Source organism: Apodemus sylvaticus, chromosome 17 (genome assembly GCF_947179515.1).
Source record: "Apodemus sylvaticus chromosome 17, mApoSyl1.1, whole genome shotgun sequence".
Classification (NCBI taxonomy): Eukaryota; Metazoa; Chordata; class Mammalia; order Rodentia; family Muridae; genus Apodemus; species Apodemus sylvaticus.
The window spans coordinates 71,775,351-71,847,439 of NC_067488.1; the positions used below are offsets into that span (position 1 = coordinate 71,775,351).

Genomic DNA, 72,089 nt, shown 5'->3' on the forward strand with positions numbered 1-72,089 from the left:
GAAGGTCAAGGCTGTGGGCTCTTCTGCTCAAAAACTGCGATTTTATTTCTTGTGTTTTAAAGTTTGTATTCTGTCTCCTTCCACCCCTGCCCCTGTGTGTGTGTGTGTGTGTATGTGTGTGTTCATGTGTGCCGTGTGCTTGCAGGTGCCTTTAGAAGCCAAAAGAAGACATCAGATTTCCTGGAACTGTAGTGACAAATCTGACATGCGTACTGAACTTTGGGTCCTTTGCAGGAGCTGTAAGCTCTCAGGGATTCCAGTCTCTCTTTCACTCTCATTTATTGGTTCTGACCTTAGGGCTGTGGATTCAGTAACACGCTCAGTTACACTGCTAACTGAACTATCACAGGATGCTGCTTGTAGAAGAATTGGATGCTGCTTAGGGAATGATACCATGTTAACAACAGGAACAAAGACAGCTTGGGGGAGCTGGACAGCCTGGAGAATCACAACTCTCCAAGCTGTCCTAAACTACCAAGTGTCTCTGCCACAGCCTCCTGTGCCCATCAGGAATAGATGTTAGCACATCCTTAATGTGATTGGTTTCTTCCTCCATGCTGCTCCAGCACAGTCCAGAATTTGAGATTAGCATAACATGCAGTATGAAGTCAAAACTAGAGTATGGAAGAATCACTGAAAGAAATCATGGAAGTAGACTGCATGTGCGTGCGTGCGTGCGTGCGTGCGTGTGTGTGTGTGTGTGTGTGTGTGTGTGTGTATGTGTGCACGCGCGGCGCATGTGTGTCTCATGTGTACACACAGAGGCTTTGCACCACTCTCCATCATTTTCCCTTGAGGCAACATCTCTCAACAAACCCAGAGCTCACCATCCTGGTTACCCTGGCTGGCCCCAGGAATACGCCTGTGTCTGTTTCCTCCTTAGGGCTGGTGTTTCAGTGTACACAGCCATGCCCAGCTTATTTTACATGGGTGCTGGGCTCCTCAGACTTGCCCAGCAAGGGTCCTTATCCACTGAATAATTTCCATGCTTCTAGAACAATTTTTTATATCAAACAATCACAAAATTATTTCTAAGAATGTATGTTGTTCTTTTTCTCCCCCAGGAGAGTAAATTTAGTTTGTGCGCAGTGGATTGTCTTCTAAAATTAATTTAAACAATTCTATAGTCATTTAGACAGACACAATTTGGATTCATACCATGTGATAAGTGGTTTGGTGATTTTATTTTCTTGGCTTGCCATCCTTACCATATCTTTACCTACAGAGTCTCCTTTTAATATAGTTGTGCTACCCATAGAGTAAATATCTCTCTTAGTTTATATTGAACATCTGTATACACATGCATATGTAAATATCCATACATATAGAAGGCTACCCATCTCTTTTTGGAAAATATAAACAGTGTAAGTTATATACATGGCCAATGACATAGCTCTAATTTGTGGAAGATTTTTTATTGTTGTTGTTGTTGTAAACCTAAAACTCCATCCTTTGAATGTGCCATAGATTCTCAAACCATTCCCCCATTTGAGCTCCCTTGGCCTCCAGTTTCAAAAGACAACAAAGAAATGTTGCAATAAAATTTTTAGTATGTAACATGAAATTTGAATGTCTTTACCTTGGATTGACTCCCAGAAGAAGATTATAAACTGCATATTTGTTTTTAATTTTAATCAGTTTTTTCAAAGTATGTAATAACAAGTCATAGCTCTTCAACAAAGCAAGAGCTCGTTTAATTTGCAGCAAGCCTCTAGTGTAATAGAATTCTTTCACAGGGATACTTAATTTTTAAATTATCAATATGCAGTCTTTTGGCCATGAGAAAATTGTAATGCCTGGATGCATATTAATCAAATATTTGCATTCATTACATTAGCAAATTATATCAGCTGGCCATTTTTTAAATTTTACTTGTATTTTAAAAGTCACCAGTATATTACTTATCTTTTCAAGCATATCAATCATTGCCTATATTTTAAGCAGCAAGTTTTTCATTTCTGTTATTTATCCATCTTTATTTATAGGATTTTCAACCATGTAAAAGGTGTTGCATTTTATGTTGTCATATATAGTTTATTTTCTTCAACATGCAATCTCTAACTACCTTGATAAAGGTTTTCTTTACTGCTGGTTTCCAGTTATCCTTAGACTTTAATTTTTATGTCTATATATGGTCATTTGGAGTTTGTGTTCATACTTGCAGCAAGACGATTAGCTGTGCTAGGTTCTAATGGGTAGAAACTTCTGACAGATACTTTGTCTTATAAAGAAGCCATTCTCTTGTAACTGGATGGAAATGGCTACCAGGCTGTGGCGTTGTATCTGAGATAAGCTTCTGACACTTTAAGCTTTGTCAACGTACTGTTTCTGCTCAAATATTATACTTAGGACTTTAGTGTTTGTTGAGATGTGTCTCCTCCAGAGTTACCCCCACTGCTGCTGTAACTCCTCCTCCTTCTTTTGTGCGATCTCCAGCATCTTCATTGAACCACCCAGAAGGCAACCTTGTGATTACTATTGACGTGGCATCAAATTTAAATCTAGTTTGGATTCATAGTGATATTCTTAACATAGTCATAAATTAATTACAGCCATAGATGAAATTGCATAGGGTATCTTTACATAGGTCTTGTGCTGTTCTTATCACAGGTACCCATCCTTCTCCAGCTTTATTTAGCTGATTCAAAGTTGTATAGGTTTCCAGCTAATTAGCATAAACACTCACTCACATACTAATTGTGTTAATAACACTTAAGAGCTACCCTCTCAGTAAATCTCTTTCCTATAATACAATAATGTCATATTCATGGGATCTAACAGCTGCTCTCTGGACTGTTGTATAACTCTCCCTTTGTGCTTGTTGTAATTGAGAAGGAAGAGCACCCCATGTAGCAGGCAGCCCCGTTCTGTCCTGGACGGCCCTCTTTCCTGTGAACAATGCTTGCAATTCTCCAAATTCCTGCTGTAAAGACCACAGATGCCATTCTTGACCCTTCCAGAAAATCCACAGGCTCCCAAGCAACCCGCCCTGCGTCCAATAAAAATGCTACATGTGACAGCTCTCTTGTTATCACCCTCCCCCAGTGAGAGCCCTTCTCAGGTTTATTTAGAAATAAACATGTCCGGCCCCAGAGCTGCCTCTCCTATCACATCTGTTTACAATACGTGCTATTACTATTTCCTCCAAGTCGAAACATTCTCTCTCTAAGGGAAGAGGGAGTCTTCTAAGCCTTAGGAAGCTAATGAAACTTAACAGGGCTCAGAAAGTTGCATGATTCACAAAGGTCATCGAAAGGTTATATAAGCAGTAACAGATGTGGGGCAGAAGAGACTCTTGTAAATTGTCCAAGAAATTCCCAGGATGCTGTTGTATAGTGCTTTCTGCTGAGATTCAAACATTCTTTCTTGGACAGAAGGATATTCTAAACAGAGGGAAAGCATTTCATCTTACAGAGAAGCTCCTTAAGTCATAAAGTAGACAACACAACTGCTTCAGGAAGTCCCTAAAACGGAGCAGACTCACTAGGCTCTTCTCACACCAAGCATTTCTAATCAGTAAGGATCACTGAGAGACATTTGTGCACAAGCTTGAACACCCTACAAAAGGCACAGACTGGCCAAGCCACCTGAAAGAAAAACGCTGCCTGGAGAAAGGAGAGATTGGCTAAGGTATCTAAAAGAAACAGAAAACAGTCAGCTGCTGGTAGGAGCCCAGTTAACTGCTCTATCTGAAGGAAATAGCCTCCAGCTCCTTAGGCAGCCCGATCGAGGTTTTCAGCTTTCTGGAGCTGTCACCAATGCTTGGAGGGACTTTTGATGACAAGGCTGTCTTTGAGTCATATCTGTACCTGTAAATGATCCCAATAAAACTCATTGGCTCACGGAGTTGTACTTTGGGGGTATCCCTGCTTTGGTCTGTAATCTGTTCCTTACCTGATATGAGTAGATGCTTTCTTCTCTCCAGGAAGAGTGTCACACAACAAGGGCAGTTTGGTTGGAGTGAGTGGCAGGCAAGAGAGATTGGGAAAGAATCTGAATGTAACATACACATACATGTATGAAATCACCAAACAACACATTTAATTAATAAAAGGTCAAAAAAAACAAAAAAGAATCATATCATACTAAGGTTTTCCCAACCTGCATCTGCAAACAAGCCCAGTGTCCTCTGAAGCACACAGTCTGTCTGCAGCATCCACACTTCTTGGAATCATTTTTTCTGTTCGCGTTGAGGTTTCAGTTCCATGACAAAGTACACGAGGAGATCAAATAAATGAAGAAAATACTGATTTTGGTTTCTAGTTTTCAAATTTTCACCTCTGATTGGCTTCTCTGATTTTCTCAGGACTATAAGAAGCAGAAACATCCTGAGAGATGGGAGTATCAGAAAATTGCTAGCACCAGGGGTTGGAGGGGATGAGGGGACAGAGTAACCCCTGGGGTCTGAGGTGGGGTGGGGTGTAAGGGGGGCAATGTGGAAAGGGACAATGTATACATTTTAAAGCATGCTCCAGTGCCAGCCACATTGTCTCCAATTAGGCCCCACCTCCAAATTACATATTTAACTGTGAGCTCATTAATGGGCTAACCCAGTCACCAACTGTGCACCAAGATTTTAACACAAGTGTTTGGCGAACTTTATATTCAAACCATAACAAGACTTTGAGTCAAGAACTTGAAAAGTAACAAAGAAACCTACTGTATAATGATTTTTAAAGAAAAAAAATGTATAAGAAAAACAAGTAACAAATTATGTGTGTGTGTGTGTGTACATACATATACATGTTACACAACATTGAAGCACTTAAGTATATAAAGCAAAGAGACCTTGAGAGAACGTCATGTGCTTAGTTATTTTTTTTTTTTTGTCAATTTGAGAAAAACTCTGGTCATTTGGAAAGAGTAAACATTAACTGAGAAAATGTTTCTATTTGGTCCGTGAAATAGATTTCTTAGTTAGTGATTGACATGGGAGAGGCCAGCCCACTGTGGGCAGTTCAGTATCTATGCAGGTGGTCCTAGGAGGTGTGAGAAAGTAGCTGATGTCGGACCAGAGAGGAAGCCTGTGAGCAGCGCTCCTCCATGGTCTCTGCTTCAGTTCCTGCCTCCAGGTTCCTACCTTGAGTTCCTGCCCTAACTTCACTCAGTAATAGAGTGTGGCCTGTAAATGAAATAAACCCTTTCCTCCTAAGTTGATTTTGGTCAGTGTTTTATCACAGTAACAGAAACCTGGCTGGAAGGGTTGGTAACAAAATAATAGTAGAGACCATCTTCCTCTTAGTCATAGCATATCTAGACAGAAACTTAACAAACATCAGAGTTAATCTGAGCTCTAGACCAGATGGCCCTAATTACAGAGAACCACAGCCAGTAACTCCAGAGCACACATTCTCAACAGCAGATGCACATTCTGCAGGGCATACCATGTGTCAGGATACAAAACAAGTCTTAACAACTAAAAACAAAGAATTGAGTATATTTTCTGACCAAAGCAAGAATAAAATAAAAACTGATAAAAGGAGGGGCATTGAAATTTCAAACATAAATGGAAAAAGAATGCCCTGCTTCTGTACAATTAATGGATTAATGAAGAAAATAAAAAGGGATTGCAAATTACCATGAAAACACAATGTACTAAAGCCTGGAATAACAGGAAAAAAACTGTAACAATAAAGGCCCATTTAAAAAAATAAAGATTTAAAATAACTTAGGAACAAACAAAAATAAAGTGAAAAATATTAATGAACCAAATCCAATGTTAGTAGGCAGGAATAAATAATACCAGAACAGAAATAAAATAGAACAATCCAAAATGTTCAGTTCTAAAAAAATATGCATTCAAACAACACTAAACATACATAGCAGGCTGCATTTATATGTCTATTCACATAGATGTGATGGCAATAATTAAGGAATGAAAGGTCATACACTTGAAAAGGGGCAGAGCTCGGTTAGTGAAATGGGGGAGAATTTAAGGGGTTGGAGCAATAAAGGGGAGTGTACTGGCTGGTTTTGTGTGTCAACTTGACACAGGCTGGAGTTACCACAGAGAAAGGAGTTTCAGTTGGGGAAGTGTCTCCATGAGATCCAACTGGGGGCATTTTCTCAATCAGTGATCAAGGGGGAGGGCCCCTTGTGGGTGGTACCATCTCTGGGCTGTATTCTTGGGTTCTGTAAGAGAGCAGGCTGAGCAAGCCAGGGGAAGCAAGCCAGTAAGAAACATCTCTCCATGGCCTCTGCATCAGCTCCTGCTTCCTGACCTGCTTGAGTTCTAGTCCTGACTTCCATTGGTGATGAACAGCAATGTGGAATTGTAAGCTGAACAAATCCTTTCCTCCCCAACTTGCTTCTTGTTCATAATGTTTGTGCAGAAATATAAACCCTGACTAAGACACCATGGGATCATTTCAATAGATGTAGAAAAATATTTACAAAATTTAATACTCATTCATGATTAAACCTCTCAATAGGATGTGCATGAAAGAAACACACAGAACACATTAAAACAAAGCAACAGCAAACACCAGTAAAGAGGTAAGAACTTTTACTCTAAGACCAGAAGTGAGACAATAATTTCCATTCTTTTCATGAGAGTCAACATGACTTTTGATGCCTTGGTCAGGACAATCAGGCAAAAGAAAGCAATGGAGAACACATGAAGCAGAACAGATGAACTCAAATTTCCTATTTGCCTATGATGCAATCTTATAGATATAAAATCCTAAAGGCGCACCCAAAATATCTTAGGACTCATAGCCAAATTCAGTAAACTTACAAGATAAAGCCAGTTGTTTCTGGTCAGCTCCATGGTTTCTTTTTAATTGGGTTGTTTGTTTTCTGAGTATTTAGTTTGTTTTAGCTCTTTGTTTCTTCTAGACACTAACCCTCTGTCTGAGAGCTGGCAAAGATGTCTCCCATTCTGTGGGCTGCCTCTTCACTTGATTGACAGTTTGTTTCATTTGTTGTAGAGAATTGGTTTAGTTTCACAAGATCCCACTTAATAGATATTATTCCCTGAGCTACTGGGAACACTGTGCAGTAAGACCTCACTCATGCCTATGAGATAGAGTGTGCCTCTCACACGTTCCTCTGAAAGTTTCAGAGTATCAGGTTTTATGTTGAGGTCTTCCACCTATTTGGAGTTGAGTGTTGAGCAAGATGAGAGGACCTAGTTTCACCTTTCTGCACGATGATATTTGTTGAAGATGCTATCTCTTTTCCAATGAGTATTTTTGGCATCATTGTCAAAGACCAAGTAGCTGTAGTTATATGGCCTCTTATCTAGATCCTTAATTCTATTTCATTGATCAAGACATCTATTTGTGTGACAGCAACATACTGTTTTTATTACTTACATTTCTATAGTATAACTTGAAACGAGGTATGGAGATACTTCCTGCAGTATTTCTGTTGAATAACACAAACCTGGCACACAATGAAGTATTGCTTAGTTTTAAAGAAAAAAATGAAATTGTGAAATTTGAAAGTAAATGAGTAGAACTTGAAAAATTACATGCATGAGATCACCAAAGCCCCAAAGACAAACACTCCAAGTTTTTTTTTTTCTCATGGGGTCATAGCTTCAAAATTATTTATTTTGCATATTTAACATGAAATATATGTGGAACCTAGAAGCAGGCCATTGCTGGGGGAGCATTCAGGGAAAGGAAATGATAGAATGTAGGTAAAATGAAAATAGATACGGGGGACACAGAGGACAAATAGCTTAAGCCAACAGTGGTGTGATGGGGTGAAGAAAGAAGGGGACAGGTGAACATGGCACAAGATGACCCTGTAACCCAACGAAATAAATAGCCAGTGAAACACGTATGACCTGAAAGAGCAGAAGAGCATGCTGGGAGGTTTAAGCACGAATGGAGACAGAACACCGGGGGAAAGAGGGAGAGGAGCTGGTTAACCAGAACCAAGAATGCTTGAAGAGCACTGTGCACTGGGGTGTAAGATAATCAAACATACAAATTTCAAAAAGTGCTCAAATAGAAATACCGCTCATTAGTAAATAATGATGCCCCTAGAGCACATGGGTTGTCAAATGATAACTCAGCACCAGACATAGATTACCTCCTGATGAGTGTTTGATCAGAGAAGTCCCAGAGGCACACTAAACAACACAGGCTAGTGTTATTACTCTTGGTTGCCCACCATGTAGATTGTAAGACATACTGCTGAAGATACTACACGCTTTGGGTGCAGGACATAAAAAATCAGTCTTGAGCCGATCAGGAAACTCTCCCTGCTGATTGGTGTTCTTAGTCCTGGGAGGTGCTATGCAGGCTTCTTGGGAAAAAAAGACATTAATGGTGGATTATTCAGCACTAGACATTGCATGCTATAGTGTCTCTCAGCCAGGGAAGATATATTCACTGGTGTAATAGTGGCAAAATTGTCTGTGGGGATAACCAAAGACTCTCTTGATAGGACGTGAGGTTTGCTCCCTAATAGGGAATCATTGATTGGTACTGTGAGCATGGTCAGAACCTGTATCATGATTAGAACCTATAGCTAAGGTTGTCACTGGGTCTAGGGGTGAACCTAATAATATTGTTCTTATAAATATTCAAGCCATCAAACAGACTTCTAAATATTTATGTTTATAGCCATAGATTCATGCTGTTCCAATTTTGGTCAGAGATGCTACTGACTGTGGTGGGGATCGGTTCATTAATTCAGAGACACAACACTGCTCAAAGTGTTGACCATGAGTGATGGTGAGCATGTTGCTGTAGATGGGTCATTTAAGTCAACATCCCCAAACCGCAGCAATGTCTCCCAGGGGACATTGCAGAAGAGGAGACCTGGAGGATGGGGAGCAGTGTAAAGTGCTGTCCTCTGAACTTGGCATGGGATTTACACACAGGAGCTCACAGCAGCTGTGGGTATCCACAAAATATCTGTGTAGGATCAAACCTGTCAAAAATTCCAGCATAGAGTCCAGAGGGATGCCCATAGTCCCACCCCTAGCAGAAGAGTTACTGGCAGTTGATGACTGCTCAGGAAGAATCACTTTTTTTTTTTCAGGAATGTGGCTACAAGTAGGTTCCCCATGCACACCCCGGGCCCCACACCCACAGCATATGGGAAGCACTACTTGGTCTCAGTGGGTTAAAATCTGATAACAACCTTTAAAACTATCAAATGAGGACCCATGGAGTTGGGAGGGAGATAGGAAGTTGGCAGAAAGACAGGAAGTTGGGAGGGAAACAGGAAGTTGAGAAGGAGGCCTGATGAGGTATCTTGAGTAGAGAGACAGAAAGTTGGGAGGGAGACAGGAAGTTGGAAGAGACATGATAAGGCATCTTGGGGAAGGTAGAAAGATGACAGCAAATAGTGAATATGATCAAGACATATCACATACAAGTATGAAAACTTAAAAGTATAATAAAAATTAAAACAGGAGCAACAAAAATCAGTATCAATCTGGTAGTTTCTCAAAAAAAACTGGAAATAGTTCTGCCTGAAGACCCAACTATACTGTTCCTGGGCATATAACCAAAAGATGCTCCAACCCACCACAAGGACACATGTTCCACTATGCTCAGAGCAGTTTTACTCATAATAGTCAGAAACTGGAAGTAACCCAGATGTCCCTCAACAGAAGAATGGATGTAGAAAATGTGGTTCATTTACATAATGGGATACTCTTTAGCTATTGAAAACAAGGACATTGTGAATTTTGCAGGCAAATGGATGGAATTAGAAAATAGCATACTAAGTGATGTTTCCCAGACCCAAGAGGACATTCATGGTATGTACTCACAGATAAGTGGATACTAGCCAAAAAGTGCAGACTACCCATGATACACCTCACAGACCCAAAGAAGTTAAATAAGAAAGGACCAAGTGAGGATGCTTGAATCACACTTAGAAGGGGGAACAAAATAATCGTGGGAGGTGAAGGGAGGGGGACCAGAGTGAGAGAGGGGAGGAGGAAGGGGAAGGGGAATAGAGTGCAGGATTAAGTATGGGGAGAGACAGGAGAGAGGCCCAGAGGGCCTGGAGAATGAATGGACATATGCACCTGCCAGGGGTGGGGAGTGAGGGGAACCTCTAGAAAGTCCTAGAGACCTTGGATGTGAGAGGCTCTCAGGACTCAATGTAGGTGAAATGTTTTGGATTTCAGAAGCCCAGAACATGAAAACAAAAATAGATAAGTAGAACTAAATAAAACTAAAAGGTTTCTGGAGCCAAAGGGAAGAATTGATAGAGCATAGAAACTGTGTACAGGGTAGGGACAGAGAGCTGATACCCAGAATGTAGAGGGAGCTAACAACTCAACAACAAATACAGTAGACAAACAGAAAAGTGATTGAACATGGGCTGAAGACCTTAGCAGACACTGCACAAAAGGAGGCATGCAAAGACCAATAAAAAGGAGGTATGCAAATAGCCAATAGAAAGGGGGGATACAAATGACCAATAGAAAGAAGGTATGCAAATAGACAATAACTACATCAGAAAACACTCAACATCACTAGTCATCAGGGAAATTCAAATTAAGACCACAAGTAGATGTAACCTAAGTTTAGTAAAAAAACAAAACAAAAAAACAAAAACAAACAAAAACAAACAAACAAACAAAACAAAACAAAACAAAAAACCCAAGCTGTTAGCAAAGAGTCAGGAGCTACAGCATAGGCCTGTAATCCAGACATTTGAAAGGCAGAGGCAGGTGGATTATGATTAGAGGTTGGATGATACATAGCAGCCTAGGATGATACATAGTAGCCTGGGACAATACATAGCAGCCTGGGACAATACATAGTAGCCTGGGATGATACATAGTAGCCTGGAGTGATACATAGCAGCCTGGGAAGATACATAGTAGCCTGGGATGATACATAGTAGCCTGGGATGATACATAGTAGCCTGGGAAGATACATAGTAGCCTGGGATGATACATAGTAGCCTGGGATGATACATAGTAGCCTGGAGTGATACATAGCAGCCTGGGAAGATACATAGTAGCCTGGGAAGATACATAGTAGCCTGGGAAGATACATAGTAGCCTGGGATGATACATAGTAGCCTAGGGTGATACATAGTAGCCTGGGGTGATACATAGTAAGGCAAAACAAACAAATGAGTACTGGTGAGGATGTGGGGGAAGGGAATATTTGCATACTGTAGATGGGCAGGAAAGTTTACTCTAACCATATGGACGTTCCTTTAAAAAACAAGAACTAGAACTAACTACCACAGGATTCAGCCATCCCACCACTGGTCGTATTAGCCAGAGGAGCCAAAATGAGCATGTTAAATGTGAATTCCACATGCCCATGCTTAGTGCAGAACTAGTCCTGTTAGGCCAGATACAGAGTCAGCCTAAATGTCCATCAACAGTTGAGTGGAATTTGTTGATGTAACCCATAAAATGAGTAAAATCCTGTCATTCATGATGATCTTGAAGTGAAGACCTTTACACAGAATGAAATAAATCAAGGGCAGTGTGCACAAAGGCTTCATGATCTATCTCACTGTGTGTGGACTCTCTGTAGGAAAGCTGATCTCCACAAAAGTAGAACTCCCCAGTCTGTGGTGGGAGCAAGAGAGGCACAGGGTGAAAGGTTGGTGAAGAACAGGCAGACCTAAGAGGAGACATTCTGGTGGCCATTGCTAACAACAACGAAACTTATGTTTAAGAATAATGAGAATTTTCACACATTCACCACCAGGAAATAATGTTTGAGGTGATAGGCATGCTAATTATTCTGACTTGATCGTGGCACTATATACACCTGTACCAAGACATCACACTACATCTAATAAACATGTACAGTATTAGATGCCAATTTAAAACCAAGTTAAACTAAAACAGATAACAAGTTAATGAGTTGCAAGTTTTGGTTTTAGGTTGGTGCCTTCAAGGAATACAAGGCACCAACCCAGCTGTCTTTGGGGATCCAATTCAGCTACCATTTACCAACTACTTAAACCTGCTGTCTGCTGTGTTACTCCTGAGAACTCCGTGCCTGCTACCTGCCCTCTGATACTGAGAGCAGTGTGGAAGCCATGAGGAAGAAATGAGTGTGTGCCTGGGACTGAGGTGACTGGAGACACATTGATTAAAGATGAACTTATAAGAATCTTGATTTATTTATTGATTTCTAGTTCCTCCTTTCAAGGGCGAAGAGAAGCCTGAGTTCAGGAGCCATTCTGAAATATGAGAGAATTCCTGCAAATATGATCCCATTTATTCACAAATATTTCTAGAAAGAAAAAGAATTACCAGTTACAGGACTTAGATGGTTGTAGAAAGGTTTCAGAACTGTTTGTTGTCAGCGCAGATTAGCTGAATCACTCTCTCCATCTGCAGCATGCAAAGACCAGGTAAACATGGTTCCAGCCAGAATTCCCCTGGCTACCTCTCGGAGCTGGTTATCCCCCCCTTCCCAGTGCATGGTCCTTCACTCACTATGGTCCTCTCTCTCTCTCTCTCTCTCTCTCTCTCTCTCTCTCTCTCTCTCTCTCTCTCTCCCCTCTCTCTCCCTGTGCCCTAATTACCCAGCTTGCTTCACCCTGCATCACCCCACCCTGCATTTCATTTTCTGTTTCTTCTTTCTCTTTAGCTTGGTGGATAACAACTGAATAATTCAGATTAGAATGACAAGCAGGTTAGAAATACAAATAACATTGTCATCACATTGTAAATTTGGGGAAATAAAACACACACACACACACACACACACAAAGAGAGCTGCACACACAGAGACACACATATAGCTACACACAGAGACACATACAGACACATATAGACACACATGTACACACACTAGTACACACACACACACACACACACACATGCACAGTGGTTAAATGACTTTGATATTTTTCTCCAGTACCACTTTCTCTCTGTTCTGGTCCTCTCTCATCTCATCCCTGGATCAGACATGGAAGGATTTTCTAGAACTGTCAGAAAGCCACATCAGAGCTGCTGAAACAAGGCTAGGAAGAAGTTATGGTATACAGAATAAAATGTAGTCGCTTTGTTCCTGATCCAATAAGGTGTGTTTGTAGACCACGGAGAGCTCACCTCTCCTTAGAAAACCCACCTTTAGTCTCTGGCACCAGACATGTGTGTATGGGCGTGGCAGGCATTGTCAGGACAAAATCTGCAGGTTTATTCACAATGCCCTTCAATCTTAAGTTCCCATTGCTTCGTTGTAAAGCTTGAGATCTGTCATGATTCCAAACATCCTATCCAGGGAGACACTAATCCAAACTTGCCTCCAGATAACCAGGTGACTCCCACATCTGTCTGGGCTCTGCTTTTCTTATGTGTTTCAAATACAACTTTCAGAATGTCCTCTGTGGGCAAATTCTCATTTCTTGTCTTATTCTAGGACAATTTATTCTAAGAAATGCCTTGGGCAATTTTTAAATAAATGCAATCTATTTATTTATTTTCTACTAACTCAGTATACTTCCTCAAGTTTGTCTCATATTTTATCTAGAGTCTATAGAAATGAATTGCTAAAATTAGTGTGCTTTCAAACACTAAGAAAGAAAATGATAAATTTTATTGTAGAGGCATTGCTTTGTTTTCTGGGACCCTATTTTTTAAAAAAATATTTGTAGGTTTAAAATCTGTGTGCCTGTCCATGTGGCTATATTTACATGTGTGCAGGGGCCCACAGAGGCTAGAAAAAAAGTGCCACATCTGGAGCTGAGATGCCCAGGGTGTATGAAGTGAACTGAGCTATGTCTTCTATTGCAGTACGCATCCTTCACTATTGAGCCCTCTCTCCAACCTCCTGGGACTCTTCTAGCAAAGACAAAAAATGCCTGTGAGGACCTTGGATTATGTCGTTAAATATCCTTGTGTATTTCACATGCAACCACTACAAAACGTTTTAATATTTTTTCTAAGTAAGAGAAATTTTGCACAAACATGAGAACTTAAGTTGGAACGTGGAAAGCCAGGTGTGGCCAGGAACTAACTCTAAGCCTGGAACTGGTGGCAGGGGTCAGAGAGACAGGAGCATAGCTGGGCCTTGTAGTCCACTAACCTCGCTCCAGGTTGAATGAGAAACGCTGTCTCAAGGAACAGGGTAGAGAGTCATATAACAGGCACGCCTATCCTCTGGGTTCTGCATAGGCCTGGGGAGTACATGCAACCACACACACACACACACACACACACACACACACACACACACACAGGCATGCGCAGACACAAGAGGTCTATGCTTTCCATTTAGTTTCTAAGATTAGAAACAATTCTATAAGGCAAATCATCCCTGGTGATTGCAGCTGGGGCTAACTCTGACAGAGGGAGGCGCTTCTTTTCACTCACGTGCCTCAAACTCCATCAGGGGTGCAGCTTCCTTACTGATGCTCAGACACCACGGTCTCTGTCCTTGGAAGAAATAGTTTGCTGATGTTGTTATCTACCAAGTGCTTTCTTCTATGGTCAGGAGACGAAGGACACATCTTAGAATGGAAAGCAAGGACTCGCCCATGCACTGTGGGTAAACTATTACTCATGCATTGGTAAAACACTCATGGAAAATGCACTGTTCAAATGCTGATTTTCCTAGCATAGAACCTCGAGAAAACACGTAAGTCCTGTAGAAGCTGAGGAACTCAGATCTCAGTCCACATCTTCACCTCTAGTGATTAAAAGTGTGAGGATCAGGGATGATGCTGAAACAGATTCACGGGCATTGAACAGTGTCTGTGAGCTAGACGTCCATATCTGATTGTCAGCCAGAGAAAGAGAAAATGACATTAAGAAGTTATAATTAACTGCATGGCTGCAACTACACATAGCTTATGTGCTTTATCACCTTGTTTATGTGTGTTCTTTCAGGCATTTTTTTTGTCAGTTTTTTGTCTTTTACGATTTTTTAAAAATAGCAACCTTAGGACATTGAAGGCCAATAATTGATTAGGCAGGTCATTGTCCTTCTTTCTTCCAAAGAGACTTTTTTTCTACAATACCCCCATGACAGCCAGTGTTATATGACCACCATCAATATATTTGAAAAGACATCTCTCTTTCCTTCCTGACTCTATTCTTGACCAGGCAACTACCATGACTCCAGTGACTCTTCCATTGAACTGAGAATTCCAGTCTTTTGAATCCACTCACGGTTTCGCTCTTTGGCCATGTTATTTTTTCAGATCCTTGGCTTTCTGTAGAAGAACATAGACCTAAAACAAACAAAGAAAACTAAACAACCCAAATTCCAACAGCCCATGTCAGAAGGGAAAGAATGGACAATGTGGGCACTTGGCTGTCATGATGACAAATTTGAGGTGTTTAAAATAACAACCTTTGGCCTGGAGAGATGGCTAAGTGGTTAAGAACACTGAGCGCTCCTCTAAAGGTCCTGAGTTCAATTCCTGCAACCACGTGGTGTCTCACAAACATTTGCAATGGGATCTGACGCCCTCTTCTAGTGTGTCTAAAGACAACTGCAGTACACTCATATACATAAAATAAATGAATCTAAAAAAATATCAAAGTTGTCATCATGTCTGGACCAATAGTGGACAAAATTTGGATCCTGAGGTATTGAGGAAATTATTTATTTGAAATAGAGAAGACATCACAGAAAAGGAGGTCATTGTATTACTTTTCTTTTTCAAATGCCAAGGGAAGATGCACTACTCAGCTATGAGGAACTTCAGTGTCGTCTCTGAGTTCATCCTCCTTGGTCTGTCTGCTGATGCTCAGGTCCAGGCTGTCCTCTTTGTGGTTTTCCTTGTGATCTATGTCCTGACCCTGACGGGGAACTCCATGATTCTGCTAGTGATAACAGCGGACGCTCGCCTCCGTTCTCCGATGTACTTTTTTCTGGGCCACCTCTCCTTCCTGGATCTCTTGTATTCATCAGTCTCCACACCCAAGATGCTGGAGAATCTGGTGTCTGAGATAAAAACAATCCCTGTGAAGGGTTGTCTGGCCCAGGCCTTCTTCGTGTATGCCATTGGGGGTACCGAGGCTTTGCTTCTTTCGGTCATGGCTTATGACCGCTATGCAGCCATTTGCCACCCTCTACTCTATGGCCAGATGATGAGCGACTGGTTCTGTCAGGGGCTTGTGTGGGGATCCTGGAGCCTGGCCATCCTGACCTCACTCACTAATACCCTCCTAGCTGTGAATTTGGACTTTTGTCACTATGGAACCATACACAACTACAACTGTGAGTTTCCTTCCCTCTTCCCTCTCTCCTGCTCCGATGTCTCCACTAACGTCACTGCCCTACTCTGGACTTTCGGCATACACGCCTCTGGAACCTTCCTTCTCGTGGTATGTTCCTACGGCTGCATTTTCTCCACTATCCTGAACATGAGCTCCACCGGGGGCAGGAGCAAGGCTTTCTCCACCTGCTCCTCCCACCTCACCGTAGTGACCCTGTACTTCGGTTCGGCCTGCCTGCGCTACGTCATGCCTACGTCGGGTTCGCCCGTGGAAACATTCTTCTCTCTACAGTACAGTGTCATCACTCCCATGCTGAACCCCTTCATCTACAGCCTGAAGAACAAGGAAGTGAAGGCCGCTATGAGGAAGCTGCTCGCAAGATGCTGCCAGCATTTTGGGTAAGTTCATCAGAGACACAGAGCGAAGTCTTGAGTAGACTGAAATCAGGATACGGAGTGCCGAAAGGGACAGCTCACTCAAGTCAGACGCTAAGTGTAAACGCTGGGATGTTTCGTCTGCAGGAAGGCCACTTCCTTCAGTGGCCCTCGTGTTAATCCTCTTTAGAGTCAAAACCTTAAACCACCTGACTCTTCTGTTATGAAATTAATTCTAAACTCATTTGTCTATTATTTCACCTTGAAGAGGATATTTCTTCATTTGTCTCCCTCCAAACCCCAGATACTTTCTATTTTCTTTAGTAACAGGATTCATTTTCTTTTGGGCAGAATTCCAGCATCGTTATATATGTATCCATATCGGTGCCTTTAACTACACTAGGGACGTTCCTGGGATGCTGTGTCTGGTCATTCTGTTCCAGCTCCAGTGTCTAGCCCATTGGTGTGATCAATTGATTTTTAAAATGGCTCAGACTATCCAGATTCCTGTATCTAGAATCTTTCAATGTGACTTCACAGCTTCCCCGTGTAATTTCCTCCTGTATGATGTCTGATATCTTTTCAATAATCCATCCCTGTAGCATAAGTTACATAAAAGTCTCCAATTCTAATGTACAACTTGGTCATTCCTTTACTTTTAAAAATGGTATTGGTATATATTCATTGTATGTTGTAATGAGTTTCATAAAGACATTTTCGAGAATTTCATTTTTCTGAATGGAAATTGCCACTACAATCGTGTATAATAAATGTCTACACTAACATAAAGTGCCCATGGGCTGATTGGCAATATATTTTCTTTCATCTCCTGGCCCTTGGCAATCATAGATCAACTTTCAATTACTATAATATTGCCTCTCCTAGAATTTCACATTGATGCACTCACGGTGTAAAGTCAATGTTTGTGTCTCCTTTCCCTTACCACTGTGATATTGATATATTCATTTACTCTCAAATCCGCATATATGAGTAGAAATATTTGTGAAGATGTATGCAGTTATCCACATGGGTAAATACCTAGGAGAGAAACTATGGGGTTGTATTGATTATAATATTCAAGTCTGTAAGAAACTGCCTTGCTACTTTTGAAAGGTCTGGACAATTCTGTTCTTATCAGGAGCATATGAAGACCCCTGTTGCTCCCTAGATCTTTGCTAATATTTGGTATTGAAGATATTTTTTTTAAACTTTCACATTCAAGTAGACTTAGATATGCTCAGTTTGTACTTTAAAACTATCATAAAGGAAACTGTAAGTCTGCATGAACCTTATGGTGAATTTTTTTTAACAGTTTTTGAGATGCAGTAGTATAAATTTGAAATAGGATCTTCCAAAACCACAGAGGAGCACAAATATTCACAAGTAACTTTATGAGATCCTGATACCAAAACCAGACAAAGAAAATTATATATTCTCAGGAAAAAAGTTTTCATTCAAGAATCTGAAAACAGAGCCTTCTAACTAATACCACAATTATTTAATCCAACATTTACTGTTTTAAATAAACTTTTGTCTTAAAATAGAGTGGGCTCTTTTTCATGCAGAGGAACATCCACATTCAAACTCCCATGCTTGTTCTTATTGTTTATAGAATCTCTTGGATGATCTGGGCAAATAAACATAGCTGGTCTATATAATTCAGTCATATCTATAGCAATTTTATCGTTATTGTCTTAAAAACAGGCATTGACAACAGTCAGGAATTCCTATAAACAGAAGGGTAAGAATTAAACATATTAGAGAAGAGTTGTCTATGTTGAAGAGAAAGTTAAGTGTTCTAAAGAGTACCAGTGAACAGGGTTGTGATGGTGATACTGTAAACAGAGACATTGTATCAAAAACAGTGAGCAGGGCCATAAGGATGATGTACTGTGAACAAAGACGCTGTATTAAACTAATCCCTTTGTGCACACTGTACAAATAAATCCACCCACTAATTATATCAGCAAAGGAAATTCTGCATCAGAGTTAAACAGACCAGGAAGACATCTAAGATTATTGTGGCAGTGAGAGAGACTCAGCTCCACTAACCCCAAAGGAAGGGGAACTTTTAAACACCAGAGTGAGTTAACAGAAGGTTCTGGATGACATTATCAGGGACGTCAGTCACTGGAATGTATCCAGCACATGGGGTCATTCTGAGTTTTCAAGAGTTTTCCTCTGAGTCTCTGATGTCAGAGAGCCACTACTGGAAATGCTTTCCCTGCAGTGCTTTTACTTAAAGATACTCACTACATCTTTGAGACAGACATTCCTGGGTTGTAAAGCTGGCTGGAGGTCAAGGTAGGAGTCATATACAGTTCAAAGGGGCAAACAAGTAACTTACACATCCACAGTTCACAAAATAAATTTAGAGGAAGGAATTTAGAGGCAGGAGAGATGGCTTAAGAGTGTTCACTGCTGTTGTAGAGGACCAGAGTTCAATTCCTAGTACCTACACTAGGAGGCTCACAACTGCCTGTAACTCTAGCCCCAGGGGACCTGATACCTTTATCTGCTTCCTAGGTTATCCCCACATAAATACACAAACACATATACACACATACTTAAAAATAAAGTAAACATTAAAAAAATCCAAAGTAACTGGGGCTGGAGAGGTGGCTTAGTAGTTAAGGCACTAGCCATCCGGGCTCTGTTCCCAGTACTGTACAACCCTCTTCTTGCTGCTCAGGCACACATGCAGCACACAGGCATACATTCAGGCAAGACATTTATACACATAACATAAAAGTAAATCGAGACATCCCTGGGAGGCCTGCCCTTTTCTGAAAGGAAATGGAAAAGGAGTGGATCTGGGGGAGGGGGAAGGTGTGGTAGGGAGGAGGGATTGGGCAGAGAGGAGGGAGGAGAAACTTCGGTAGGATGTTAATATATGAGAGGGAATTTTTAAAAATCTAAAAAGAAATCCCCTAAATTAAAAGGCTTTCATGTTCAATACATATAAGGAAATTGCTAAGCTAGTTAAGTAAAAAAAAAAACAAAACCCAAACAGTTAAGAAATTTAAGACATCAATACACTTATCTCTTAGATGTGCGAGCTCAGCTAGTCACTCATTGGTCACCTGGGTGTAGGCGCCCTTCTGCATTACTGCACTTGAGAAGTCTGCTCTTCTTATGTAACACTCTTAGAGAAATATTTAGAATAGGAAATCATGGGGGAAAAACAAAAAATAAGACAAACAAACACCAACCAATGGTGTGATTGCCAGAGTAATTGCAAACAGACAGAATACCTATTTGTATTCTGAGAGTCAGTGTTTCCTCATTGATTTCGAGTAGCACAAGATTAGTAGAATCTCGAAAATGTCTTCGAATGCTGAGCCTAGAAGATAATCCTGGTACATTATCTTCTTCATCTGCCTTCGGTCGCTGTAACAGAATATCTGAGACTTGGGAACTTGGAAGTGTGCTTAGGCTCTTGGTCTAAGTGTGACATTGGCATTCCACTGCTTGTAATTCATGTCAAAAACTGGGAGAGCAAGTGGTGTGTGTGTGTGTGTGTGTGTGTGTGTGTAAAATAGGAGAACTGTAGTGCCATGGAAGTGTTAGTTATCCCCCCAAAACCAGACAGGAGCCAATCTGATGCAACTCACAGCAGTGTCTTTATTCTATTAGAGCTCATTCTGGGTGCCCATCCCCCACAATGCACTGCCATCACACAGGATGGTCTTGGTGGTGGTGGGAATCCTGAATATCTATTGGGGCAAGGCTTTATAGTGAGCAGCAAGCAGGAAGTACATGTGCAAGCATCTAATTGTAAAGTTACTGTGGCCTTTAGCATAATTGGCTGGTGCTGGGAGTCATATTGTAAACTTAATTTCTTCTCCCCTCTGCACTGGTGCTCATTAGGCAAGGGGTGTGAGTTTGTAACCTGTGCAGGGAGTGTGAGTTTGTTGGAGGAATAACCTAGAGATGCTGGTCTTGTTGAGGGTGTAACCTGGAAATGCTGGTCTTGTTGAGGATTACCCTAGAGACTGGAGCTAGGCTCGGGTTTTGTTGGTGGGGGGCAACTTGAAAACTAATGCTAGGTAACAGCCTGTTACTTTACCTGAGTTCAAACTTAGGTCAGGTTCTCTAAAATGGAGTCTGAACTTAAAAGATTTGGCCTCTCAGGTCAATCTCCCTTATGATGACACACTCTAGTGGTGACAGATCTAGATGAACTAAAGCAAGAATTCCCACATCAGGAGAACTAACCCACAAGGTTCACAAGGAAGGCATTATTCATTCATGAGCTCTCCAGTCCAGGACTGAAACACCATTCCGAAGGTCTTACTTCTCAACCCCGCCATGCTGAAAAGCCAGGGTTCTAACACACAATCTTTGTGGGTGTGTGGGGAGCAGAAGAAGTAAGGAGTGGATGTGTCCTGTTTAACATGGACATGGTCTGTGTCAAGATCACCAATGCTGTGCCTTATACCTGTGGGAACGACAATGGTCTTCCCTGGGGCAGGCTCAGGGGAATGTTCAGGCCTTCTGCTGATCTGAGTACAGTCTGAACCTGCTCACTACAGAGACCTCCTACCAAGATCAGCTAAACCTGCCTCCTTGTTCATCTCCTGTTCAACTGTTTGCTATAAACCCGCCTCCTTGTTCAGCCCTATACTATAACCCTATGTCCCTGCTCCCCTCTATGCCACAAACACACCTCACTTCAGAGGCCTAAAATATACCCGCTGAGTTTCCAGGCTGCTGGTGCATCTCGATCAGAGTGTATAGCCCACCCAATCCCAGCCTCTCTCATGTGTCTGTCCTCCCTGTCACCCCCAGCAAGGTCAAGCCCAGAGACATGAAGGTCATGTTGGGGAAGGCATACATACTGAAACCATAGCAAACAAGAGTCATTTCTTCTGCCAAGGACTGGCACCCAGGTAGACAAAGGAGGCACCTTCCTAGAGAACAAGGGCGGTTGCTCTGTCTCTCTGGGGAAAGTTCTACTGGGATACTCACTCCATAGATCAGGTGGAACCTCTTTCTACTGGAAACCATATCAACCACATTTGCTGTGACTTGGTATGTAACCCACGAGAGCTCTTGGGACACTTTTCTCTCCTTCCTATAGTTTGTATTTTGTCTTCAAAATCACCTACAACTCTTCTCTTAAGGTGGAAGTATCCTCCTACTGTCTCCGTTTCTTCCTCTTTGGTCTGGCCTTTATATTTCTGCTTACTAACCTGATGCAACTGCCTCCAAATGACTCTGGGAGTGGGGTGAGAGCCATTAGTGCAGAAGAATATGAGGCATGAATGTGAGTAAAGTATATGATACACGTGTGAAGATAACGATACCAATTATTGTCTATACCAGCTACAAATAATTTTAAAAGAACTGATTCTCCTTCTTCCTTCTTTTTCCCTTCTCCTCTCCTCCTCCTCCTCCTTCTCCTTCTCATCCTCCTCGTCCTCCTCATCCTCCTTGTCCTCCTCGTCCTCGTCCTCCTCGTCCTCGTCCTCCTTGTCCTCCTCGTCCTCGTCCTCGTCCTCGCCCTCCTCCTCGTCCTCGTCCTCGTCCTCGTCCTCGTCCTCCTCCTCCTCCTCCTCCTCCTTCTCGTCCTCCTCGTCCTCCTCGTCCTCGTCCTCATCCTCCTCGTCCTCCTCGTCCTTGCCCTCCTCCTCGTCCTCCTCCTCCTCCTCCTCCTCCTCCTCCTCCTTCTTCCTCCTCCTCTTCTTGTAATAGCCCTGGGTCAAAATTCAGTTAATAAATAGTATAGAACTTTAACCATGACCAATTGATAATGTATTCTGAACACTGCCCATAAAGTACCTAAGTGAGTTATTAAAACCACACAAATAATGTGGTGTTATAGTTGATTTTTGAATGGACAACTGAGATAAGGAGAAGTTAAAAGCCTAGTCAGGAAAGACAGAAAGCAAGTTATGAAGGAGATATTTCACAGCCCCTGTGACTCAGTGGCCATCCCCACTAGCTCTCTGCAGTTATGTTTACTTTTTGTTGTTGTTGTTGTTTGGAGGTTTTTTTGTTTGTTTGTTTGTTTTTGAGACTGGGTTTCTCTGTGTAGCCCTGGCTGTCCAGGAACTCACTCTGTAGACCAGGCTGGCCTCAAACTCAGAAATCTGCCTGCCTCTGCCTCCCAAGTGCTGGGATTAAAGGCGTGCGCCACCACCGCCCACCTCATTTAGTTTCTAGATGTTGTCTCAGCTGAAGACTGGAGCACTTGTGAAGGTGCTTGCTAGAAAATGGATTTTTAAAATGACACCCACAATTTATCACTTCTCTGACAGTGTGGTTTCACACATAGCTTTGCTCTGCACCTTCTATGCAGGTTCTGTTGTTACAACCTAAGAAGTCAGACCAGAGATAAACTGATAATGAAATATCAAAGAGTGAGCAGTTCCATGCAGACAATGACAATGAGGTGATGTAAATTTTCTCTGGTTCTTTAGCTTAGGCCAGAAGGCAAAGGGCAACTATAAGATCCTTGAGTAAAGGTGGGCATCAAAGACCATGTTTCTAACCAGCTGCTTTTCATTTTTAAGGCTACAGCCAAATTAATGGAAGGATCTAAAGGGGGCCAGGACTGGAGTGTCAGGGTGACTGGAACCTGAAGGACACTGGGACCTGAGCAAATAATGCTGTCTAGAAGAGAGCGTGCTTCCTTGCACATATGCCAAACACAGCTATTGCTGTTCATACAGGGAAAAAAACAAGCCAGTGGCACCAATGCTTCTCCCCCCACAGTGATGTAAGTGGGTGTTACAATGTAATACTGTAGAGTGGGAAATACCCATCCAGTGTCTGCCACTGGGATTTCTGCTGAAGCTCCAAAAGGAAGATAATGCATGCCGCTGTATCCTCCTTCTAGAAAGTGATGATCTGCTATCTTATTAATTATACTATCTTATAACCCCTCTGCTGGGCTATACACAGGATGGCCTCTGAGTAAGCATTCAGTTATAATCTGAAGACCAAAGAAGACCCTCCCCACATACTGTTACTTCCTCTGTGAATATGAACTTCCTCTGACAAATATCGTCCTGAATGATGAATAGTTATTTATATATCGACCTACAACCAGCCTAGCACAGGACAGCCAAGCAGGAGGAAAACAACCAAGCAAGCAAACAAACAAACAAATGTATTAAAATCACACAGATTGGCCAGGGTCATCCTTAGAATCAAAAGGGAAAAAATTATGAAACAGGAAGATGACAAAGATGCTCAGAGCTTCTTAACAAGCATGCAAACTAACATTTTAGTGTTTATCCAATCAGAATGCACACAAGCTAACATTTTACTGTTTATCCAATCAGAATGCACACAAGCTAACATTTTAATATTTATCCAATCAGAATGCACCATGACAACATTTTGGTGTTTATCCAATCAGAATGGACCTATGATAGTATTTTAGTGTTATCTTTTTTCCATGTAGAATCTTTTGGCCTGGTGAGTCTGCGAGCCTAGTTACCAAGACTGTAAAGTTCCCCAGTGCTGAAAACTGTATTTATAGGGTAATGCACAAAGATAGGGGATCCAGGGCTAATACACAAAGACTTCTACTCTCCTAAAACATTTGGAAGTTTTCTTGAGAGCTACAAACCCTAAAATGACTGAGACCTCTCCCATGTGCCCAGGAAAACGTGATATTTTCTAAGGAAGTCTGTGTTCTACATGTTAGAATCCAACCAGATACAATCCATTTTTAAAAACCAGAGTTTCAACAACGGAGCAGGATAGGATCATCATGTTCCTAATGATGACAAAGTAAGAACCATGAGATATACATCATGTCCATGTCAACACAGACAGTGACTGTCACCTGACATGGTAAGAACCATGAGATAAATCATGTCCATGTCAATACAGATAGTGGCTGTCACTTGACATGGTAAGAACCATGAGATACATCATGTCAATGTCAACACATGGACAGTGTCTGTCACCTGACATGGTAAGAACCATGAGATTCATCATGTCCATGTCAACACATGAACAGTGACTGTAACCTGACATAATAAGAACCATGAGATTCATCATGTCCATGTCAACACATGAATAGTGACTGTCAACTGACATGGTAAGAACCATGACCTACATCATGTCCACGTCAACACATGAACAGTGACTGTCACCTGACATGGTAAGAACCATGAGATACATCATGTCCATGTCAACACATGGACAGTGTCTGTCACCTGACATGGTAAGAACCATGAGATACATCATGTCCATGTCAACACAGACAATGTCTGCCACCTGACATAATAAGAACCATGAGATACATCATGTCCATGTCAACACAGACAGTGACTATCACCTGACATGGTAAGAACCATGAGATACATCATGTCCATGTTAACACATGAACAGTGACTGTCACCTGACATGATAAGAACTATGAACTACATCATGTCCAAGTCAACACATGAACAATGACTATCACCTGACATACTAAGAACCATGAGCTACATCATCTCCATGTCAACACATGGACAGTGTCTGTCACCTGACATGGTAAGAACCATGAGATTCATCATGTCCATGTCAACACATGGACAGTGTCTGCCACCTGACATAATAAGAACCACGAGATACATCGTGTCCATGTCAACACAAACAGTAACTGTCACCTGACATGGTAAGAACCATGAGATACATCATGTCATGTCAACACATGAACAGTGTCTGTCACTTGACATGGAAAGAACCATGAGATACATCACGTCTATGTTAACACATGAACAGTGTCTGTCACCTGACATAGTAAGAACCATAAGATACATCATGTCCATGTCAACACAGACAGTGACTGCCACCTGACATAATAAGAACCATGAGATTCATCATGTCCATGTCAACACATGAACAGTGTGTGTCACCTGACATAATAAGAACCATGAGTTACATCATGTCCATGTCAACACATGGACAGTGTTTGTCACCTGACATGGTAAGAACTATGAGATTCATCATGTCTATGTCAACACATGGGCAGTGTCTGTCATAGGACATGGTAAGAACCATGAGATTCATCATGTCCATGTCAACACATGGACAGGGTCTGCCTCCTGACATAATAAGAACCATGAGATACATCGTGTCCATGTCAACAGAAACAGTGACTGTCAACACCTTAAAAAATGCTCAACTTCATTAGTCATTAGGGAAATGCAAATCAAAACAACCCTGAGATTTCACCTTACACCAGTCAGAATGGCTAAGATTAAAAATTCAGGAGACAGCAGGTGTTGGAGAGGATGTGGAGAAAGAGAAACACTCCTCCACTGCTGGTGGGGTTGCAAATTGGTACAACCACTCTGAAAATCAGTCTGGCGGTTCCTCCGAAAACTGGGCACCTCACTTCCAGAAGATCCTGCTATACCACTCCTGGGCATATACCCAGAGGATTCCTCACCATGTAATAAGGATACATGCTCTACTATGTTCATAGCAGCCCTATTTATAATTGCCAGATGCTAGAAAGAACCCAGGTATCCCTCAACAGAAGAGTAGATGCAAAAAATGTGGTATATCTACACAATGGAGTACTACTCAGCCATTAGAAACAATGAATTCATGAAATTCTTAGGCAAATGGATGGAGCTAGAGAATATCATACTAAGTGAGGTAACCCAGACTCAAAAGATGAATCATGGTATGCACTCACTAATAAGTGGATATTAACCTAGAAAACTGGAATACCCAAAACACAATCCACACATCAAATGAGGTACAAGAAAAAAGGAGGAGTGGCCCCTGGTTCTGAAAAGACTCAGTGAAGCAGTATAGAGCAAAATCAGAACAGTGGGAAGGGTTGGGTGGGAAAACAGGGGGAGGGAAGGGGACTGATGGGACTTTCGGGGAGTGGGGGTCCAGAAAAGGGGAAATCATTTGAAATGTAAATAAATATATCAATAAATTAAAAAAAAAAGAAACAGTGACTGTCACCTGACATGGTAAGAACCATGAGATACATCATGTCCATGTCAACACAGACAGTGGCTGTCACCTGACATAATAAGAACCATGAGATACATCATGTCCATGTCAACACATGAACAGTGACTGTTACCTGACATAATAAGAACCATGAGATACTTCATGTCCATGTTAACACATGAACAGTGTCTGTCACCTGACATGGTAAGAACCATGAGATTCATCATGTTTATGTCAACACATGGACAGTGTCTGCCACCTGACATAATAAGAACCATGAGATACATCGTGTCCATGTCAACACAGACAGTGGCTGTCACCTGACATAATAAGAACCATGAGCTACATCATGTCCCTGTCAACACATGAACAGTGACTGTCACCTGACATAATAAGAACCATGAGATACAACATGTCCATGTCAACACAGACAGTGGCTGTCACCTGACATAGCACATTAACTCCTTGACCCACTCCACCAGCTATTTTATTTCTTTTCTACTCTAGATGGATACTCCCCATGTCTGTGAGTTTCCCATACCACACAGTACACCCATCAGCTCCTTCTGAACAGTCTACGATGCCCTTCCCACATCCCACTTCTTCAAACACTTCCTCAGAAAAATTTTTAAAAGGTGGCATCATTTGCTTTCTGTTCTTCACATGTGTAGGCAAGTGTTTGTTGATTGATTATTAAAGAGATAGAACTGTCAGTGCAAAATATAATTGTATTCTTACATTTTTCCTTGTGGTGTTTGAAATAATGTCCTGCCTGGCATAAAATAGATGTTTGTTAGATATTCAGATCCCACTTGTCGTTGAATTCTAACCTATTTTGCTTCCTTTTCCTTTTCTGGGGATGTAGGATATTATCTCACAATTTTTCCAGCTTTTCCCAGATAGGCTTTGTAGATAAAGTTAGGGTTAGGTGGTCACTTGTGTTTAATTTAAAATCATGCACTAGAAACATAGAGATAACAGTGTTTCCTTTTCTACCAGGCAGACATACTTTACATCACAGTCACTCTGAGTTTACTTGTGGCCATGTAATGAAATGCATGAATTCCCGTTACAGCACATTTTCCCTGCACACAGAGCCCTCTGGAACATGCCCAGCTGCACTGAGCGACCTCACTTCACCCTGGACCTCCACTATCAGGCCACATTTCTGCCCACCTTCATCAGGGCTGCTGCTCTGGAACCCTTCCTGCACCCATTTTCCCTGCACGCCAAGTCCTCTTGGGCATGCCTAGCTGTCCTGAGTGGCTTTCTGTCCCTGGACCTCCCCTCTACCTCCAACCCCCTTCTTGCCCAAGGATGCCCATAAGAGGCCTGCCACACCAGGATCATCAAGGTTAGGTCCCCTTCCAATACCTGCTCCAACAGGAATATCCAGGGACAACAAAATAGCTAAAAGCCCACAAAAGAACATAATCAACAAAAGCCAGGGCAATATGACACATTCAGAGCACAGCTATCCTACTACTATGTATCCTATACATCCTGGATATCCTAATAAAAGAGAAGTACAAGAAAATGACCTCAAATCCAACCTTATAAAGATGATAGAGACCTTTAAAGAGAAAACAAGTAAATTCCTCAAAGAAATACAGGAAAATACAATTAAAGAGGTGAAGGAAATAAATAAAACTGTTCAAACACTGAAAATGGAAATATAAGCAATAAAGAAAACACAAACTGAGGGAATCCTGGAGATGGAAAACCTAGAGAAAAGAACAGGAACAATAGAAACAAGCATTACCAACAGGATACAAGAGATGGAAGAGAGAATTTCAGATGTAGAAGATGTGATAAAAGAAATTGATACATTAGAAAATGTTAAATCTAAAATATTCCTGACACAGAACATTCAGGAAATCTGGGGTGCCTGGGTGAAAAGACCCAACCTAAGAATAATAGGAATAGAAGAAAGCAAAGAGTCACAGCTCCAAGGACTAGAAAATATTTTCAACAAACTCATAAAAGAAAACTTTCTCAACCTAAAGAAAAGAGATGCCTATGAACATACAAGATGTTTACAGAACAACAAATGAGACTGGACCAGAAAAAAATCCTCCCACCACATAATAATCAAAATACTAAATCTACAGAAGAGAGAAAGAATAGTAAAAGCTGCACGGGAAAAGGCCAGGTAACATACAAAGACAAACCTATCAGAATTACACCCAACTTCTCAACAGAGACTCTAAAAACTGAAGGACCTGGTCAGATGTCTTGCAACCTCTCAACAACTACAGATGCTATAGATTACTATACCAACCTAGATTACTATACCCAGCAAAACTCTCAACCACTATAGATGGAGAAAACAAAATATTTCAAGATAAAACCAATTTTAATAATATATGTCCACAAATCCATCCCTATGGAAAATACTAGAAGGAAAACTACACCCAAGAGAACACAGGAAAAAAGTAATTCCAAACCAGCAAAAACAAGGGAAACACACACACACCACCACCACCACCACCACCACCACCTCTACCACCACCACCACCACCAACAACAACAACAACATCAAAATAACAAGAACTAACAATCACTGATCATTAATATCTCTCATTGTCATGGACTCAATTCCCCAATAAAAAGACACAGGCTAACAGAATGGGTTAGAAAACAGGATCCATTACTGTGCTGCATACAAGAAACACACCTCAGCAATAAAGACAAACATTACCTCTGAGTAAAGGGCTGGGAAAAATTTTTTCCAAGTAAATGGACCCAAGAAGTAAGCTGGTATAGCTACGCTAATATCTAATAAAATAGACTTTCAACCAAAATTAATCAAAAGAGATAGGTAAAGACATTTTATTCTCATCAAAGAAAACATCCCTATAACCCCTAAAGAAATAGAAGCAGTCATTAAAAGTCTCCCAAACTAGTATCTGAGTCTTGGAAGGCCAGGGGCCCGGGGTGATAGCTGGAGCTTGTCGGATAGCTTTTGCCAGCATGTGGTACTTTTGTTTTCGGGCTTTTTCATCTCTCTCATGGTATACCTTGAAGGCCAGGGCCAAGACTTCTGCCTGTGGAGTTAGGGGCCCTCTCTCCAAGCACCTAAGTTTTGCTCTTACGTCGGGGTAGCTTTGGGAAAAGAAATAAGTCATTAAAAGTTGCTTACCTTCCAAATTCTCAGGATCTAGATTGGTGTATTGTAACAAAGCCTTCGTGAGGTGTTCTAAAAACTTAGATGGATTTTCCTGTTTGTCCTGGACAACCTCTTGGAGGTTTGTTTTTTTTGTTTTTTTTTTTTTTTTAATTTATTGGCTTTAAAGCTGCCTTTCTGAGACCAGCCAGAAGGCAGGTAACAAACCTGTTTCTGGCTAAAATACCAGCTATGGAATTGTAATTCCATTGAAGGTCCTGGTCAGGCACTGTCTCAGATCCAATTGGATAGCTTCTGTCTGTCTGGGGAATTTCATCTGCATGCATTTTTGCCTCTTTCCAAACTCGCCTGCATTCATCAGGAAGTAAATTGTTAGTAAGAATCATATGAATATCATGGAAAGTCAAGTTGTAAGATTGAGTAATGTATTGAAACTCTTTAATAAAGTTAGAGGAGTTAGAAAAAAAAAGTCTCCCAAACAAAAAACAAAACAACAAACAAACAAACAAACACAAAAACAACAACAATAGGACCAGATGGTTTTAGTGCAGAATTCTACCAGACTTTCAAAGAAGAGCTAACACCAATACTCCTCACAAAATAGAAACAGAAGGAACACTGCCAGACTCATTCTATGAGGCCACAGTCACCCAATCACCCTGATACTTAATCACATGAAGACTCAACAAAGAAAAAACTTCAGACCAATTTCCCTTATGAACACTGATGTGAAAATACTCAATAAAGTACTGGCAAACTGAATCCAGACACACATCAAAAATATCATCCACCATGGTCAAAAAGGCTTTATCCCAGGGATGCAAGGATAGTTCAATATAGTTCAAACTTGTCAATATAATCCACCATATAAACAAACTAAGAGAAAAAATCACATGATCATCTCACTAGAGGCTGTAAAAGCCTTTGACAAACTCCAAAACCCCTTCATGTTAAAAGTCTTGTAGAGATCATGGATACAAAGCGCATATGTGAACACAATAAAGGCAATATACAGCCAGCCAATAGCCACCATCAAATTAAATGGAGAGGAACTTAAATTAGTTCCACTGAAATTAGTGACAAGACAAGACACTGTCTCCCTATCTCTTCAATACAGTATTTGAAGTCCTAGCTAGAGCAATAAGACAACTAAAGGAGATCCAGGGGATACAAATTGGAAATGAAGAAGTCAATGTATCACTATTCACAGATAACATGATAGCATACATAAGTGACTCCTGAAACCCTACCAGAGAACTCCTACAGCTGATAAATACCTGCAGAATTATGGAAGTCTATGGGAGTGACCCTGCCTTAGATTCCTACCAGAGGGGGTTATAGAAACTGAAGTGGCCACCTCCTATAGCTAGGCTGGGCTTCCAGAGGAGGGAGGGGACATGAAATCCTCCCACAAAACCTTCAATCCAAAATTGGTACTGCCTACAAAATGTACAGGAATAAAGATGGAGCAGAGACTGAGGAATCAGCCAACCAATGACTGTCCCAACTTGAGATACAGCCCACATGAGAGAGCCAACCCCTGAAACTATTAACGATACTCTGCTATGCTTGCAGACAAGAGCCTCGCCTAACTCTCTGGAGAGGCTTCATCCAGCCAGATGCAGACAGCTGCAGAGACCTACAGCCAAACACCAGGCAGAGCCCTGGGAATCTTGTTGAGGAATGGAGGATAAACATGAAGGGGTTAAGGACATCACAAGAAGACCTACACAGTCAACTAACCTGGAACCATGGGGACTCACACAACATGGGCCACCAACCAGGAAGCACGCAGGAGCTGGACCTAGACCCTGTACACATTTATAACAAATGTGCAGCTTGGTCTTCATGTGGGTCCCCAAACAAGTGGAACTGGAGCTGCCTAAGTCTCTGTTGCCTTTCCCCCTACTTGAACTGCCCGGTTGGGCCTCAGTGGGAGAGGATGTGCCTGGTCTCCCTGAGACTGAATGTCCCAGAGTGGGGGAGTGCCCAAGGGGGCTCTGCTTCCTTGAGAAGAAGAGGGGGCAGTGGGGGTGGATTGTAAGGGTGGGGCTGGGAGGAGAGGAGAGGTGAGAGGGCCATGATCGGGATGAAAAGGGAATTAAAAACTTTAAAAAAGAAAAAAAGTCAAGAAAAATACTTATTTTGCATGCGTGATCTCTCAAGCGCGCGCGCGCGCACGCACACACACACACACACATGCATGAATTCTTGTATATAACAGACTCTAAAGATTACTCAGGTGAAAAGGTTTGGACTGCACTTATCTACAATAGAGGAATTAACAATAATTGCTTTCTAATAAAGATCACTTTTATTGTCTCACTAAATAAATAAGTATAGTATTTCCTGAATTGATCCCTAATATGGCTGTCAGGTCAGCCACAGCTCCCTTCCCTCCTACTCTTGGACAAGACTATCCTAAGGCCACTTGAGACAGTGGAGACACTTGGTGAAAGATGCCTGGTCCTTTCATAAAATCAAAGAGCAGAGATCCCGCCCCACTGGCTTCACACCATCCACCCACAGCATGTCGTGAACTGTATGAAAAAGCCTTTACTAGAGTCATGCCACTGATATGTTGTTGGGTTACACTGATAACCCCATCTCACAAGCATAAGTGGGAACTTGCAGTCCTGGTGCTGGGGCTAAGGCTGAGGATAGATGTTCTGGTCCAACCATGCTCACACACCCCACGAACTGCTTCTAGATGCCCTCTGTACCTGTTGCCAACTGCTGGTCTCCTTTCTTATCCCATCATTGCTGCCCCTCTGCCCATTTGTGTGAGTCTCTGACCTCCCTGCCAGACACAATCACCTCTCTTCGCTTCCATCCTAGCTCAGGGTAGATTTTTAAAAAACACGTACCACGTAACTTATGACAGATAGCCTTTGTCATGTGCCTCCATTGATAGCAGAATGACTGTGATAAAATGTCGTGGATGTATCCTTTACAAGCTAGGTTCTTTCTACCATTTTCTGCTTTGTAGGTCTTTCTGGTCTTTTCCAGTCATGTCTGTCTTATCAACACTTTATTGTATCACTACCCAACAGAAATGTGGCACAAGTCACATTTGTAATATGTGAAACTAACACATTTAGCCTAATGTAGCGTAAATATTACATTTTTAAAAATCAAGTCTTCCAAATGTGCAGTGCACACTTGTAGATCTCTCTCCTCAGATCTGAAGGCAATGAAGCAGCACTGCCCACTTCACACAGCACCATCTTGGTGAAGCCATCCTGAAAGAAGGCGTCTTTGGAAGTCTCCTGTCCAGTCTGGTTTGGTTGTCTGTCTGTCCAGAGGGCTAGCCCTAGGGAAGGGTTCCAGCCCTCTTGTCCCCACCCCCACCCCCACCCCGCCCCACTGCCAGGCGCCTTGCATGGTCGCAGGCTGTGGGCGGGGCCCCGGGAGCAGCAAAGCCCGTGGGCTGCTGCGACAGGAGCGTGGGTCCAGCGGTCCCCTCCGCCCGCGCCTGCCCCCGCCCGCACCACGGAGCCCCGGAAGCGGCGGGATTTCCTGTGCCCGCCCCGCGCCAGCCCTGTCGCCTGTCGCTTGCTGTGCGGGCCGCGGGCTCTGCCGCGCTGGGCGGGAGGCAGCGCCAAGGGGCCGAGCCGGGGTGAGTGGGGCCAGGGTGTGGGCGGGCGTGGAGGAGGCCGCCGCCTGGCTGTGGGGACGGTGGTGTCAGTGTCCTTGCCCAGTCCCGCAGCTGTGAGTGGGCGTCCCCGTAGCACCCCGTAGTCACTTGGTATATCCCCGACTTGCGGGAACCTGTTTTCTGGCCCCACTCAGCCAGCTCCAGAGTCTTCTGAAATCTGAACCTCCCCAGTGTGCTGTGACAGAGAGAAGAAATCTTAACTCTGGGAGGCTGGGGCAGAGGTGCCTTACCCGCTGTGGCAGGGCCACTGGAGCTGCTCTCCTCCCTGTGCCCTTGGGCCACTCTTTGATACTAAGGCCCTGTCTCCGTCCAAAAGAACTCGCTGAAAAAAAACAATTAAATAAATAAAACTTCAGCAGGTGCCCTGCCTCCCAGATACAGAAACAGGCAACAGAAATGAAAGTCCGAGAACCCAGGCTCCAGCGGACTTGGGATCATCCTGAATTAGGGGAAAGGAAAGAAAGAAGACAGGCTAAGGCCGAGACCCCAGGTGCTGGGCCTGCCAGGAACACCCTAGCAAATGCAGGCAGGCGACAGTGATCCTCACCATCCTTTGCTCTGGGTTCCCGCTAACATTTCCACAGGTTTTCTGTCGTCATCCAGCTGGCCCAGTGCGCTCTGTAGAAAGGTTTCCCATAGAGGACTCTCCTCTGAAGGAGGCGACAGGGAAATGGGTTGAAACAGGTGTCCGGGTACTAAACTGGAGATGAACCTGCCCTGCCGGAGGGCTTGCCTAGGCGGCCAGGGAATAAAGAGGTCTGGAGGAGCCGAAGGGCGATGGTGCCCCGCGCTGTCTCAGAGTGAAAAAGAACACAGGCGCTGACATTCAAAAAGCTAAAACGGAAGTTCCCCCTAGTACTGCCTTCTGCGGTTTCCCTTCCTCACCTAATGTCTCCGAAAGGGAAACCATGTAAGCTGGGAACCAGGCCACGATGCATCCCTGAAGCCCCAACACCATCTTTGAGTGCCAAGATGGAAGAGGAATTTCTTCTTCCTGTACATTGTTCTTAGAAATCTTTCGTCGGTCGGGCGGTGGTGGCGCACGTAATCCCAGCACTTGGGAGGCAGAGGCAGGCGGATTTCTGAGTTCGAGGCCAGCCTGGTCTACAGAGTGAGTTCTAGGACAGCCAGGGCCACTGCCCCTGTAGCCTTTCCCAGCCTCCTGGGTTTCTGCAGATGTTACTGGATGATCCCATGAGCCAAAATAGCCCCTGAAATTCTGTAAACGAGTATACTGTTGCTGTCTTCGGACACACCAGAAGAGGGCGTACGATCCTATCACAGATGCTTGTGTGCCACCATGCGGTTGCTGGGATTTGAACTCAGGTCTTCTGGAAGAGCAGTCAGTGCTCTTAACCGCTGAGCCATCTCTCCAGCCGGCCCCTGAAATTCCAACTTGTTCTAGGGAGATTATTGGTCGCTTGGTCGATGTGGAAAGGGAATAAAAATGACAGAAATGGATTGCCGTGCAGAGAGTTGTTCCATAGTCGTTATCAAATGGGACCTGTCTTGTTCAAGGATTGTTGTGGATTCTAGAAAAAGAGCAAACAAACACTAACCTAAATCTCTTTCTTGTGATCCAAAGCATTTATTCTGTTTGATACATAGGAATGACTGTCTGTTGCTTGTCAAGCCCAACTATGTCTGTTGGTTTAGCTTTTCCAGCAGCTGGTTCCTGTCCCTTTCTCGATTCGAATCTCTTCCCGTGAACAAACACCGGCTTCTCCATACTATCCTTGAAGCTGGATATATTCTTTATAAGGCACTGTGACTGGAGCCTGTCTGTCACACACTTCACACCACAGGGATGCTGATTCCCTCTAACGCTGTGTTGATAGCGCTGCCTTCCCACTCCCCACTTCTCCATGCTCTGATCTTCCTGTCATCTCCAATTACCCTTCATCTCCTCACCCACCTGCAGTTCCAGCCCCCTGTCAGGGCTGCCTTGGGCACTTACAGCTTGCTTTCATAGCTCCCCAAATTACCAGTGGTCTTTCTGCTGGGTTTATGTCACTTCTCATTTCCTATGTAAGCATGGCAGATCACGGGTCCCTTCACCAAGACTTTTCTTTCTTTTTTTAAGATTTATTTATTTATTATATGTAAGTACACTGTAGCTGTCCTCAGACACTCCAGAAGAGGGCGTCAGATCTCATTACAAATGGTTATGAGCCACCATGTGGTTGCTGGGATTTGAACTCAGGACCTTTGGAAGAACAGTCAGTGCTCTAAACTGCTGAGCCATTTCTCCAGCCCACCAAGACTTTTCTTAAGGGAGGCTCTATCTGGTTCAGCTTGAGAGAGAGAGAGAGAGAGAGAGAGAGAGAGAGAGAGAGAGAGAGAGAGAGAGAGCAGGTACTCATGACAGGTCACACCCACTGGGTGGGACTTCTACATCAGTTGATGAGCATTTAATTTGAGGCATAGAATCTCTAGGTATGATAGCATGATCTTTGTTGAGTGGATTCTTTCCTGTATTTTCAACAAATTCACTGCACCTTGAGTGATTGAAATACAATGGAAACCCTCTGGATTTTCGGGATGGGAGTAATTTTGTTTTAAAGTGAAGTTCTTGCATTCCTGGGGAAGCTCCGTTTATAGCGTGGGGCCTTCAGAATAACAGGGACTTGACTGTGTAGCACCCGTCACACCATGCTTTGTAAATTCACCTTCCATTGAGCTCCTCTGACTGTTTCCTGTCCTTAGTCCTGGGAACTGTTCTCTGAAGTTTCCTTGGGCATACCATCCCCTTCCATAGATGAGTCTATTAGTTATTGCCTTGTTCCAGGTCACAGTGCGTGCTTGCTGCAGACATGCTTTCGGAGCAGACCATAGCCCTGGGTGCAGGGTGGGAGCCAATGAACACGCAGCTGGATGCGGCTGAACCACAGTCAGAAAGGGGAACCCAGGAAGGGCACCCGTGGAGAACAGCACCAAGGCCGCTGGAGAGCCTTCACCGTGGTCTTGAAGACGAGCCACTGTCCCTTCAGGAGAAGGGTGAGAGCACACAGGGTGGGCTGGAAGCACTAGACGTCTCCTAGTCTCTGCTCAAAGAGTAGCAGTAAAAATTCCTAACCTGGCTAGGTGTGGTCGCTCACACTTGTAATCCTATTCCTCGGAGACTAAGGAAGGAGGATTGCCCTAAGTTCCAGGTCAGCCTGGGCTACATAGCATGACCCTGTCTCAAACAACAATAGGAATCTCTAATTGCCACTGACTGAAGAATATACTGAATACCAGGTTCAGTCTGTTTTTCCTGGGCCCTGCTGTCCAGCAAACAGTGAGGCCCTGCATCGTCCAAGCTTGTACGCAGGCTTCCCTGTTTCTCACATGGTCATTCCTCCTACAGGCAAGGGCGTCATTAATGGTATTGGATGCGGGAGACACATGAAGTGCTGGGAGCCTCACGACTGTTGGAGACTGCAGTCGATAGCATGTATTTTGCATGATGAGCACAAGCAGTACCCAGGCACACTCCAGCTAGTCTAACTAAATGTCCCTGGATCCTCGTGGAACTGTTTGAGTGGAGGACTCTGCATCTCTATGCATGTGCTTGAGTTTTGCCAGTGAGCACAGATTGAGAAGATAAATAGGGCCCGGTGCATCCTGGGAAAGGTCTGGGAGTTCATCTCTGATGGTCCCTCTCTCCCCTCACCAGCTCCTTCTGCTCCCTGGGTCCCGGCCGTTCCCCAGGAGGGGGACACTGGAGACTGGGAAATGGCAGCCGCACTTCTCGCAGCCGGATCCCAGGTGAGCAGTGCTCCCCCTGTTCTCTCCCAGGGTTGGGCCATTGTCCTTCTACGGCTCAGGCGCCATCCCACTGGCTTGTTAGTTCTCGTGAACACTCAGGAGTGCTTAGAACGGAATAGATTCTGTTTAAGGGATGTATAATGGTGTTTTGTTGGGTGAGTGTGTTATCTGTGGGATGGGGGTGGGGAGTTCAGAATAACTCGTTGATTGATTCTTTTAGGAAGACAATCTGAAATCGGGCATGGTGGTGCCTGCTTAAAATTCCAGTTACTGGGGAGGCTGAGGGAGGAGTGTGGCTTGAGCCCAAGAATTTTGGGACATTCTGTGTGGCACAGTGAGACCTTGAGAGAGAGAGAGAGAGAGAGAGGAAGATCCTAGGAAAGGTAAGAAACGAGGGGCCAAGGAATGCTTGGAAGAGCATCAAGTAGATCAAGTAACCATGACGGGGTAGATTGTGGAGCTTTTAGGGAAGAAGAGAGAAGAAAACACTATGCAAGACCTGGAAAGAGAATGCAAGCGGAGAGAAAGCACGGAAAGACAGCAGCGTCAGCAGTGATGACACCTCAGACTGCTTACCATGCGTGAGCCCTCCTCTGTACTTTACACATACTACGTACCGTGAGAATAACTCAGTCACTCCGTTTCATTTCGAGAACACCAGCAAAGAGAAAGATGGAGGCATTCGGATAAGGCCACCCCTGCGCCACCCCTACGGCCGTAGCTAAGAGCCGTTTGTCTCCAAATTTTGGGCTTGCCCACTCTGCTGTAGCACTCAGAGACACCGTACCATCAGCGTACAGTCATCAGCGTACCAGAGAGGCAGGCATGCTTTGTTTACATCGTGTTGACAGAGAAGGGAAGGTCAAGTGGCACAGTCCACAGGAAAGACTAAGACAGGTAAGAAGGGACGCAGTAGACACCTGAGGTTACACCACAGACCCACCGCGTCTGACATCTCATGGCCTTCCTCGGGGACCTCTTTTAGTCACTTTTCTCTCGTTCACTCCTCGGCCTCATTTCTTTTTCTCTTTAACAAAGCTTCTGGCCTTGCCTAGTGAGTGACTGTTATGAGTGACTCTTAGCAGGTTTTCCTCAGGGACCTCTCTTGCCCTCTTCCCTCGTCTGCCTCAGTCCTTGATGGTGAGGTCGTGTTTCCCGTCAGAGCAGCTGCTAACAGACAACCACTGTCTTGTTTCAGGGCCTAGTGACTATCAAGGATGTGTCCCTGTGCTTCTCTCAGGAGGAGTGGCGGAGCCTGGACCCCTCTCAGACAGACTTTTACGGAGAATATGTCATGCAGGAAAACTGTGGGATTGTCGTCTCTCTGAGTAAGCAGGATCTTATGTTTCCTGGAAGGATGGGGCTGCCCACGTCTGAGTGTTGGAAATTGCCTGCCTAGGAGGCTTTCCTTGGCAAGGACTCTGTCTGGGCAACAAAGAAAGATGGTGGTGCTGAGCCCAAAAGAGTCGAAGTGGGGGAATCTCCTTAGGAACAATGCTAAATTGCGGAGGGAAAACTTGAGGCTCATCTTGGTTGGGAATTTGGGGTTCTTTACACAGTAGAGGAAGGGCCAACTGGAGCTAGTTCCCAGAAACTGGAGCCTCACCCTGGGGAAGGTGAGGTGCTACAGGTCAGACTTAACAGTGTTAAGGTAAAGTTGTAAGCAGAAAGGACATGGCCGGAGGGTTTGAAGGAAGAGAACTGGCTCATTGGGAAAAGCGTGTGGTTTTCTAGGAAAAGGAAGAGGGACTCAAGAGACGTGACCGGAGGCTTGTGTCTGGCTTTTTTATCACAATGATTCTAGAAAGTGATTTTGTCCAGTAACACAGAATTATTGAGCTAACCTGGTGTGTATGTCTGTCTGCTTTCTTTTCTCCTGGACAGGGTTTCCAATCCCCAAACTGGACGTGCTTTCTCAGCTAGAGGGAGGAGAAGAACAGTGGGCCTCTGGCCCCCAGGAGGGAGAAGGAAGGGACATCCTGAAGGCCACATATACAGGTGAGGACCTAGAATACTCTCAAGGGTGTCATCTTTACATGTCTCTAGCCAAAGAGTTTTTGTTTTCCAAAAGCAAGACTGGGTGCAGAAGCTGTGGAAGTCAGGCTGTGAGGGTTTGACCTGTAGCCCATAGCCGTGAGACCTTGTAGCTAAGTTATTACAGTTAGATGTGATACACCTGGGAGCAGCAGACGAGTATCACAGCACACAATAGGCACTCGATGAGAGCTGAGGCTGGCGGTCAGCATCCAAGTCATCGTAGAGATGCCTTCTAAATCTATCCAACCATGCTGTCAGCTGCCAGTGATGGCCGCAGCTCACGCCTCACTCTCATTCTGTGTGGAAGTGTGAAGATGGCGTCTAGGAAAGTAAATAGTGTAAGTAAATAATGCTGGTAAATAGATAGTAGGGAGAGCATTTATCACTTACTGGGTGATTACCAAGAGGAGACATGATACTCTTAAGGAGTTTAGCCCTCACACACACACACACACACACACACACACACACACACACGCACACACACACACACATACATATACACATATATACATACATATACCACAATACACATACATACACACATGTACACATATACACACATATACACATACACCCACCCACACATACATACATATACACATATACACATACATACACACATATACACATATACACACATATACACATACACTCACTGATACATATATATACACATATACACATACACACACATGCACACACACACACTCAAACACACACATGCGCATACACATACACACATACATACACATATACACACATACATACACATACACACACATACACACAAATACATACACAATATACCCACACACACATACACACATGCATACACATACACATACAAACATACACCATAAATACACACATACACACATACACACACACACATGCACACACACATACACATACATATACCCCACACACACATACACACACATACACCCACCCACACACATATGCATACACACACACATACACCCTCACATACACACATGCACACACCCACACACAGAGAGACAGACAGACAGACAGACAGAGAAGGGAACTGTTCCTGTTTTATAGAAGAAATGAAGACTTAAAAAAGATGAAAACTAGGCTTTTGATGATCTCTGCAGCTGCTGTGCTATCCTGGGCTGTCCTGCCCCTCTGGGCTAACTTCTGGCATCAGACAATGTTCCCTGGGACTTGGGTGCTGGGATCCTGTGTTGGGACTCTCCTTTTAAGAGCTACATTCTTCCCTCCCCTAGGAGATGGAGGTGAACCCCAGGGTGACGCTCCTGCGCTGGAGGCGGGACCTCCCAGAACTGTACCCTGTGTGCCCAGTGTGTCCGAAGACACTGCTCTCTGGAACCCAGGGCAGGCTCCAAGCTGGGAGTCCGCGCCCAGGAGCTCCACAGGAACTCTCCTGAGCCCACGTTTCCTCCAGGAGGACAGCTTCTCTCACCTTCTACGTAGCACAAACACAGATTCTCTCTTAAAACCACACACGTGCCCTCAGTGTGGGAAACAGTTTGTGTGGGGCTCCCACCTCGCCCGACATCAGCAAACACACACTGGGGAGAGGCCCTACAACTGCCTCAAGTGTGAGAAAAGCTTTGGGCGAAGGCATCACCTGATCAGGCACCAGAAAACCCACCTGCATGACAAGCCGAGCAGGTGTTCTGACTGTGGCAAGAGTTTCCGATGCAGCTCCCACCTGGCCAGCCACCAGAGAGTGCACGCGGACAGCAAGTCCTGCAAGGGCCAAGAGGTTGGAGAGAGTCCCGGGGCTCAGTGTGCCACGCCGGTGCCAAAGTGCCACGTGTGCACTGAGTGTGGGAAGAGCTTTGGCAGGAGGCACCACCTAGTGAGGCACTGGCTGACCCACACTGGGGAGAAGCCCTTCCATTGTCCTCGCTGTGAGAAGAGCTTTGGCCGCAAGCACCATCTGGACAGGCACCTGCTGACCCACCAGGGGCAGAGTCCTGGGAGCAGCTGGGACAGACGGACCTCTGCTTTTTGAAATCTGTCTCGTCTGTAGCTATGGTCATACCTGTCAGCCAGTGTTACCAGCAGTCACTGTCAGAGCTGCCTGTTTCCTGTACCCTGAGGGCGGGAACATTTCTCACCGCTTCTGGGAGACAATATTTGAAAACAGAACAAAGTTTGGGGAAACGGGTGCAAAGTATGTGTGCGGCTGTTCATCCTGAACCTACTCTCAAGGGTGCAGTGGAACCAGTAGTGATGGTTGAGGCCCATTCTCATTGGTTGGAGTTTATGCAGTACCAGTTCCTAAATATTTACAGAGAGAGAAAGTGAAAGGGGCCGTTAGTATATCAAGGGCTCTGAGAACCTCCACAGCGGATTTTTATTCATGTAACATTTCCTAAGTTTGTTTGGCTCCAGGATCTATTTCAAGTCCTGCAGAATGGGTGACTCCACGAAGTATACTTCTGTGAGCATTGGGCTAAGATGAAAGGAAGAAACAGGAAAGAGATGATGGCCAGGCATTCGGAGCCGGGGAGCAAGGGGCCAGACCTTCTCCTGTGGGTCCGCCTCTCTTCCCCGTGATTACACACCTCTCACTCCTCCCTCTGCAAAATACAGAGTGGCTTTTCACTCACAACCCGTATTCCCCTTATCCTGCCCAGCACACACACACACACACACACACACATGCTCAACATACATCCCACAACACACACACACACACACACCCCACATGCATACACATGCACACATGCTTGACACGAACAATACACACACACACACACACACACACACAGAGAGAGAGAGAGAGAGAGAGAGAGAGAGAGAGAGAGAGAGAGAGAGAGAGAGAGAGTTGAGAGATCCTTACAGAGCTAAAGAATGGACTTTATAACCCCAAGTAATGGAGGTCCACAGAGCAGGAAAAACTATCCCCTTGATCAGAGCTTTCTCTTATCTGTGTTTTTGTGTCTGTGTGTGTATGTGTGCAGGGTCTTTGAAGACAGCATGCTCAGTACAAACTGTACAAGTTAGGTTTTCTAGAAATTGTGTTCTAGGGATAAGGGTAGTGGGGATGGTGTGAGTTTTGGTTTTGTTTTTAACATATTCTGAGTGGTAAAGGGAGTCGTGGTACAATGGTGTAACAATGGCTTGAGTTGTGTACAGTTTTCCTGGATATTCCTGGGATGTAGACAGTTGTGGATTTGTAGATCTAGGTCTGAATCTCTGGGAGGAAATCCTTTTTCCCTGCAGAGACAGAAAGGGGCAGTGACTTTTGGTTGTTGTTGACCTTGAGTGATGTGACAGTGGTTTGTGCTTCGTGGGGGTTCTGTCTTGTTTTACGTGCTAAAAAAAATCAGGATGGGGTCACAGTGCCCCAGTTTGGCTTTCATCCAAGGGAAGGATCGTTGCTGAGCTTCTCCTTCTCCCAGGAAAAGAACTGAGGAGAAAAGGCTGCTGCTTACCGTGGCAGCTTGGCGTCTCCTGGTTCTGGAAGGCTCTTGCCTCTAAGGTTAGCGCCCGCACCGGGGTTCAGACAAATATTCTCATGCCTGTCAGTTCATGAGTTTTCATTGTTTTTCTTTTTGGTGATTGTGTTAACACACATCTTACAACTTAACCTCTATGTAAGAGAAGTTTGGAGTCAGGGAGGGAAAGAAGCACAGAACATCGAGGGGGCTGTTTCCAAGGCTCATGTGCTGCTTTTTCTCCTTGAGATATTTATTTTTCGCACACTGTTGAAATTAGCCAGAGAAGCAGGAGGAAGTGCTTTTCAGCAATCTAGTTAATGAGTGCTCTGCTTGGGAAAACGGTGGATCAGACAGAGCTCTTGGGCCAAGGCTCAAGAGGAACTGAAACAGAGTCATTTTGCTGACTGGGCAATTTGGTTATTTGAGCAGCCCAGCCTCCAACTCTCTCTGCTGCTGCTGAGAATAAACCCCCCTTCTCGAGCTAGGATGCATCGTCTTGCTTACATTCAGATGAATTAAGCAAAAAATGGGCAGCCTTTTGCAAGCCGGCCTTAGCCTCCCAGGATTAGAATCGTTCTAGAATCAGTATTATGAGAATGAGAAAAATCTCATTCACTTTAATACAAATATTTAAGATAAGTCAGTTCTGTGCAAAGTCCTCTGCAGCAGAACATGTTTCAGCATAGAGATCCCTTGGGGATCTGATAGCAACCAGAGTTTACTTGCAGAAAAGTAGACATTTACAACCCACTCATTTGCATATGCATTAAGTGGACACAGAGCCTGCCCCTGGCACCTCTGAATAGGACGAATAGTTGTTAGTGGTGTCTCACACCTTTAATCCCAGTGGTGGGGAGGCAGAGGAGATGGTTTCTACTGTCTGGATAAGCCAAAGGCAATGTAATAAGATTTCTGGAAAAAAAAACCAGAAGGAATTTATCCTGCCTTCCTGGTTGTTGTGTAGATGACACCTGCATCAAGAATTACAAGGCAAAGATTCATCGAGTATTTTAAGGACTTAAATACTAGAAGGCACCAAGAGATGAAGACATGAAGACCCAGCCAGGCCTACAATGACTAGGGTACAGCTGATACCGACTCGGCTCTGTCCTTAGGGAACATGGCCGGGCTCACGTGCTCACAGCTCAGATCGCAAAGCTGGTTTTCAACACCTGTGGGAGCTATGTCCCTACCTTATCAGACGATACCTCTTACTAACCTCCAGCCTTTTATCTACTTTAGTAATTGCAGGGATAGAAAGTGGAGCCCACAAAGGATAGGTACGGTCACAGCGCCCAACCAAAAGACAGCACATAGGTTAAGAGCTTTTTGCAAAAGGAACAGTTCTGATGTATCATTATCTTGTCTACCTCGGTCCAATACCATCGCCTTTGGACAAACAATAAAAACAAGCAACGGCTATTAATCGAGTGAGTGGGTCTGATTCTTCACATAGGAAGTCAGCCTCAAATTTTCACCCCCTTAACTCCTGGGTCTCATGACTGCACTCTCCAAGACCCTTACATTTTAAAGATTTTACATGTATGAGTGTTTTGCCCGAGTGTATGTATATGCGTCACGTCTGTGTGTCTGATGCCTCGAGGTCAGAAGAGGGCAATGAATTTCCGTGAACTGTTTTTATCTACCGTGTGGGTGCTGGGAATGAAATCTAGGCCATCTGCAAAAGCAACAAGTGTTCTTAAATGCAGAGCCATCTTTCCAGACCTAACATGTGAGCCTCTTTAACTAAACATGTCAATGTTTGCTCTGGGTAAGCTTTAAAACAGGGAAGTCCACCTGGAGGGGCCTCTGGGTTCCCCATCTGTGGCCTGTCTTCATGATTCTGGGTTTCTGCCCCTTCGCATTCTTCTGGAGAACGCTTATAGAACATACTATCCCCAAAAGCGTTGTTTTCTTCAAGGCTGTTGGTGTTTTAAACCACAATGGAAGTTTTATCCCCTGCTAGAGAGGTGCTCTGCTTTCAGGGGAGCTACAGGGGTCTTAGTGTGGGACAGAGCCTCTCCCTTCTCAGCACACCTACAAGGAAAGCACTGTTCCTTGTTTCCACTAAGGTCAGCATGAGCCCGGCCCAGACCTACAAGTTCTTCCCATCTCTCTTCGGGTGAGCACACTGAATGGGTGGGCAGGACTGAGCTATGGAAATCCCCTCCTGCTTTGTGTGCTGTACCACACCGTGGTTCTCAAAATGTAGTCACTGGAGCCCAACAATCGGGTTTGGTTTGGTTTGGTGTTTTGTTTTTTAACATACCCTCCAGAACTCAGAACCCAAATCTCTGGCTGGAGATTCAGATGTCAGCTGAGCAATACTTCATCCACGGATTGGACCAGCACTGCCAGGGAGCTGTCCCCTAGTTCCCTCAATTCCAAAGAACTGGTTAGTCACCAACTTCAGCCAAGCTCTGGTAATTGACTGGGACTGGGGATTCCAATATCTTACATTTCACACTGGAAAAGGGGGGGAAGGGAGAACTAAACAAAAGGCCAAGATGCCTAACTCCACACCTCAGGCTCCGCCCCTTTTTGTCACCACTTGTGTCCACACCTCAGGCTCCGCCCCTCAGCTCCCTCCTCTAACTCAACTCATTTCCCCACAGGCCACTTCCTTCTCACTTCTGTTGTTCCCTTGAGTTTGTTTTGCCTGAGCAATCTCATGCCTTCCCAGGGGTATTTATTCTGCCCCATCTCTGCCCCTGCAAACCTAGTTTCTCTAAGTTTCTGGCTAATTCCGCTCCACCCCGATCCCATCGGCCGAGCCATCTGCCTAGTCTTCTCCATGCTGCCTCCTTTTCTCTTTCCTTTCTCTCTCCATCTCCCTCCCTCTTGTCTCTACTGTATTCAAAATCTTACCCATGGTGCAGCCACCCACAGTGCGCTTCCCCACCCCACCACTTGCCTCCCCTTGCCTGGTCCAGCTCTTTCCCTCCTTTCTGGGATGCATTTCTTCCCTTTCAGAGGCATTTCCCATTTATTTTTTTGGGTGGTGAGGTGAAGGGGTATAATTTACACTGTATTTCCTGAGCCTCAAACTGTCTCCATTTGTGGGAGGGGGCACGTATAAAGGTGTGTGCTCATGCACACAAGCAGAGAAATGGACGAGGACTTAATATAGGGCCAACACACCCAAAAACGAAAACTAAAGACTTACTTAGTAGCTGAGAAATTCATTCATTTCTCCAGGTTGTTTTTTTTTTAAGCTACATCAGAGTATGTGTTGACAGGTGAAGCAAGGGGTTGAGGGAGAGGTTGTGTCTCAGTCTGGGCAGCCCTCAGTTGCCCCCCCCCCCAAACAAGCATCAGAAACAATGCCCTGCCCTCTCCCAACCATGCTCGAGTTTCAGGTGCTGCTGGCTCAGGGACCAGCTCCATAGGATGTTGTAGCATCAAAATAAGAGTCAGTGGGACCTTGGACTTCCTCAGTCTGGGACTCTGCAAGTGCCCACTATGCCTTTGTGGGATAGAGTGTGGAGCCCAAGGTGATGATGAGCCGCTCCAGTTGACCTCTGTCCAAGTTTACAGAAACTGGATGTTTTGGGGAAGCTAAATGGAGTGGGCACGGATGGGGTTAGGGCATGGAGAACGCTGGCTCTGGGGTTGCTTTCAGTGGGACGGGGCAGGGACAGAGAGGCTGATGGTCGACTCACTAATGTGTTATTTTGAGACCAAGCCTCAGGCCTGCAAACAGAACTGCCTGGCCTCATGAGTGTAGCAGGGGGCTTTGGGACTCCATGCTGTAGAGAGAACTCTCTAGATCCCTGGTTAAGGAATGTACCTCGGATTTCATGATAAAATAAAACAAATTTAAGCAATTTCTGTGCACTGAGCTACACTGGAGGCACTAGAAGGAAAACTTAAGTTTTCAGAGAAGTTAACTACAGTCAAGAAGACACAAAGCATAAATAACCCTAGAACAGTTAGTCAAAAGAGGAGGGGAAAAAAGACAACAAAATAACAGGAACTAACAAACACTGCTCATTAACAACTCTCAACATCAACAGTCTCAATACCCTAATTATAAAACATAGACCAGCAAATTGGGTTAGAAAGCAGAATCCTGGGGCTGGAGAAACGACTCAGCAATGAAGAGCACTGACCGCTCTTCTAGAGGTCCTGAGTTCAATTCTCAGCAACCACAACCGTCTGTAATGGGACCCAATGTCCTCTTCTGGTGTGTCTGAAGACAGTGACAATGTACTCACATATATAAAAATAAATAAATCTTAGAAAAAAAAATACAGCATCTCTCTGGTGCACCCTATCAACAGCGATAGATGTCACCCAGGATAAAAGGTCAGAAATGGAAATTCCAACCAAATGGAAGCAAGAGGCAGGCAGGCACAGCTACTTTATAACTGACACGATAGACTTCAAACCAACACTAACCAGAAGAAGTAGGGAAGGTCACTACATTCTCATCTAAGGAATAAATCCTCCAAGAGGATATTATAATTCTAAACACATATGCACCAAAACCAAGGGCACCCAAGTTCATAAGGGAAACACTACTATGGAGGTTGGTGAGATGCTCAGCAGGTAAGAGCACTGACTGCTCTTCTGAAGGTCCTGAGTTTAAATCTTAGCGCCTATATGGTGGCTCACAACCATCTGTAATGAAATTTGACGCCCTTTTCTGGTGTCTGAAGACAGCTACAGTATATTTACATATAATAAATAAATTAATTAATTAAAAAATTTTAAAAAAAGAAAAGAAACACTACTATGGCTAAAATCACATATTGACCCTCATACAGGGATAGTGACTGACTTTCATACTCCACTCTCTCCAATAGATGGGCCACCCAGACAACAGCTAAACAGAAATGTTAGAGCTAAATGACATCATAAACTAAACAGACCCGACAGACATCTACAGAACATTTCACACAAGCAAACACAAAAGAATGGGTTTTCTTCTTAGAAGCTCATAAAACTTTCTCCAAAACTGACCACATATTAGGACACAAAGCAAATCTCAACATATGTAAGAAAATTTAAATAACATCCTGCATCCTATCAGACCACCATGAATTAAATCAGAATTTCAACAACAACAACAACAACAGAAACAGATGGAAATATACATACTCATTGAAACCCTGAAGACAAAGAGTGAGTCAAGACAGAGATCATGATGGACATTAAAAACATATGTACCAAAGTCAATGAAAATGGGCTGGATCAATGAAGATGAAAGCAGACTGTACCCGCACGCACGGAACATGGTGATGGCAGTTCTCAGAGGCAAGTTCACAGCACCAGGTGCCTATATCAAAAACTGGAGAGATCTCAAATTAGTGACTTTTCAAGCCATTTTAAAGCTCTAGAAGCACAAAATAAATAATGACCAAGAGGAGGAGACAGAAAGATATAATCACCCATGGCTGAAATAAATAAACAGAAACAAACAAGCAAAATAAGAAATCAATGAAACAGAGGAGAAAATCAACAAGGTTGACAGACTCTTAGCCATATTACCTAGGAGATGGAAGAAGAATCAAAAGGTCTGAGAGAGAGAGAGAGAGAGAGAGAGAGAGAGAGAGAGAGAGAGAGAGAAGCTAAAACAATTAATACAATCCTAAATAAAAGATCTGCAGGAGTATTACTATCCTTGATTCCAAGTTATACTACAGAGATACAGTAATGAAAACAGCATGGTCTTGGCACATGTTTTAGTGTTTCCATTGCTGTGAGCAGACACCATGACCAAGGCAACTCTTATAAGAACAACTTTTAATTGGGGCTGGCTTACAGGTTCAGAGGTTCAGTCCATTATCATCAAGGCTGGAACATGGCAGCATCCAGGCAGTCATGATGCAGGCAAAGCTGAGAGTTCTACATCTTGTTCTGAAGGCAAGCAGGAGACTATCTTGCAAGCAGTTAGGAGGAGGGTCTCAAAGTCCATCCTCACGGTGACATACTTCTTCCTACAAGGCCACAGCTCCCAACAGTGCCATTCTCACTTCTCTTCTATCAGGGAGATAGAAGAGAAATAGGCCAAGCATATTCAAACCACCACAGCACATAAACAGACACATGGATCGATGGAATCAGACTGAAGGCCCAGACATTAACTCATACACGTATGGACACCTGGGTTTTTTTTATATTAAATAAAAAAGGCAGAAGTGCTTATTACTGGAATACACTGGAAAAAGAAGAATTTTCAACAGGATGGCTGAATTGAAAAATAATCCAAATAGGTTCATACTTGTCATCCTGCACAAAACTAAACTCTAAATGGTCCAAAATCCTCAAAATAGAACCATATACACTGAACCTGATAGAAGAGAAAGTGAGACATCGGCTTGAAATCATTGACACAGGAAAAGACTTTCAGGACAGAACACCACCAGTCCAAGGAAAGGCAAATTGAAACTACTTTGATATTTTACCTTGTGCCCTTCAGAATGATTAACATCAATAAGACAAGCAAGAGCTCCTTGATGGGGAGGACGTAGAGTGATGGGAGCACTCATCCTCCATTACTGGTGAGAATACAAACTTGTACAATCACTATAGAAATCAGCATAGTAGTTCCTCGGGAAGATGGGGATCAATCTACTTCAAGATATAGCAAAAACACAATTGAGCATCTACCCAAATGACATCATCCAAATGACATCATCCAAATGACATCATCATCCTAGCTCAGTGACACTTTCTTAGCTATGTTCTTTGCTGCTCTATTTATAATAGCCAGAAACTGGAAACAACCTAGATATCCCTCAACAGAAGAATAGATAAAGAAAATGTGCTTTTACACTGTGAAGTATTACTCCATCATTTTTTAAAAAATGGAAATCAAGCAGGGTGGTGGTGATGCACACATTTAATCCCAGCACTTGGGAGGCAGAGGCAGGCAGATTTCTGAGTTCGAGGCCAGCCTGGTCTACAGAGTGAGTTCCAGGACAGTCAGGACTACACAGAGAAACCCTGTGTGTAACCAAAAAAAAAAATGGAAATCAAGTGGTTGCTGGGAATTGAACTCAGGATCTTTGGAAGAGTAGTCAGTGCACTTAACTGCTGAGGCATTTCTCCAGGCCCTACTGCTGATGCCAAGAAGTGTTTGATGGCAGGAACTTGATATAGCTGTCTCCCCTCCCCCCCAGAGGCTCTGCTAGCACCTGACTAATAAAGATGCAGATACAACTAATCATTGAACTGAGCCCAGGAACCCAATGGAAGAGCTAGGATAAGGACTGAAGGAGCTAAAGGGGATTGCAATCCCACAAAAAGAACAACAATATTAACTAACTGGACACTCCAGATCTCCCACGAACTAAACCACCAACCAAAGAGTATACACAGAGGGACCCTATGGCTCCAGATGTATATGTAGCAGAGGATGGCCTTATCTGGCATCAATGTGAGGGGAGACCCTTGGTCCTATGGAGGCTTGGTACCCAGCATAGGGGAGGCTAGATTGGTGAGGCAGGAGTGGGAAGGTGGTTGGGTGGGTGGGTGAAGGAGCACCCCCTTAGAGACATAGGGGAGGGGAATGAGAAGGGGAGATGTGGAGGGGAGACTGGGAATGGGGACATTTGAAATGTAAAGAAATAAAATAACCATTCCTCCATTGAGGGACACCTGGGTTCTTTCCAGCATCTGGCTATTACAAATATGGCTGCTATGAACATAGTGAAGCATGTGTTCTTATTGCATGCCAGGGAATCCCCTGGGTATATGCCCAGGAGTGGTATAGCTGGGTCCTCCAGAAGTGTCATGCCCAGATTTCTGAGGAACCTCCAGACTGATTTCCAAGTGGTTGTACCATCTTGCAATCCCACCAGCAGTGGAGGAGTGTTCCTCTTTCTCCACATCCTTGCCAACACCTGCTGTCTCCTGAGTTTTTAACCTTAGCCATTCTGACTGGTGTGAGGTGAAATCTCAGGGTTGTTTTGATTTGCATTTCCCTAATGATTAATGATGTTGAACATTTCTTAAGGTGCTTCTCAGCCATCTGAAGTTCTTCATGTGAAAATTCCTTGTATATTTACACAATGGAGTACTATTCAGCCATTATAAACAATGAATTCATGAAATTCTTAGACAAATGGATGGATCTGGAGAACATCATAATAAGTGAGGCAATCCAGTCTCAAAAGATCAATCATGGTATGCATTCACTGATAAGTGGATATTAGCCTAGAAACTTGGATTACCCAAGACATGATCCACATATTAAATGATGTCCAAGAAGAACGGAGGAGTGGCCCCTGGTTCTGGAAAGACTCAGTGCAGCAGTATAGTGGAATACCAGAACAGGGAAGTGGGATGGGGTGGAAGGGGGAAATGGGGGGGGGGGGAAGAAGCCTTATGGGACTTTCGGGGAGTGGGGAGCCAGAAAAGGAGAAATCATTTGAAATGTAAATAAAAAATATATCAAATAAATAAAAAAATAAAATAAAATAACCAAAAAATGGAAACATGAAATTTATGGGTAAATGGGTGGAACTAGAAAAAAAATCATCCTTAGAGACAAATGTGGATATATTTGATTTTATGAAAATGTTAGTGGTTGAGTCAGTTATAACCAAGCTACAATCCATAGAACTACAAAAGATAGTTGTAGAGTAAGGGGCCAGGGAGAACAGATCTAAATAGAGGATTCTCAATGCAGGAAACGCAAATGGCTGAGAAACACCTAAAGAAATGTTCTGCATCCTTCCTCATCAGAGAAATGCAAAGCAAAACTACTCTTAGATATCATCCTATACCAACCAGAATGGCTAAGATCATAGTAACACAAGTGACAGCTCATGCTGGGGAGGGTGTGGAGTAAAATGAGCACTCATTCACTGTGGGGAGCACGTGGAATAAGAGGAACACCCATCCGTTGCTGGTGGGAGTGCAAACTTGTACAGATGCTATGGTAATCAGTGTGGCAAAGATGGGAAATCGATCCACCCCAAGAACCATCTATACCACTCTTGGGCATATACCCAAAAGATGCTTTATCCTACCACAGAGACACTAACTCAACTGTGTTCATTGCTGCTCTATTAATAATAGCCAGGAACTGGAAACAACTAAGATATCCCTTACTAAAAGAATAAATAAAGAAAATGTGATACATTTACACAATAGAGTATTACTCTGCCTTAGTCAGAAAAGTTTCTCTGCAATGAATGGAATTTAATCCAGAGATTCTTGGCTACCCAAGATGCTAAGGATCGGTGACAGTCAAGGACCTAGATAAGATATTATGCCTCTCCATTTGACCCCTTATCGACTTAACACATAAACACATCACTATTAAGCTACAACCTTTCTGCTCTTTTTCATCCCCAAGAACTCACATTAAAAACTAAATAACTTTAGAAGTCCCATAGCCTTTACAAATTGAAACATATTAAAAGTTCAGTCCCTTTAAAATCTCAGATTTCTTTAAAAATGTAAGAATCTCTTTCAAAACTTCAAAGTTTCTCAAATGTGTCCTCCTGTAAAAATCAAAATTACGTTAAATACTTTCTCATTTCAAGAGGGAAAAACCAGCACGCAGTCAGAATAAGATCAAAACAAAACAGCATAAACAATGCAATTTTGGGGATTCACTCACCAAAGAACTCTTCTCAAGGGCTTAGGTAACTTCTGCAGCTCTGACCTCTGCAGCACACACAGGTTCTATTCTAAGGTATGGCAGGCTCTGCTCCATTGCTGCTGCTGTTCTTGGTGGTCATCCCACGGGACTGGCATCTTCAAATGATGGAGTCTTCTGCTGCAACTGGGCTGCACTTTCACCAATAACCTCTCATAGGCTCTCTTCCTGGTGCCAAGCCTAAACTTTTCTGCATGATCCCTTCAACCCTGGGCCTTCAACTACTACTGAGATAACACCTTCATCTGAGACAGCACCTTCATCAGCAGCCTCTCCTGGTCTCTCACAGTGCCAAGTTTCAGATGCTCTTCACAATATCTTTATGCCTTCAAAACAAGTTCCATCTGGGTGACTCTTACACAGTACAAGGTCAGCTGCCAGTAGAGGTGCAACTGTGGTCACCTCTGGAATACAGATTCCATGTGCTGACTCTCAGGAAACACTTCTCAGAAGACTTGACCTCAATGATGCTGGTCTCTTCATCATCAGTGCTAATCTGTCAGCTCCAGCTGGCCACCACTGAGCATACTGGCAAAGCAAAGGGTTCATTTAGTAGTTCTGGTGTCTTACTAATTACAGCTGATTCTTCAGTCCCAGCTAAGCAGAATCACAGACTCTAGATTCACAATAATAAATGGCCAACATAAAGTCTTTAAACTTCCCCCTGAAACTTCACAAGCCAGACCTCTATCTTTTGCATTAACCTCAATATCCTTATCTTCCAACCTTTCACAGAATATCTCACCAATCACTGACCACTCAATGACTTTTCTTGCACAAAGTTTCAAAGTCCTTCCATAATACTCACCAAAACAGCAGTCAGGTCTGTCACAGCTATACCCCACTCCTGGTATCAACTTGTCTTAGTTAAAGTTTCTATTGCTGCAAAAACCTCAATGTTATTTTTAGCCAGACCAAAATGACCAAAAAGCAAGTTGGGGAAGAAAGGGTTTGGCTTATGTTTATCACTGAAGGAAGTCAAGAAAGGAACTCAAACAGGGCAGAAACCTGGAAGAGATGATGCAGAGGCCATGGAGGGGTACTGCTTTCTGTCTTTTCCCCCAAGAGCTTGCTTTTTTGTAGAATCGAGGGCCGCCAGCCCACCCACAATGGCTCCACCCACAATGGGCTGGGTCCTTCCGCATCAATCACTAATTAAGAAAATGCCTACAGGCTTGCTTATGGGAGCCTTTTCTTAAATGATGTTACCTTCCCTCAGATGACTTTAGCTTTCCAGCTGACATACAACTATCCAGCACACCATCTAAGGTTCAGGGACCATTATCAAAGAATGTGGGAACAAAGTATGAATATGAAGATTGTCTGTGAAATTTCACCCTCTAAGCCCAACACAACAACTGCAATATTGAACACACAACAGCTATGGTTACTTGCACATGGCCCTGTTAACAATCAATCACAGATGGGGAAAGAGACCCTGGGGCCAGAACCCTACTTCTGAGCTATTGGTTATTGTAAGAGAGGAGGCACAGTCTTTAGTTGTAAACTTACTGCTGAGCTTACCAGCCTCCTATCAAATCCTGGTCACACAAACAGTCCTGATTAAACTCAGTGGGTCACAAAACAAACAAGAATATGAGAAAGTATTTTCAGAAGAGTGGGGTAGGTACATAGGTGGGAGAGAGTTAAGAAAGACTGTGGGATTTAAGTAATCAGAATTATGCATGTGTCAAAGAACAATTTTAATTAATAATAATAATAATAATAAAGGTTTAGAACATTTCCACCCAGAGAGTATCTTCATGTCACTTTCTACGTATTCTCTAAAACTTAGAGATGACCCCTTTCTTGAATTTAATGCAAATGTAATCATATAGTAGTAATCCATATAAAATATCTTAGTGTAATTCTAACTAAGCAAGTGAAAGATCTGTATGACAAGAACTTCAAATCTTTGAAGAAAGAAATTGAAGAAGTTACCAGAAGGAACGACCTTCAATGTTCACAGATCAGTAGGGTTAACTATAAAAATGGCCATCCTACCAAAATCAATCTACAGATTCAATGCAGTCTCCATCAAAACTCCAATACAACTCTTTACAGACCTTAAAAAAAATAATTCTCAACTTCATATGAAAAAAACAAAACCCAAGATGGCTAAAATAAAAGAACTTCTGGAGGTATCACCATTCCTGATTTCAAGCTGTACAGAGAAATATTAATAAAAACCACAGGGTACTGGCTTTAAAAAAACCAGGCAGATTGAGCAATAGAATTAAATCAGAGAACCATTGGTAAGTCCACACACTTATGGACACTTGAGTTTTGACAAATAAGCAAAAACTATACAGTAGAGAAAAAAAGAGAAAGCATTGGTCTAACTGGATGTCTGCACATAGAAGAATGCAAATAGACCCGTACCTATCACCCTGCACAAAATTCTAGTCCAAGAGAATCAAACACCTCAATATAAAACTGGATACACTAAATATGATAGGAAAGGAAATGGGGGATAGTCTTGAATACACTGGCATAGGAGAATACTTCATGACAGAACACCAACAGCTCAAGCACTAAGAGCTACAATTCATAAATTGGACCCTCATGAAACTGAAAAGCTTCTGTAAGGCACTGTCAAAGGACAAAATGGCAGCCTACATGGGAAAAGATCTTCACCAACTCCACATCTGACAGAAGGATGATATCCAAAGTATATCAAGAACTCAAGGTACCAAACATCAACAAACCAGACAACTCAATTTAAAATTATCTTTAAAGTCCTATTAGGTATATCTACAATGTTTCGACCTGTAGGAATGCCAGCTATCTATGTAACAGGTTTCATGCCATAATGCTTAAAAGTATTGTATTCTAATGGATACATGTGCCTGAGCACCATCAGCTTTAATTTGCAAAGGCATCTCTAAAATAACCACTAGCTCTAATAAATGTGCAATCTCAGAATCAGTCTTTTTAGAACTTGAGGCAAAGGCATATTGAAATCCTGAATATGAAGCAACTCTACGATGCATTAACCTAAGTACATACTTTAGTTCTCCAAATTCTATAAAATGAAACACAGAATCTATTGTATGACATTGCTCTAAGGTAGCAATCATTAATCAGAATCTGGATTTTTTTACTCAGAATACTGTATCTCTACAGGCTGCCATTCTAATTCCTCAAGCCTTCGGGATTTTCTTTCATCTGGGACTACCCTTTTCTGCTGTTGTTGTAGGTTCCAGATCCTCTAATCTCTGTTCTACGGCCTCTAATTTGGCATTGCACCTTTCAGTCCTCTCCCTATCTAAGTCTGCCTTCTTTTGATCTCTCTTTAAAAGGATAGATAATTGATATCATTGCTGAAAAAATAATTATTCCTATGCTGATAAGTATGGCAAAGTTATATGGACCCAGATGCCCTGTGGTGTGTTTTTCTCCATGTTTAACATAGAAAATATATATATTTTTTAATTTAGCTAGCACATTGCACTGGCTGCTAACACCACCCTAACACTGGGGAGGCAGAGGCAGGTCAATCTTTGTGAGTTCAAGGCCAAGCTGGTCTAGATAACAGGCTCCACAACAGCCAAGAGTACATAAAGAGACCCTTCGTAATCTAGAGTTAGCCGTCAATATCATCAGAGATCTGAGAAGGGTAAATTATAGCAGGAAGTATAATCCAAACAGCCTATGTATCAATTAAAATGATGGAGCCTCAATCAGCTACCTGGACGATTATCCTAGACCTCTGTGGTAGTTCCACTGAGGACAGAGGTCAGCCTTTGGCTATCACATGGGACAGGATTATGTCATCTTTAGCTGCTGTACAGGACAATATACGCTTTTGTCTGCCAGACCCTGAAGGTCTGAGAGATTTCCCTTTGGATGAGGAACTTGGGAAAACTGCCCTGCCTTGACTTAGGCAGAGTAGGTCTGTCAATCCAACCATGTCCAAGTTTTGCAGGGCCCTGGTAGTGGGCAAGACATGAGGCAGTGCTTTGCTTGGCAGTTGCTACCATAATCCAGGTAGAGTTGTCCTGTGCCCCCATCTCCTTCAGAGACTTCAGGGTCCCTGCCAGGAGCAGGCATTTCTGTCTCGGGAAGCTTACTCATTAAACATTTTATTTACTTATTATATGTAAATACCCTGTAGCTGTCTTCAGACACTCCAGAAGAAGGAGTCAGATCTTGTTAAGGATGGTTGTGAGCCACCATGTGGTTGCTGGGATTTGAACTCAGGACCTTCAGAAGAGCAGTCAGTGCTCTTAACCACTGAGCCATCTCTCCAGCCCCTCATTAAACATTTTAAATACCTGCCTTTAAATGAAAATTTTACTCCTTTTTAGTTATTTGCTTTAGACTTAACCTTGAAAACGTACATAAGAGGCTAAACAAGGTTTATTCTTGTAAAGAAATGACGTTTGTACTTAGAATGGCTACAAGTATAATTCTGAACATATAAAAGTTGTAAAGAATTGGGTCATTTATAAGGTGACTATCAACCTATATGTCTTTTATTTTTTCAGTTACTACTGTACTTTATTGTGTTCAAACCACCATGTTACCAAAATAGCAAGCTTCCCTAATAAAAAAAAAATATAAGGCTCCTCTCTGCAGCACCAGTAGCATCATTTTCCTTCCAAGCCTAGAAATGCCATAGACACACCCAAAGAACAGGAGGGAGCAGGAGAACCACAGCGGATGGACTAGCGGGACCACCCCGCGTCCAGCTGAGCTGCTCTGTGGTTGGTATCACTCTCCTCCCACTTGTGGTGTTTCCTGCTCCTTAGGACTAAACCGTGTGCACTTGCAGACTGTTTACACACTTGTATATAAACCGACTGAAGATGCCAATGTCACCCAGGAGGCGCGAGCCCGTGGAGCCTCACTGTGATTGGTGTAGCAGCTCTGTCAGTGTGAAATGCTCTATACCCCTTGTGTGTCTCACAGGATAATGTCACACATCACTTTACCCCTGTGGTTGCTAGCATTATTTGACTCCACTCTCCCTGACCACCCATCCCCAATAAACCACAGCCTTTATGATTCTGTTTCTTCATTTTTGACTGCCTGAGGTTTGATTGGTCAACCTGTATGTCTTAACCATCTATTCCAGTTTACACAAGCTGGTAGCCTTTATAAGATAAGAATTTTATTTTTATCCCTATTAAGTTTAGCCTTTTTAAAAAAATTACAATTTTGAATTGAAACTCTTTTAGTATGGAACTAAAACTTTAAACCATAAATGCACTCCATAGGGAGACTGGCAACTTTATTTTCCTGGTCTGTTCATAGTGTATCGTTACAGAACATTACAGTTTCTTATATGACTCAGTTTATCAAAAAATGTAAAGCTTAACAAAGTTAGCAAAACTAGGTGGCTAGACCTATGTCTCTGTGAGACTTAGGTAAGGAGAGACACTATATAGGCTACCTGTGCCCCAATACACAAAATGAAACTCAAATCCTTTAAGAAGGGATAACATCATCTCCTCATCACCTCATGTCCATCCTCTCCACATCCCAATCAAAAAAAACAAAAACAAAAACAAAAACAAAAACCATCCCTGCCTGACTCTCTCTCGGCTGGAAGGCCCAGCTAGAGCACAGCTTTCTAATCCTGCCTCAGCTTTTTGGCAATTAGATTTTTATCGACAGGTGATGCTCCCACACAGAATACAAGAGATTATCCCTACATGTTAGTTTCTGGTGGTTGGTGTGGGTGCTCATAGCTACGCCTTTAACTTGTTAGCCTCTCATTTTCATTTTCTCCAGCAATACGGTCTACACGCTGAGCTTTGCAGCCTAAATGGCACTTTCATCATGGAGTCAGTGGTGTTAAGGTCTGGGAACCTGTTACAGACCGTGGGTCTGCTGTGGGATAACCAGGGTCCTCTGGTCCAGGAAGGCACAGGTCTGGCTGAGATGACAGACAGAACAAACCACACACACACAGAGGCGGTTTGAACTGAATGTATTTTGGAGCTCTAAGGCAAGGATTTTTATATAGGAAGAGTTGGTATTACCATTTCAAAAGATGTAGCCAGTGAGGCAGGTACAATTATCATAGCCATTTGGTACAAGGAAATGTAACATCAATCAGGAACAAAGTTTCTCAACAGATACAGAAGATCAATTTACAGATGCCATCAAACTTCCTGATTAGAATACAGAGTCACTCATAGTTTACAGCAAACCTTCAAAGAGTTTGAAGTTTCTTATACCACCTGGGTCTTAACAAGTTCTTGTGAGAAATCCTTATCTAACATTTCGCCTTTTATCTTGTGAAACAAAACTTCCTGAGTAAATCAATGCTTTCAGTACCGGAGTGCCCGGGCCATCCTCATATACATACGCACAGCCATAAAAACCTGCATGTAGTTGGAAGGTAGTAATTATGTAAACAACTATGAGGCAAGGCATTGCAATTCTGAAAAGGGGGTTTGGCTGGTCAGTGAGTTGACTTCAAAGACCGGATTATCAGCCAGGCCTTAGGAATCCTGAAGAGAGAAAAGGAGGAAGTCAGGGCAAACTGCTACTTGAGAACTAAGGGCCCATCTTAAATAGCCAGAAAGTAAGAGAGTACAGTAAATTGCCAGGTGAGATTATCAGCTTCCACAGCTTCCAGAGAGTTCCGTTATTCCCAGGAGGCATTTCTTTTCCGCCTCTGTCTGTAAAATATCATTTTTTACAGACATCACTGGGCCACCGCGGCAGGGACTCTGATATATCTCTCAAGGGCAAAAAACTGGGGCCCAGTCGCAATCTGAATCGGCAAGACCAAATTCCAGCAATTCATTGCTCAGTATCTTGGATTTATTCATGATCCTTTTGGTCCCTCTAAGAGGCCCGGGTTATCTCTCTGGCTTTGCCCTCTGACCTAGTCTCCCCTCTACTGGCTCCATTTTACCGTGGCTGCTGTTTTTGGTGGCCAGCCATCATATGGCACTGATACTTCCAAAATCGTTGGGGTCTTTTGTTGCGATTGGGCTGCATTTTCATTAATAGTCTGTCCTGGGCTCTCCTCGGGAACTCCAGTCCTGCTATTCAGTGCTAAACCCCATCAGCTGCTTTCCATGATCACTTCATGCTTTTAAAGCAAGTGCCACCTGGATCACTCTTATATTACAAAGTTGGGCTGCCAGCATGAGGTTCATGTTTGTATATAAACACATGGCGATGCAGCTTTCATATTTTACTAAACAAATATTGTTTAATCTGGATGGAGGTGCCTGAACTGGTTAGTTGAAAATGTATGGTGGAAGCCATAGACAATTCCAGAGCCAGGCTTTCAATAAAGTAGAACAGTAGAAAGTAATATTCTGATATTATCCATACCTAAGAACTGAATCTAGCGAGCAGAATGGCAGTTACAGTCAAGGCAGAGCTGGTCAATCTTCCCCAACTGGGTCCACTTCACAGCTTCTGGGCAGTAGTGAATTCAAAGGGACAGAGACAGCAAAAATGAAAATTAAAACAGAACACAGACATTCACATAGTCAGAAAAGATGTGTCAAAAATGAAACATCTGACTTCTCACTAGTGCCCTGGACTAGTGAGTTTGTGTACCTTATCAAAAACCTCTCCACCACCAGATGGGATCCCACCAGAGATAGTACTAGATGTCCTAGGAGACACTTTGCCATGACTTACCAATGGAGGCATCCTCAGACAGGTACTTGCTAGTTTCCTTTTAGTGTGACAGTTAGCTCCATCAATCTGCCAAACCCAAACCACACCCTGGAGCCTTGAAACACCTTCAAGATGCATACCTCCTGAGGCAGCATTCTGGTCCTGGATCACCAGAGTGAAGAAAGTCTAGCTTCAGAATTAAGGATTTTAATCTTACTGCGGCGTCCAAAGGTTAATCACACCAAGTACCCAAATTTTTGGGTCGCATTAAGCAAGCTTTATTTTCTGTCAGACAAGAATGTCTCTCTAAAGCTAGGTTTGAAAGACTAGCATTGAACACAGGAAAAAATGGGGCTTATGTGGCCCCCAAAATTTGCAAGGCTAGGGCAGTTCCAAGGGTTTTGGGTTATGTAGGAACTTGGCAGAACATCTTATCTTATCAGGGTGGCGTTCGGGATATAGTCAGGTTATAGTCAGGAGACAGAAAACAGGAATGAACTTATTCTGACCTTGTCATAGATGGCTTTTAAAATTAAGATGGAGTTAGGTTGGTTCATCAGTTCTTCTTTGTGACCTTTAAAAACTGTTGTATCCATCTATCACATTTCCTTTATTTTGTCAATGGACACCTACCTAGGCTGGTTCCACACTTGGCTAATTTGAATAGTTGCCCAAGCATCTCTGTGGTATGTTGATACAGTCCTTCAGGTACCCTCTCGGGAGTGGAGTAGCTGTGTCTTGTGAGAGTTCTGTTTTTGGTATGTTGAAGAAACTCCATCCTGAGTCCCCAATGGTAAACTGATCCTTTTCACCTCCGGCAGCATCTAAGGGTTCCCTTTCCCCTCATCCTCCCAGAATTTGCTTGTTCTTTTTTTTTCTTTATTTACAGCCTTTCTGTCCCAAATGATGTGGAACCTCAATCTTCTAAAATCTGTTTCCCTGATGCCTACGGATGTTGAACGTTTTTTTTCGTGTTTATTAACCAATCGTATGCCATCTTCTGAGACTCTAACTACATGTGTGCTGATTTCCTCCACCTTCCCTCTGCTTAATTAATCTTCTATTTTTTACAGTTTGCTTTATTTCTATTTTATTGATTGATTTCTTTTCTTACTCCTGTTATATTTCATTTGGCCCTATTAAACTTGAAGTGCCTTTAACTTTATCTTTATGTTTTTTTACCTTTTTTGTTACATTCCTTTGTCGAGGACAATTGGGTTTAATTTCATCTCTTCTAAAGTGTTAAAAGTTTTGATTTGAGGCAGTCTGGGAGCGCACAGCTTGCTCCGGTGAAACGGAGCTTAGGTTCCAGTCCTGAGGCCTCTGGCGGGAGCCCTCAGATCTTTCCACTTCCGGATCCAAATCAGCCTGGGCGGCAATGCCACATCTCCAGGTCCTGCAAAAGGCAAGAGGGGCTTCCTGGAGGCCAGCTGGGAGAAGTCAGTGTGCTCTGGTGAATCCAGCGAACCCGGCAGGAGCCTCCAGGTGTCTGCTTTGGGATCTGAACAGCCTGGGCCATAGCACTCGGTCTCCAGGAAGTACAGGAGACCTGGTGTGCACCTGGAGGCAGACTGGGAGTGCACAGCTTGCTCTGGTGGCAGGGAACTTAGGTTCCAGTCCTGAGGCCTCTGGTGGGAGCCCTCAGATCTCTCCGCTTCCTGATCCAGATCAGCCTGGGCAGCAACGCCACATCTCCAGGTCCTGCAAGAGGCAAGAGGGGCTTCCAGGAGGCCGGCTGGGAGGAGTCAGTGTGCTCTGGTGAATCCAACAGGCCCCAGCGGGAGCCTTCAGGTGTCTGCTTCCGGATCTGAACAGCCTGGGCAACAGCACCCTGTCTCCAGGCAGTGCAGGAGGTAAGATGTGCACCAGAGGCCACCTGGGAAGGGGCAGCTTGCACTGGTGAGTCCAGCATTGACAAGACCAACTAACACCAGTGAGAACTAGATGGCAAAAGGCAAACACAGGAATGTCACTAACAGAAATCAAGGCAATATGGCAACATCTGAACCGAATTCTCCTTTACCAGCATGTCCTGGATACCCCATCACACCAGTAAAACAAGATTTGAATTTAAAATCACTGGTCATGATGCTGGTACAGGAACACATGAAGGACATACTTAAAGAAATTCAGGAGAAAATGGATGAAAAGTTAGAAGCCCTTGCAAGGGAAACACAAAAATCATTGAAAGAAATCCAGGAGAATACAAAAGTCAATAAGGAGGAAACGCAAAAAAACACTTAAAGAAATACAGGAGAACTTTGGTCAACAGGCAGAGGTCATGAAAGAGGAAACACAAAAATCTCTTAAAGAATTACAGGAAAGCACAAACAAGCAAGTGAAGGAACTAAGCAAAACCATCCAGGATCTAAAATCAGAAGTAGAAACAACTAAGAAAACTCAAAGGGAGACAACTTTGGTGATAGAAAGCCTTGGGAAGAAATCAGGGGACATAGATGCAAATATCAACAACAGAATACAAGAGATAGAAGAAAGAATCTCAGGTGCTGAAGATACCATAGAAACCATGGACTCAACAGTTAAAGAAAATGCAAAATGTAAAAAGCTTGTAACCCAAAATATCCAGGAAATCCAGGACACAATGAGAAGACCAAACCTAAGGATTATAGGCATAGATGAGAGTGAAGATTTACAACGGAAAGGGCCAGCAAATATCTTCAATTAAATTATGGAAGAAAACTTCCCTAACCTAAAGAGAGAGATGCCCATGAATATACAAGAAGCCTACAGAACTCCAAACAGACTGGACCAGCACAGAAATACTTCCCGCCACATAATAATCAAAACCAAATGTACTAAACAAAGAAAGACTATTAAAGGCAGTAAGAGAAAAAGGCCAAGTGACATATAAAGGAAGACCTATCAGAATCACAGCAGACTTTTCACCTGAGACTATGAAGGCTAGAAGGTCCTGGGCAGATCTCATGCAGACTCTAAGAGAACACAAATGCCAACCAAAACTACTATATCCAGCAAAACTCTCAATCACCGTAGATGGAGAAACTAAGATATTCCATGACAAAACCAAGTTTACCCAATATCTATCCACAAACCCAGCCCTACAAAGGATAATAGGAGGAAAACACCAATACAAGGAGGGAAACTTCACCCTGGAAAAAGCAAGATAGTAACCTTTCCTCAAACCCAAAAGAAGTTAAGCAATCAAATTTAAAAAATAACGTCAAAAATGACAGGAAGTAACAATCACTATTCCTTAATATCTCTTAACATCAATGGACTCAATGCCCCAATAAAAAGACATAGACTAACCGACTGGATACGTAAACAGGACCCTACATTTTGCTGCTTACAGGAAACACATCTCAGGGTCAAAGACAAACACTACCTTAGAGTAAAAGGCTGGAAGACAATTTTATAAGCAAATGGTCTCAGGAAACAAGCTGGAGTAGCCATTTTAATATCAGATAAAATTGACTTTCAACCCAAAGTCATCAAAAGAGACTCTGAGAGACACTTCTTGCTGGTCAAAGGAAAAATACAACAAGAAGAACTCTCAATCCTGAACATCTATGCTCCAAATGCAAGGGCACCCTCTTTCGTAAAAGAAACTTTATTAAAGCTCAAAGCACACATTGCACCTAACACAATAATTGTGGGTGACTTCAACACTACACTTTCCTCAATGGACCGATCAGGAAAACAGAAACTAAACAGGGACACAATGAAACTAATTGAAGCTTTGGACCAATTAGATTTAGCATATATAGAACATTCTATTCTAAAGCAAATGAATATACCTTTTTCTCAGCACCCCATGGTACCTTCTCCAAAATCGGCCATATAATTGGTCACAAGACAGACCTCAACAAAAATAAGAAGATCGAACTAATCCCATGCCTCCTATCAGATCACTATATAGTAAAGGTGGTCTTCAATAGCAACAAAAACAACAGAAAACCCACATACACGTGGAAACTGAACAATATTCTACTCAACGATACCTTGGTCAAGGAAGAAATAAAGAAAGAAATTAAAGACTTTTTAGAACACAATGAAAATGAAGACACAACATACCCAAATCTATGGGACACAATGAAAGCAGTGCTAAGAGGAAAACTCATAGCCCTGAGTGCCTCCAAAAAGAAAATGGAGAGAGCATACACTACCAGGTTAATGACACACCTGAAAGCCCTGGAACAAAAAGAAGCTATTTCACCCAGGAAGAGTAGAAGGCAGGAAATCATCAAACTCAGGGCCAAAATCAATCAAGTAGAAACAAAGAGAACCATACAAAGAATCAACAAAAACCAGGAGCTGGTTCTTTGAGAAAATCAACAAGATAGATAAACCCTTAGCCAGACTGACCAAAGGGCACAGAGAAAGTATTCAAATTAACAAACTTAGAAATGAAAAGGGAGATATAACAACAGAAACTGAGGAAATTCAAAAAATCATTAGATCGTACTACAAAAGCCTATACTCAACACAACTGGAGAATCTGGAGGAAATGGATATTTCCTAGACAGATATCCGACACCAAAACTAAATCAGGATCAAATAGATCAACTAAACAGTCCCATAACATCTGAAGAAATAAAAAGGGTCATAGAAAGTCTCCCAACCAAAAAAAGCACGGGACCAGATGGCTTCAGTGCAGAGTTCTATCAGACCTTCATAGAAGACCTAACACCAATACTCTTCAAACTATTCCACAAAATAGAAACAGAAGGAACTCTACCCAACTCGTTCTATGAAGCTACAATTACGCTGATACCAAAACCACACAAAGATCTAACAAAGAAAGAGAACTTCAGGCCAATTTCTCTTATGAATATTGATGCAAAAATACTTAATAAAATTCTTGCCAACCGAATCCAAGAACACATCAAAACGATCATCCACCACGATCAAGTAGGCTTCATCCCAGGGATTCGGGGATGGTTCAATATACAGAAATCCATCAATGCTATCCACTATATAAACAAACTCAAAGAACAAAACCATATGATCATCTCATTAGATGCAGAAAAAGCATTTGACAAAATCCAGCATCCTTTCATGCTAAAAGTATTGGAAAGAACAGGAATTCAAGGCCCATACCTAAACATCGTTAAAACAATATACAGCAAACCAGTAGCCAACATCAAACTAAATGGAGAGAAACTTGAAGCAATCCCACTAAAATCAGGGACTAGACAAGGCTGTCCTCTCTCTCCATATCTTTTCAATATAGTACTTGAAGTTCTAGCTAGAGTAATTAGACAACATAAGGAGGTCAAGGGGATACAAATTGGAAAGGAAGAAGTCAAATTATCACTATTTGCAGATGACATGATAGTCTACTTAAATGACCTGAAAACCTCCTCCAGAGAACTCCTACAGCTGATAAACAACTTCAGCATTGTGGCTGGTTATAAAATCAACTCAAGCAAATCAGTTGCCTTCCTATACTCAAAGGATAAGCAGGCTGATAAAGAAGTTAGGGAAATGACACCCTTCAAAATAGCCACAAACAATATAAAGTATCTTGGTGTGACTCTAACCAAACAAATGAAAGATCTATATGACAAGAACTTCAGGTCTCTGAAGAAGGAAATCGAAGAAGACCTCAGAAAATGGAAAAATCTGCCATGCTCGTGGATTGGCAAGATTAATATAGTTAAAATGGCCATCTTGCCTAAAGCGATCTACAGATTCAATGCAATCCCCATCAAAATCCCAACTCAGTTCTTCACAGAGTTAGAAAAAGCAATTTTCAAATTCATCTGGAATAACAAGAAACCCAGTATAGCGAAAACTATTCTCAACAACAAAAGAAATTCTGGGGGAATCAGTATCCCTGACTTCAAGCAATACTACAGAGCAATAGTGTTAAAAACTGCATGGTATTGGCACAGTGACAGACAAGTGGACAAATGGAATAGAATTGAAGACCCAGAAATGAATCCACACACCTATGGTCACTTGATCTTTGACAAAGGAGCCAAAAACATCCAGTGGAAAAAAGATAGCCTTTTCAACAAATGGTGCTGGATCAATTGGAGGTCAGCATGCAGAAGAATGCGAATTGATCCATTCTTATCTCAATGTACTAAACTTCACTCCAAGTGGATCAAGGACCTCCATGTAAAACCAGACACACTGAAACTAATAGAAAAGAAATTGGGGAAGACCCTTGAGGACATGGGCACAGGGGGAAAGTTCCTGAACAGATCACCAATAGCTTATGCTTTAAGATCAAGAATTGACAAATGGGACCTCATAAAATTACAAAGTTTCTGTAAGGCAAAGGACACTGTTAAAAGGACAAAACAGCAACCATCAAATTGGGAAAGGATATTCACCAACCCCACATCTGATAGAGGGCTTATATCCAATATATACAAAGAACTCAAGAAGTTAGACCCCAGGGAAACAAATAACCCTATTAAAAATGGGGTACAGATCTTAACAAAGAATTTTCACCTGAAGAAATTCGGATGGCCGAGAAGCATCTTAAGAAGTGCTCAACATCATTAGTCATTAGGGAAATGCAGATCAAAACAACCCTGAGATTTCACCTTACACCAGTCAGAATGGCTAAGGTCAAAAACTCAGGAGACAGCAGGTGTTGGCGAGGATGTGGAGAAAGAGGAACACTCCTCCACTGCTGGTGGGGCTGTAAGATGGTACAACCACTGTGGAAATCAGTCTGGAGGTTCCTCAGAAAACTGGACATGAGACTTCCACAGGACCCTGCTATACCTCTCCTGGGCATATACCCAAAGGATTCCCCGGCATGCAATAAAGACACATGCTCCATTATGTTCATAGCAGCCTTATTTATAATAGCCAGAAGCTGGAAAGAACCCAGATGCCCCTCAAAGGAGGAATGGACTCAGAAAATGTGGTATATTTACACAATGGAATACTACTCAGCAATTAGAAACAATGAATTCACAAAATTTTTAGGCAAATGGTTTGATCTGGAAAATATCATCCTAAGTGAGGTAACCCAGTCACAAAAGAATACACATGGAATGCAATCTCTGATAAGTGGATATTAATTAGCTCAGAAGCCCTGAATACCCAAGGCACAAATTGCATAACAAATGACTCCCATGAAAAAGTATGGAGAGGGTCCTGATCCTGGAAAGAATCGATCTAGCATTGGAAGGGAATATAAGGACAGAGAAAAAGGAGGAAGGTGATTGGAGAAGGGATGGAGAGAAGAAGGTTTATGGGACATATGGGGAGGAGGGATCCGGGAAAGGGGAAATCATTTGGAATGTAAACAAAGAATATAGAAAATAAAAATATTAAAAAAAAAAACTAACCAAACCAAAAAAAAAAAAAAAAAAAAAAAAGATATGTTGTACCAGGAGTAGACCCAATGTGAGGCCCTGGGCTCCTGCCATAAAAAAAAAAAAAAAAGTTTTGATTCTTCCTCTCTGTGTACATGTGTGTATGCACATGTCTGCAGGTATGTGTGTAAGTATGGTGGCCAGTGCCAGATGTATTCCTTAATTGCTCTATACCTTATATTTTTAAATTTTCTTATGTTTACTTTTATTCATTTTGAACTTTTCATATATAATATTATATTCCATATATCATATTCCATATAATATATACTATATATCATATTTACCTCTCATTCCCACTCCAACTCTCCATAGGATCTCTCATCACATCCCCCTTCTAACTCCATACCCTCCTCTTATAGATTTTTAAAATTAATTTGTATTAAAATGATTATAAAATATATTTGCTCATTTTCCTCTTCCCCAGTTCCTCCCCACCCTCCTCCCCACCTAACTTCATGTTCCTTTTATCCCTCTCCCTTCTTTACTCTCTCAGAAAAGCCCAAAACCCAAACAAAAAAAAGCAAAAAAGCAAAACAAACAGAAGACCAATAAGTGAAGAGAGAGAGGGAGAGAGGGGGGGAATGAGGGAGGGAGGGAGGGAGAGAGAGAGAGAGAGAGGGAGAGGGAGAGGGAGAGGGAGAGGGAGGGAATGAGGGAGGGAGGGAAAGAGAGAGAGGAAGAGGGAGAGGGAGAGGGAGAGGGAGAGGGAGAGGGAGGGAATGAGGGAGGGAGGGAGGGAGAGAGAGGGAGGGAGGGAGGGAATGAGGGAGGGAGGGAGGGAGGGAGAGAGAGAGAGAGGGAGAGGGAGGGAATGATGGAGGGAGGGAGAGAGAGAGAGAGAGAGAGAGAGAGAGAGAGGGAGAGAGAGAGGGGGGGGAGAGACTGTGGAGCTAATTTTTTTGTTCCCCAGCTACTCCTAGACATGGAGCCTGTCCTGGAGTGTGATTGGTTTACCCAGTGACACTTTATTGGAGAAAATAATCCCTATTTGCCAATGGCTGTGAGCTGCAGATAGATTCATGGTTGGGGACAGGACCCTGTGAGTCTACTTCCTCCTCTCATTGATGAGACCCCCTTCTGGCTTGAGCCTGTGAGGTGCCACATGCACTGCTACGGTCTCTGTGAATACAGGCATGCATCGGTCCTATTGCGTCTGCCAGGCTCTGTTTCCTTAAAGTCAGTCACCGCCCTTGGCTCTTGCAGCCTTTCTGCCTCCCCTCCCACATAGATTCCTGGGCCCTGAGGGGAACGGTTTGATAAGGGCATCCCATTCAGGACTGAGTATTCTAAAGCTTGAAGAATGTTGCTTATTTGTGTTTGTGGTTAAACATTTTATCAAAGCCTTGATTACTGTAGACTTATATATTAAGTATTGAACTTAAGCGACAAATACTCTTAACTGTTGACCCATCTCTCCTGCCCTGATCTTGTGCACAGGACCCAGAACCCAGGGTCTCTACACATGCTCTACCATTAAGTTGTAAAATTACATATATGTATATATATGTATATATATACACATATCTGATGTATGTGTATACATACATATACATTACATTATACATATACCTCATATACCTCATATACCTCATATACCTCATATACCTCATATACCTCATATACTTCATAAAACTCATATACCCCATATACCTCATATACTTCATATACCTCATACACCTCATACACCTCATACACCTCATACACCTCATACACCTCATACACCTCATATACCTCATATACCTCATATACATCATATACCTTATATACATCATATACATCATATACACCATATGCATATACACATACATCATATACATATATGTATACATATACATACATCTACACATATTCATATACATCATATACATCATATACATATATATAATCTACATCATCTACATCTACATCTGTATATGCTGGTCCACTCTATCCTCTATAGTCATTTTAGCCTACCACCACTCTGGTTTATGTGTTCATTTATTCCCTCACTAGAATATAAGCTACCTGATGACTGGAGCCCTTTCTGTGTTGGTCACTGTTGCATACCATCACCTGACCTTACCCATGGCTGGCACTTTTGTAGATTTCTAGGACAAAAGAAAAAGTTGATTGAATGGACACATAATGGGTCAAAGCTGATACAGGGCAGTGGCCTGGGGACAAAAGAGAGAAGCTGGAAAGCTTTAAGACACTGTTAAACTTCTAAGCCCTCGAGACCCACCCTCTCTCCAATCAGAATGTGAGCATAGGCTCCAATTGCTGGACATTTCTCCCATTTCTGCTTCTCTCTGCTCATTTGGGGGCGTTTGGAGACTGTCTTGAATGGATCTTTGTTCCTGCTAGCTTTTGCTGGGGGGTCAGCCCTGGCACTTCCTTCTTGGTTCCTCTTGAGGTAGTGGAGCAGGAAGAGCATCAACAGGGGCAAGACCTGGCTTTGTGAGATATTTAGGGTTGCTGTTTAATAATTAAATGTTTACCTGCCTTAAGTCTAAGTCTCTTTGCTGTGGTAGCTGACCAGCCTACCTGAGTACCTCTGAGGCCAGAAACTGCTGCCTCTGAGGTTTAGCACCTTGACACTATTATGCACCACAAGAAGTGCATACCAAAAGGAGCATGTCATGGTTGTCTCTGAAGGGGCTCTGTCAGAGCCTTACACATACAGAGGCAGATGCTAGCAGCCAACCATCGAACTGGGCATGGGGTCCCCAATGAAGGAGTTGGAGGGTGGTCCGGAGGAGCTGAAGGGGTTTACAGCACCATGGGAAGAACAGTGGACACCCAGACACCCCAGGACTCCCAGAAACTAAACCATCAACCAAGGGGTACACATGGTTACAGCCAAAAATGTGGCAGAGGAATGCCTTGTCAGGCATCAGGGGGAGGAGTGGTCCTTGGTCAGATGAAAGCTCAATAGAGGCCCCAACAAAGGGAAAGGGGGGAGGGGGGAGGGGAGGGGAGGGGAGTGTCCAGTAGAGGGGGGCATATATGTGGAGGCAGGGGTGGGAGGAGGGGCTGGGGTTTTGGGGGAGGGGGGGAAACCGGGAAAGGTTTTAGCATTTAAAATGTAAATGAAGATTATATTCAATAATAATAATTAAAAAGCAGCAGGGGATTAAGTAAAGTAGCCTCTGTTCTGTCTCTGCAGGAATTTCAGGGCTCTAATTTCCACCCTGCTAGTTGAAGTCCCAGAAAGAAAAGACAGACACTTTGAAAGTGATTTTAATCTTTTTTTTTTCTAAGTTTTCTATGAAAGTTCTTTTAAAAGGATCTCTCTAGAAAGTTCTTCAGTTCTGCTTAAAAAGTTCTTCCTCTCTTGGTGTCCTCGGCACTTACACATCTTTCAGACTACATGATCACATGGTAAAAAGTTCACCACGAGTTTTCACATAACTTCAAATCATAAATTGAATAAGAACTTCACAATAGAGAATGTTTACATGCATATCGATTAAGAGTAAATATCTGGCTAAACATTTGCTATCTGTCACTAGCTCAGCTGGTTCACTGAAAGTTAAAAACCATAATTTTCATGACTAAGGCATTAGTGAAGTTTTGTATAGATCAACCCAGTCAATATTTTATCTTGTGTCCTTGCATATTTAGTAAATCCTTAGCTCCCTTTTTATGACCTTTGGTTCATTCTTTTACAACCTCTTGGAATGTGCTCTAAGTTGCAGAATGCCTGCTTGCTATCTCAGAAGCAATGAACTCAAGACACTTGAAGACTGGCAGAGTTCTCAATGCAGTTTTGATTATCAGAGAGAACTTAATAGCAGTCCTGTTATCAAAGAGCTTAATAATTACTAATATAATTTTAGGAATCTTATAGGATCATCATTAAGAATTAAGAAATCGTCTGTCTCTATAGCATTACTACAAGGCAGTACATCTTTGCTGTTCTACAGAGATCTGCTCAAAAGGGTGGAATAGTACCTAGTGATTGTTATATATATTTAATAGTAACAGGAAAAACACATTAATAGCTGAAATCTTTCCTAAAATGTAATGTTCTTGGCCTTGTCTAGAGAAGCAAATTGGTCAATAACTGTAAGAGTCCATGGCAGAACCATCTCGGGAAGATCACCTGCTAGTGTTTCGGCTTCTCCTTGATGGCTCCTGGCAAGCTTTGCCTACCTGAAGGCAAAGGTCATTGTTACATTAGTCTTTTATTCCACACAGTAGCCAGCATGATGTGCGGCACATGACAGAATGAAGATATTCTGAATGAGGGTATGGTGTGAGGACTTTGCTGGTGTAGGCTACAGGTAAAGGATCCTCGTGAATTGGATCCCTGGATACTTGCTAGTCAGACATTTGGAGAGGGTCCCAACTTGTTTGACAGACTCTTACAGTCTCCTTACAAAGGCTTTCTGCCCCGAGAATATGGACTTCCCGGCTTTCTAAGGTAAATGAAAGAAAGAGGTGACTCAATCTTTTTTTCCATATTTAACAATCTCATGTAAGAGCTTTAATCACACAGGGCATTGCCTGGCACCTGCTACTTAGGTCCATAAAAAAAGACTGTATTTCTGAACTTCTCTCTCAAGAGTAGCCAGGTGATAGTGCTGAGCATAGTCTGAGGAGGCCCTTGGGTCCCAGCCTCTCTCTCTCTCTCTCTTTCTCTCTCTCTCTCTCTCTCTCTCTCTCTCTCTCTCTCTCTCTCTCTCTCTCTCTGCCCAGTCGGGGCTCCTTATCCTCCACACTTCTCTGCTATCTGAGGAAGTAGGTCTTTAGGGGGAGGGAAGGGCACTTGAGTAGAGGCTCTCTGGGCATCATTAACATCTGCTACCTAAACTTTCTTGGAAGTTGCAAATGTGGAAATCTCCACAGGCAGCTTTACTTCAGATCAATTAAGAGCAGCTTGAGTTTTGCTTTGACTTCAAATGAGTCTCGGGAGGTTAGTTAGGGAGATGCCTACAGCAACTCTCTAAGTGACAGACCCTAGGGACAAGAAGCTGCTGGGTTTTATTAAATGAGTGGGTGAAGGGCCAATGCCAGCAGAAATTGTTCCAAGCATCCCCAGAAATCTTTGCCACTCCAGTGCCAGCTCGTGCAGCTGCGCAGCTCTGGCACTGTCCAGTGCCACGCCAACGGCGGTGGGATTAGTTAG

The 72,089-nt window shown here is 43.0% G+C and overlaps 2 protein-coding genes across 3 annotated transcripts; both read left to right on the forward strand.

The window, feature by feature from the left end:
* Nucleotides 1–15,601: 15,601 nt before the first annotated feature.
* Nucleotides 15,602–16,531, forward strand: LOC127667987 (olfactory receptor 8S1-like). The gene has a single exon (XM_052161398.1). The coding sequence runs from the start codon at nt 15,602–15,604 to the stop codon at nt 16,529–16,531; it is 930 nt and encodes a 309-aa protein (XP_052017358.1).
* Nucleotides 16,532–33,051: 16,520 nt separating this feature from the next.
* Nucleotides 33,052–42,360, forward strand: Znf641 (zinc finger protein 641). 2 transcript variants are annotated; one of them, XM_052161397.1, is made up of 6 exons: nt 33,052–33,170; nt 35,998–36,206; nt 36,868–36,959; nt 38,158–38,287; nt 38,844–38,957; nt 40,250–42,360. In XM_052161397.1, exons 2-6 carry the CDS (start codon nt 36,023–36,025, stop codon nt 41,002–41,004), a joined length of 1,275 nt encoding a protein of 424 aa, XP_052017357.1. In that variant the 5' UTR covers nt 33,052–33,170; nt 35,998–36,022; the 3' UTR covers nt 41,005–42,360. The 2 variants fall into 2 exon arrangements, with proteins under 2 accessions (XP_052017357.1, XP_052017356.1); XM_052161396.1 differs by lacking the exons at nt 33,052–33,170; nt 35,998–36,206; nt 36,868–36,959 and adding an exon at nt 37,111–37,856.
* Nucleotides 42,361–72,089: the final 29,729 nt, after the last annotated feature.

Bases quoted from the DNA above. Each gene is read 5' to 3' on its own strand.
- Znf641 (XM_052161397.1), top strand. From the start codon at position 36,023: ATGCTTTCGGAGCAGACCATAGCCCTGGGTGCAGGGTGGGAGCCAATG. The intron at 36,207-36,867 runs GTGAGAGCACAC...TCCCCTCACCAG, and splicing joins ACTGTCCCTTCAGGAGAAGG to CTCCTTCTGCTCCCTGGGTC. The intron at 36,960-38,157 runs GTGAGCAGTGCT...GTCTTGTTTCAG, and splicing joins TTCTCGCAGCCGGATCCCAG to GGCCTAGTGACTATCAAGGA.
- LOC127667987 (XM_052161398.1), top strand. From the start codon at position 15,602: ATGAGGAACTTCAGTGTCGTCTCTGAGTTCATCCTCCTTGGTCTGTCT.